The 72,089-nt window shown below is 40.3% G+C and overlaps 2 protein-coding genes across 2 annotated transcripts; one reads left to right on the plus strand and one right to left on the minus strand.

Annotated features, from left to right (window-relative positions):
• Positions 1-18,915: 18,915 nt before the first annotated feature.
• Positions 18,916-27,174, minus strand: RCN1 (reticulocalbin 1). Its single transcript, XM_015863518.2, has 6 exons — positions 26,869-27,174; positions 25,380-25,573; positions 25,025-25,203; positions 24,291-24,351; positions 21,646-21,845; positions 18,916-20,757 (listed from the first exon to the last, which is right to left on the minus strand). Exons 1-6 carry the CDS (start codon positions 27,099-27,101, stop codon positions 20,650-20,652), a joined length of 975 nt encoding a protein of 324 aa, XP_015719004.2. The 5' UTR covers positions 27,102-27,174; the 3' UTR covers positions 18,916-20,649.
• On the plus strand, positions 26,556-57,675 carry LOC116653557 (uncharacterized). Its single transcript, XM_085549938.1, has 6 exons — positions 26,556-26,713; positions 32,683-32,804; positions 44,746-44,787; positions 49,554-49,680; positions 57,219-57,347; positions 57,633-57,675. The coding sequence occupies exons 1-6, from the start codon at positions 26,678-26,680 to the stop codon at positions 57,642-57,644; spliced, it is 468 nt and encodes a 155-aa protein (XP_085406064.1). The 5' UTR covers positions 26,556-26,677; the 3' UTR covers positions 57,645-57,675.
• The last annotated feature ends 14,414 nt before the right edge of the window (positions 57,676-72,089 follow it).

Here is a 72,089-nt window from a genome sequence, read left to right on the forward strand (position 1 = left end):
GATGATCTCAGTTTTCTGTGCTGAGGCCAGAAGTGGACTCAACCGCTTTCAGATCAGATGTCCCTCCATGCAGCAAGTGAGGTAAACGGGCTTTCCTCTTGCAAGGATCATTCTAGGCAGTTAGGAACTGTCCTAACAATACAGGACTCGCTGACTTTTATTTTTGGTCTGATTCAGATATTCTTTAAAAATGTTGTAAGAGAGCAGAAGATGATTGGCAGCACCTTAGGGAAAGAAGGCATGTGCAATTCAATAGCAGATTTTATTTATTTTTCTTTTATAACCTGTCCGTGAGCAGTTTTTCACCCATTGGTCTCTTGAGTGTTTTGCTGCCGGCCCATATCTTCCTCGTGTCCCCTGGCTTACTCTGTTCTGATCAAAGATGACTTGTAATTTAGAAGAAAATTATGTAAATGAATATGTTAAGTCCTTACCAGGGCATTGCAAACTTCCATTTTTAAAGGTCAGCTTAAAGAAAACATAATCTTTTTGATGTGGTACTTTTGGGGTGATTTTAATTGGCAGGGTGGTTGGGGGAGGGAGGGCACGCTGATGATGGTGATGATACTTAGCAGATAGCAGCATGAACTACTATGAGTAAAGGGATAATATGTTCATTGAATACCATTAGTTTCTACTCTAAATCTCAGGATAAACTGATATAGAATGGTATGGAACTTAGCAGTTTAGGATCTATTAATAATAAAGGCGTATTGCTGCAGGTATTGTTTGACATAAGATGTAGTCTGCAATGAGCTGTGGCCAGCAAGGAAAATGTGCTACTTCAGTCCTGTGACAAAATGTGTTCCCTTTGTGGTCTGAACGAGCACCTCTTTTTTTCCTTTAGCTGTGAGTTTCATATTGATGCTGATGGTCAGGCTGGCTGCTGCTGTTGATGTCCAGACAGAAGGGGGGAAACACATTGGTACTGAACTTGTCTCTTTCTATTGCATCTCTGCTGGTAGTACCCAAGCACTAACCTGCACTGACGTACCTTTACTTTTCACAATAACACTGTTACATTTTTACCATGATCATTTTTCTTTGCAAGACATCAGAATTATGTTTGAAAAGACATAGTGGATTTTTCAGGTAACCGGGGGCTCGCTTGAGAGCTGTGAGGAATTGTGATTTTTGGACTGAATTGCCTTTGAAAGATGGTTTCCAACACCACTCTTTGCTGCCTGCCATCTGCTCTGAGGGCTGTTTCTTTTTTCAGCTAGGAAGCGCTGCCAATTTGGCCCCTCTCCCTCGGGGTGCCGGGAGGAAGAGCTTCTCCCCAGCTGTTGCCGAAGGGAATTCCCTGCGACTCTTAAATGTCCCAGGGAGAGGTAAAAGCAGTACGAAGCCTGACAGGGGACGTCGCTAGGCAGGAGCGTGCTCAGTGAACTCAGTCCAATTCAGGTCAGAATAGCTGTCACTGCTGGGCTGAGCTGTGCAGCTGAAAATATTGATCCTGAGTGTGAGGGGCAGACTCAGAGCACTCTATGAACTCATCCCCTCCCCTGGTTCTGGCAGAGCAAGTTGTGGGACACAGAGAAACCGGGGGCTGAGTCTTGGGATAGATTTGGATGCTGTGGTCGCTCAACATAAAGCACTAATTCTTTCAGATTCATGCCAAAAGTGACAGCAAGACTTCTTAAGTGAAGTGTTTTTCTTCTGACTTGCCAGCTTGGTGTGTTACACGTCAAAACTGACAGTGGCCGGATTCCCCAGAACTTTGTATTTGGGCAGCTCCCTGCTGCAGGAGAAGCAAGAGATCCTTTCTTTTTTTTCCCAGGTAGGATCTGTTGTTGATTTGTTTTGCTGTCAGAAAGAGTATAAGATTCTTAAAATGAGTCCATTACTTGCTATCCTCCTGTTAGCTTGATAGGAATAATAACAGGCCCAATGAACTCTTAGACTGTCAGCAACATTTGTTTTTCATTAGTCCAAACCTTTTATCTTGAATTTTATATTCCAGCGCAGTTTTTTCCATTGCTAACATGCATGTTCTGGCTCCCACTTCTGTAACCCTGCTAGGGATCTCCATCTGTGTAACCGTAACATTTGGTCCTGGTCTTATCAGTTCCTGTCTGCTGTTGCCTTAGTGCCTGCTCTCTCTCAAGCGCAGGGTTTTAGGCAGATGCTCCTCCTGCTCTTTGACGCAGGACTGTGTTATCATGCAGAAAGTTGGGGAAGGCAATGCTTTTATATTTTCCAAGTTGCCCTAAGTCAGTGCCTGCACCACTTGTGAAAGGAAGAGGTGCTGGTCCCAGGGACAGGAAACTTTCAGGTGCTGCCACAGTTGTTCCACCTGCAGTCACTTCTATTTTTAAATGGTGCCTATGCTGGGAGCTGGCCCACATCTTTGCTGGTACAAAATTGAGTACAGGTATGTGGTTTATCTGAGCCCTTTGGGTGCTGCAATGTGCTTGTGATTAATACAGGCGCTGCTGGGAGATTATTCCAGTAAAGGCTGTGCCAGATTATGGAGAGAGGTGCAATCAGAGCATCCAGGAACTCCTGAGCTACAAGATCAACTCAGAGCAGCTACTGACTCTCTTAACAAATGAACTGCTTCACTTCTCGCTGCTCTTATCCTTCTTACTTAGAGAAAATAATACTTTGTATGATATAAGATAGTAGTAGGCAATAGAGAAGCTATGCATTAATTTAAATGGCAATAAGTATTTTTGAAATGGAAGAGACTATTTTATTTCAGTGGACATCTACATTTTCAGTCCTATTTGCAAAGAAGAAAAACCTAAAAACACCGATACATTACTTAGGTAATTGCATTCCCTGTCTTTTGCAGGTATTCGACTAGTACTGTTTCAGCAATAAGATTCAGTAATAGCCTGGACTGGGGACTGTGGCTGGGAGCTGTTGCTCATAGTATAGATGTATGGAGTAATGGAAGCAGAGCAGTCCCATCAGGAACATCAGATGAGCAGGGGCTGGTGAGCAGTGCATCCCAAACAGTACAGCCAAACCGTACAAACAGTACAGCCACTCTTTGACCTGTATGGAAAAGAGTAAATCTACCATGCTCTGATCAGCTGTAGAGCTGCACAAATATCCTCTATGTAGTTCCTTTCCCTGTATTTCCAAAGTGATTTTCCTCTACTTCCAAACTGGGCCTAATGAATTTGAACAAACATAAATACTATTCTTTTGCAGAGAACTATCATGCAGTTTCTAATTAAATGCCCGTAATCTTTCTGTTTCAATCAGGCTGCATAAACATCAGATATCAAAAGGGAATCTGTGTTCCTGCAGTCCTCGCTGCCCCCACAGAATTGTTCTCAGCTATATAAATGATGTTTGTTCTCCTGTTACTGCATCTCCAGATAATGAGCAGTTTTATTATAGTTGAAGCATTATCCCAGCATGTATTTGCAAGAGCATATGACAGTGGAGTACTTTTTCATTATTTTTCATAATATCTTTAGACCATCTATGCATCCGATGAATATTTATACTCACTATTGTATAGGAATATATCTCTCTTATTTAAAATTACCCTTTGGTGTGGTTACTTTCTGTGACTTCTTTTCATCCATCCTGCAGCTATTTTTAAATTCATCTCACTGTACTGTAGCAAGATGTTCTCCTCTGTGTTTGTTAGCAATCTGGTATGGACAAAGGAAACAGTACTTGGTTAAACTAATCATATGTTTTACTTTGGACGCGCTCCAGATTAGTACAAAGTATTGTATTTTCTTTAATATTAATCGCTGCTGCTATGATACAACCCCCCCCCCCCCCCCCCCACACACACACACACAGTTCTCTCTTTGATTATAGTGCTTTCTGCAAAGAGGAACTATTGAGACAGCAAGCTTCGCTGCAGGAAAGTGTTTAGAGTGAGTGATAGTGTCTGTATCAATTTTGGGGTAAGAAAATAAGAATTAAACATGTGAGTGCCAGACAAAAGGATGCTGGGGGGAGGGGGGGGGGCTCCTGTTTGTTCTCCGTGTGTTTAAACTGTACTTAAAGTTTTTCATAGCAAATCTCAAAGTTGAGAGTGGTTCTGCTGTCGGTGTTGTTTCCTTCTGTTGCTGTTGCTACGTGCGTGTTGGTGATCATTAGGCAATTGGCAAGAAATGCTTTCTTCTGATTTCAGTCTCATTGGAAAATGAAGATTCTACTTAGCAGAAAGAGGTAATGGAATGATGCATGGAGAGCAGCAAGAGAGAGACCAGCTATATTCTGTCCAAAGAATCTTCTCTCTAAGTAGCACATAGCGCTAATTGAGGAAATAAAGACATTGCCCTCTAAAATCTTGTCAGCCAAAATCCGGCTGTTAGTTGCTACATCCTAATCCTTTTTGCTTTATAGGTTTCTGAAACGACATTACTTTAATTTAATGGGTGTTTAGGGAATTTATGTCCAGAATTTTGAATCTCTCTGTAAGAGATCTTATTAATGTAGGTTAAGCGTGATGAATGATGTTGCTGTGGCCAGGAAGGGCAAACAACTGTGTTGCCTGATTGTCCCTTGTTCCAGCCTAGAAAGTGATGGTCAGCAGCACTGAAATCTTGTATGTGGTATGGGCTGTTCTCATTCTTGTTTAACAAAGTTAGGATGTGTGCCACCTTCCCTGATATTTTCAGGCAATTAAAACTTCAAGGAATCTGTATGTATTTTATGTTCTTATATATATATTTCTGAATAACTTTCCATTTTTTAATTAATACTTAAGTATTTTTATAGTGTTTCTTATCTGTACTTTTCCAGTGGATAATGCCATTGTTCCATGTAATTTGGTACACTTTGAGGTACTTGACTGCATTATTGATATTTGCTGACATATACTGTGTCAAGGGATTACATGATGATGATGATGATTCCTTTTTCACCTAGTCATCCTTTTTCCTCTATTGCTTAATGCTACTGAACACTGGACAAGAGCGTGAACCTATATTTTATTGCCAGGGTCAGAGTTCGCTTGAATTAATGAGTAGAAATGACTTTTTCTACTAAGTATCTGAATGTAATATGATGCAACAAAGCCACTTATTTTCATGATCACTATGGGATTGGAGAAAAATGTGTTCTTGTATAAATAGAAGTTGTGAAACATATGGGACCTGTGGGAGTAAAATGGGGTTGGGAAGTGTAAGAATGGATACAGAAACATGTCAACAGGAGTCTCAACCATGCATCAGTTTTTATTTTTGCTGTTATCTAATATTTAGTGCTTTTGACAGCACCTTGATCCCTCTGGGAAGCAAAATAAGGTTTGGTGGGTGTGGTCTCTGTAGGGCATAAGCATCACAGAGCTCTGCATCAGCCGTGGTATGGTACATTTGTGCTTAGTTGCAGACTAAAGCCTGGGTGGAAGATTTGCAACAGCTGGAACAGAACTCACTGCATTTGCCAAAATCTGCCACCAAGGGCTTCTAACTATCATGACTTTGTTGCTCTTAACCCAGCAATCAAGTCACTTGCTATTTTCAATCAGATGAACAGTTAACTATGGGAGAAAAGTAAGTTGTTATTAGCCAGGGGAACAGTTTGGTGCTATGGCAAGTATAAGTCAAAGAAGGAAGAAATGGTTAAAAAAAAAATAAAAAAATCTGGAAAACAAAAAACCAACACAGTAGGATAACTTAGTGTGGATGTGAGTGTCACTGTATGTGTTATATCCACTGTTTAACAAATCAGTAATTTTCTTGTTTACCAAAGCACATCCTCTGTGTTCTCCAGCAATACCGTAAAATGACAGAAGTGTGGGTAACAGCTGTAATTCAATTTGGTTTAAACAAATGACTTCAGTAGAATTTTGCTATATCAGAAACTGAGGGATGCTGAGTTAATGCTGTGTGTGCCATGAAACTGATTTCTCTTAGAAGGAGATCATATATATATATGATCTCATATATATATATATCATATATATATATGAGATCATATATATATATCATATATATATATGATCATAGATACTGTTGGATAATTTGCTGTTGAAATGGCACAGTGGTGCTAATTCTATATACCCTTATTCTTGCTACAAGTAGAAAGTTTTCTGGAAAGGCAGTGTATGCTTTCGATGTGGTACTGCTGTACTGGTTTGCATCCTGTGCGTTTTATTATCTCCTGTTAATGCAGCCTTTGCTTTATCCAGCTGTCTGCGTTTTCAGCTCTTTCAGGTCAAGGTGAGCCACTTCAGAGTAAAAGCTCACATCTCAAATGAGTTGTGATGATGAATATTCCCCTCCTTCCTCAATAATTCTTAAAGAACTTTGGAAACCAAGCAAAATAGCTCCCAAAGGTGATTGAAACTTGTAATTTCTTTCTGCTCAATGTGAGGTTATATAATCCTTCAGCACATTACATGGTTGTCCTGTGGCATTAGGGTATTAGCACTAATGGAAAGACATAGTTATTACAAACAATTCCAAATTTCATGGTGTGTGTCTTAATAGCAAAAAGGGATTTTCTCATGATTAAAAAGAAAAATGGGTGGCAAAGCAAGGAAGAAACGCTTGTTGCCTACGATGATCCCCTGGAGGCTTAATTACTGAAAAAACAAATAGGAGGTAAATGTTCTGGATGTTTACAGGTTAAACATTCCATAACTATCTTTTAAATAAGAGCGTCTGCAGCCTGGGAGCAGCTAATTGCTCAAGGATCACAGCCAGTTATTCTGCCTCGTTTTCCCCCAGGATCGACACTCGCAACAGGATAATTCTTACCCTGATATAAGTGTCACAGTAGGAACTCAGTGTAATTTGCTGATATGATATCAAAAATAGCATTAAGATAATTACATTTTGCACTTGTGGTGTTTCACAGGCGATAGTACAGCTGTAAATTACTGCATTTGGGTTGTTGTAACCTGGCCACTCCCCACTAAAACAGGTTTCTTTTTTCATTTAAGCTACAACAATGAAGTTACTCCAAAGGTTTGGGGCTTTTCTGGTGTCTTCAGCACAGGAGTGTATCCAATATTCTGAGTTAGAGCACGAATTGCAGTATCTATTGCAGTATGTCACCTATGGGATGCTTTTTAGCATAAGCTGTTGCACAGCAGTTTATCTCCAGCACCATCCCATGGCAGTTGCAGTTGAATGCTTTGTTCCTCCCTTTTTCGGGAGGAAGGTTGAAATTAGTAGATTGTTTTCAGTTGCTTGGATATATATATTTTTTTGTTAAACCTTCGTATTGAAAAACTTAGTTCTGTGACAGCAACTTTAATTTCTGAGTTATGCAGCCTCTGTAAGGAAGCTCAGTATGTGCAACCAATAGGATTACCTGATTGCACTGCTGCTCCCATAGCCTAGGCTAATGAGAGTGCAGAGGAAAGGCAGATACATCAAGAAAGCCAGACAGTGGTTTGATTAATATTGGCATTGAGCTCTGGATTTAAACTGAACTCTGCTAGCTTATACCAGGTGACAAAGTGACACAGAGTATTCCTTGCTTGGGTCACAAAGGAAAAGGCTCTTGCTATCACTTAGGCTCAGGATGGTCAGTGACTTTACATGGCCATGTACAAACTTGGTGTTTCTTTCAAGTCTTTTATCAGTTTCTGAGAAGTACCCACCAAGTTCTGGAAGGAAACAATGTTTTTGTTGGCATTTGCTTTGAGGGAATTGATGCCCATGATTGACTGCTTTCCTTCAAAGACTGCTCAAGAAGCTGAGGTGAGACACTGTGTCAGACCGAATGTTTATTTCTGCAGCTGTTTTCATTTAAAGGAGCAACCATTTAAAATGCGATTGTTCTTTGTGAAAGAGGCAATCTTAGCAACACAGAGTTAAAGCTTGGAAACGGATGCTAATTGGTATGATGAGTTTGAGGGCTCTCCTGCAATGGGCTAAGTCACAGGAAAGAAAAAACATGAAGGCACATCTGACTACAGTTTTTATTTTACCATTGAACAGTGTTAGGGATCCTTTCTGTAGACAGACAAATGCTTGCCATTATTCTGTGCTCAAAGGCAACATTGAAAGTGACCTGGAACAGGCAGGAACTGACTTTTTTCTACTAATATGATATGAAAGTTTTATCGTATTAGGAATTTTCTGTCATAGTGGATTAGTATCAGGTTCTATTAACATTCATTTTTACTAACTTAAAATGAAATGTGCTAACGTGACTACACTATGCTATCACATGAGGAAAAAATGAATGATATGATATTAATGTGATACCATAGAAAGGTTTCAATAGCTCTGTCCCATGGTTAAGTAGGCAGAAGTTAAAAAATAAGGTATGGTATCTTGGGGTAATGAGTTCATGATAATTCCCAAAGAGAAGACTCCGTTTTTCCTTTTATACCTGCCACCAAATTGCATCTGTATTTGCAGAATAGATTTTAGAGTTTTGGAGTAATAAACCTTGCACCTGATTCTTTAATTATGGTTGCTCTAATATTTCTAGGTGAAACTCATTGGGAGCTACAAATACTGAGTGGCTGAACAAAACAACCTGAGGTGTTCCTGGCTTATTATCCCTTGACTTTTAGCAAAGCAAGTGTTGACTTCTAGTAATATTGTCCTAGAAGCCAAATATTTTAGAAAAGTGGGGAAAAAAAGCCTTCATATTGTGTCCATGATCCATTATGTGCAGAATGCTGTGGCCAGAAATAATTAACAGGCACAAAGGGTGGTAGTTAGTCATTTGGCTGGATGAGTGTACCTGCAAGGTTCCTTTCACCTGGAGCCAAAATCTGATAATAATGGCTAATGTCAGAAGAGTTCAGCCTTATCTAAAATATGACCAGAAAAATGCTCATCATATTTGTGACTCCAAACTTCATAGAGGACGAAATAAGTGATTTTGGCTACTGGATGTAAACTCAAGCCAGCTCTAATTCTGAAAGCCTGTGCTATGGCTTTCCTTTTTATTTTCCCTTTGACACAGCAAATTCCCCACAAGCTGTAGTTTAAAGTAAAACCTTTAAAAAACTCCAGAGAGGTGATGAATTAGAATGCACTTACTTTCAAAAGCACAGAATTTCATCTGCATTTCAGAACAATCTCAGTTGTTCTGACTTCTTTCAGGAGGAGGTTGCTCAGTCATTGAGTTTATCAGTGTTCACTGATACAAAAAATGATGTGGTCTCTGGCCCCAGGGAATTTGGAACTTGTAATGCTCAGTATTGTTCAAAATGCTGACTTGGGATACCAACAGAGGCAAATCTAATCCATGGCTCAGAGCAGGAGAAATAGCCAGCTGGAAAATGCTACTGGGCAGAAGGGTTGGAAAGCCAAGCTTAGGTTGGAATCAACTGGCCTTTCTGAGGTATGCAGCAGAAAATTGTACAAGAGAGAAACAGTTTGAAGCTTTTATGTCAGTATGTTGGTAAACATTTGTTAATTGCATGTAGTCATTAAGGCTGTCAAAGGTGAGATGCCCTAATCGCTGTCCCCAAAGGGTTCAGAAGCATCTTATCAGAATGGCCTTGATTAAAATGGCAGCACTGCTATCCATACTGTACTGCCTTCCATCATTAATAACTGTTATCTCTCTCTTCAGACTGATTTTTTTAATTTTTATGTTTGCAATTACAAGTGATTTATTGGAAGATTCATTGCACAACCCGTCCAGAATCATTAAATTCACCTAGGTTGAATAACCTGATGTTCACCTGGAAATAACCAACTCAGTGACGTTATCTTGCTGAATTTTCAGCTGCCTTCAAAGTACAGCGCTTACCCTTCATTTCTTTTCTTTCAAGTGCAGCAGCTGGGGTAGGGGAGGGAGACAATCTTAATTCATAACAGGAAATTAGCCAAGTCTGAAAGGTGCACGCTAATTACAGAAGGCTGTATATCTTGCGTAGCTGATTGTGCAGCGCAGGTTTCTGAATGGTGGCTATGATTTTTCCAAATAGCGTTCAGTAATTTGAAATGTTATTAGGGGATTAACTTTCCATATGAAAAGCTAAACTAATACTTATTAAATGTATTATAACAGCGAGTGGGCCTAAGAAGCTGGCCATTATTTTGCAGGCTGTAGCCACTGCCAAAGATGGAGGAGGGTGTAGGACAACCAGCCCAGTGGGAGGAATGGGCAAGACACCATCTTTCATGCCTTATCCCACTTACATCAGCTGACACAAGGCAAGCTGGTGGGCTCCATTTATGTATGTGACAAATAAGTGAAAGGCTGGAGGAAAAGAGGGTTAAGGGTTCTTGTGTTGCATCCTTTTTCTACAGTATTAAATCAACCAAGCTATGCTCAGTCACATTGAGTTTTTAGTTATTTCGGAATGCGGCTGACATTCAGAATCCAACCTTTAGGAACTAAAGGCTGCATGTGGCTTTACTGTTTTGAGAAAACAGCTGAATGTCACACCTTTATGTCACAGTTTTGTTGATACTGGGTAAAGCCATTTTACTCAGTTGATATTTTTAAGCCTCATTAAATGCCTTGTGATGATGAGCATTTTGTAGTGGTGTTAGCTGTCGTTTATTCTCTCTCCCATCTCACCGGGTTTTAGGCTTCTAGAGATGCATATGGTCTTTGTGACCTGTGATACTTGTGCAGTGCATGGGAGCTCAGTCTGGATTCTTCTCAGCTAAAAGCATGAGGCTGCAACTAGAGCTAAAGGCTTGTAGTTACAGTAAAGCCACCCATTCCCTAAGAACAAGGCAACAGCAAACATAGACCTGATTTTAGATGAAGGCTGCGCAGCTGTGGCCATGGGGAATGGCTGTGGGAGTCTGTGCCACAGTAGTTTGTGCCCCTGGTAACACAGAAGGAAGCTCAAAAAGAAACCATCCTGGTTAGGAAATTATTATTATTATTGTGAAAAAGATGTTCTAATTTAATCATATCACTTACAATGAGTTATATGTATTCTTTGTCTTGGAAAGGTCTTTGGCCAGTCTGAGTATGATTCTTGGCCTTTCTTTATAGACTTATGTCTCTAGCTGTCTTCTTTCTTTGATAGGTTAACTGGCAGATTTCTTATTTCTTCCTAGAAGGGCTGGCATCTTCTCTTTAACCAACATCCTAATGCTTTTATGAGTAAGTAAATGGTGTTTTTTCTCTTCACCTGCTGTATTAATCAAGGCTTACTTTTCTTTGCATTTTACCGCTGATTCTGAAACTGTTAGCCTAGCACAGTCTTTATAGTGATCTTCATGTAGCCTATCAAATATCCTTTGTGCACATTTCTGGAATACATTCACTGTTCTACATATAATATATTTTTTTCATGCAATTAACTTCCTGTACAAAACTTGGGGAAAATTATTCAGAACATCTCTGCACCAAGTTCTCATTGCTTCCCTCTGTCTATCCTCCTGGTAAGATCCTTGAAGGCTTTTTTTTTTCCTATGGGCATCTCTGAAACCATTAATCAAACCACTAGTGTGCTTGTTTTAAATGTTTCCCTCACTTGGTGTTCTAAAATGGTTTTTAACCTTTCCCTACATACATTTTCTGTTTCCCTAGGCTTTCCCTTAACTAATGGTATTATGATGGTCTCTTTCTTGCCTTTGGGGATCTCTCTTGAACTACATGAACTTGTTAAGTGTCGGTGAAGACTTCTCTCAATTTCTGTTCCTGCCTTTTTTGCTCTCTCAGAAATCTGATGTCTAGCCTGTGAGCTGAGCCCTAAGGAAGCCCAAAGTGGTAGTACATACTTCTGCAATAGAAAGGGACATAAAGCACTCCCTTACTCCCTTGCATGGGCCACTCAGGTAGGGCTCAACTGAAGGAGCCATTGTTACCACTCAGCAGATGGAAGAAATAAAATCATATCACAAAAAACTGGCACAAATGACCGGAGGATCAAGGACCCGCTGACCAAGCACTGACCAAGGAAAGGCACTGCCCCACAGAAATGTCTTCAAGGGCACAGGTGAGGCTGGTTATGCACCAATGGCACATTAGGCAGTTAGGACTTCAGCTGTTGATCCAGTTTGCCTGAATGTGAGAAACATTCACCTACTTGTCCTTGGTGTCATTAGTGCATAATTTGCATTGATACGTTAAAGTTGTAAAGGTTGGGGGAAAAGCACTAAAACCTGCCTCATGAGAAGCGTTCAGGTAGATTGCAACAAATATAGCTCACAGGACAGTTGAGAATGAATCCTATCAATATACTTTTTTTTTTTTTTTTAGTTTGTGAAAAATATCATTCTGGAAAAGAAATTCTTAATTCTTTTTATCCTGATATAATACAAAACAAAACCAAAACAAATCCTCTCCTGTTGAGAGGTTTTTAGCTGTATGATTCACTCTTGTTTATGTTTCATTTGGCTTAGCCTTTTTCTTTTAATACTTAATCAAATCTTTCACTTCTCATATTCTGTGGATGGGTTCAAAAGCTTTTTTGTTTATCTTATGTATTGTTCCATATATCTGTCTTGAGCCATGTTGGCTTCTCTTGTCATTTTGACACTGATTTACTGGAATGAACTTATATTTTAAACTCTGCTACTGTTCTTTAAATGCCTCCCATTCTACATTAACATTTCTCAACAACAGTTAGTTCTAATTAGTTTTTTTCCAGCCTGTTTGCAAATCTAGCACTATGTTTTCTGAGAATAAAAACATAAGAATATCAAACAATAGATGATCAAGTGACTTTGCCAGTAGTTCATCCATGTTTTACTTATGCTTGTATCTAATTGCGTATGTACCAAATAGCCATTTCATACTTAAAGAACAAAGTTTTATTCTATCAGAATACTTGATATAGAAATGAATGCGTTTCAGTGACTTGTAGATTTCTATTACAACTTTCCTATTCCTATTGACATAATTACATGTTCTTTACAGCAGCAAAAAAAAAAAAAAAAAATTGGACAAGGATTTCTTTCTGTGGTGCTTTTTGTCTGCAAGGATTGCTTAAAAACAGTGCCTGTGGATGTACATAAGAGTAGATACACTGAAAAATAAGAGAGAATTAATACTAGCTGAAAGTTGACTCTTTTGCAATAATGCAAATAATGCAGTTGACTCTTTTTTATAACGCTATTTCTTCATGGTTTGGTGGTCTTGAGGTATGAGTTTTAGTCCACTAGAATTGTAACTGTGGAACTGTGGTTGTTTTATTACCTATGTTACTGTAACTCTTAGGAATCCAAGTCAGGAGGCACAATCTCTGGTGCTAAGCACTGTACCATTGTTGAACCAAAAGACATTGTCCAAGAATTCAGCACTGTCTGTGCTGTGGTTTAAAGATAAAAGCTTTCATAAACATCCAGGTAGGAGATCATAGTTATTGGTGACTGAAGGCTGGAAAGAACTTGAAAGGTGAAGATGTTGGGTGTTTGTTGGAACGGAGAGAGTGGAGTACTGGCTTCTATCAAAGCAAACTGCTGCACCTTGCATGAGTAGGTATTTATAGCAAGTGTGGCACCAGTAGTTCTCATCTCTCAAATTTTCCAAAGGGGTAGAACATCAGAAGTGAAATAGATTTCATCCATGCCAGGCTAGTTTTCAGATCTGATTAGAAAGCAGCAGGATGGGTGAAATTCTCCTCTCCCTTTGCAGCACTATTTCTGCCTACATATATGTATCCCCATCTTTGTGCCTGCTCGTTCTACCCTAAGCTTCAATGACAATTTCACAGCACTTAGGTGACTCTGATGTTTGGCTTGTTTCCTACATGCCAGAAGCTCAGATGCAAGGTTGACACATGAATGAGCACAGACTTGAGAGAGGAGGATTTTTATAGATATAAGAACTATGGCAATCTCAGCAAGAAAACTGTCTCGCTTGATTTTTTCCTGTGTTGTACTGTGGTATGAAAGAAATACTTGACACTGTTGTCATGTTACCTTTCTTCCCCAAACAACCTGCAGGATCTGCAATTTAGACAAAGCATTCAGTATTAAAAAGCAAGCAGGACACCACGTGGTGCTCCTTAACAGCACCTACATGGATGGTGTGCCTTCCCACCTGCATCACACAGCCTCCACCATGTGCTGCATTGTGGCTTCCTTGTGCTCTTCTGTGGCTGTGTAAGAAATGAGAGAACTCCTTGCACAACTACCTGTGCTGGATGGCACTGGGGAGGCAGTTCCAGGCGTCCTTTGTGTATTTAAATAGGCACAATAAGGAAGGGACGAGTGTTGTTCCAGCAACGCAGGGCTCTTTTGTATCTGAAACTGTTCCAAGTTTTATTAGGAACAAGGTGGGGACAGTGCAGAACCTGGCTTTGCTCACAAAGCATGTAATCTTTTCCCATTAAATGCATTTTTACATTGAATTTTAAATGTGACTTTGTAGGCAGCACAATCGTCTCCTTAAGGCACATCTGCAAGTTTGGCACATGCGTAAATGTAGAACTTTGATTTGTTGCTGCTCTGATCAACGCCTATTAACAGCATAGTGTGTAGGTAAGAAAGTACAGAAGTAGGGTGTAATGCAGTCAAACACAGAAGTCTATTTTCAGTTCTATTCTGAAAAAAATGTAGCATAAATAGCCCAGTGTCAAATGCTATTTGAGTATCGTTTCTTACTATGTTTGATACACTTTCTGGAAAATCTAGTATGTCTGACAAGGAATGAATACTACACAGTTTCTCTTCTTGCTGTTACCATCTTCCCAAACTGAGCAGAGAAGGCTGTAGAAAATGCTAACCCTAGTATGCCTGGTCTGATGTCTTTGTGTCTAGGCAATACAGGAAGAAATACAATGAGAAAGCTATCCAAAAAGCTTCCCTGTAAGCCCTGTCAGAATCTGCAGTGGTAAAGGCAATACAGTGTGTGGCTGAATTTTATTCTTCCTTATGTCTGCAGTAACGATAAGGCAAGCGGGCAAATGGGAGAAAAGGTATTAAAATAGAACAGCATTTGTGGGTAAATGAGTTGATCTGCACATCATAGCGCAGCCATCTCACTGTGCTGTCTGTAACCTTTAGCCACATCTTGGATTGCAGACTTGTGTTACGTTCTGACAATAACCACACCGTTTTGCTGACTTATTTTGACAGTTTATGTCCAGTTACTTCCAGTGATTTGCAAAGCTGACATCTCCCTTTAGTGAACCTGAAACTATTCTCTGCTGTATTGCCCAGATGTTTTTAATGTGCCAGCCGTTCATGAAAAGCAGGGGCAATAGAACAAGGCTCCTTCTCACTGAACCCATTGAGGTGTAGGTCCAATAGCAAACATGGAGTGTGAAAGGTGCTATAGTGTAGATGAGGACTGGACCACTGATGGGTACTTCTGTGGTCAGAGGTGTGTTTTTATGAATTCCTCACACTATAAATACCACCGTTTTTTGCTCCTTAGCACGTATTGTGGTCTGTGAGTCAGAAGAATATGATCTTTCCTTATGGTAAAATGTATCTGATTGAGTTTATTTATACTGACAGCTTTCCTAAGTTAACTTCTCTCTGAATTCCCAATTCATGTAATAGCTTTCTTCCTGCTTCTCACTTTTGATCTACCTTTGTTCTGCCTATGAAGTATAGGAAGCTGATAGTTATTTTATATTTATATTTCAAGCCTGCTTAATGTTTAATGAGGCTGAATGTGTTGTAAAAAGCTTCAAAATGCTCACACCCGTTAATATTTCACGCCGATCTACAGAGACAACTATATTGATCTTTTAAGTATCTGCTAAACAAGACAAGGAAGAAATTAGATTTTGGTCAGTTTAATTTGGCTGGTGACTTAAATAGCTTTTAGAGCATTATCATCTTTTAAAATGTTTTGTTTCCACTTGGATAAAGTAGATTTTAAAGGCAGTATTTCAACACGTTCTTTCTCTGTGTTCTTGGTTTTACCAGCTTTGTTTATTATATCCATTCAGATTTCCCCATAAATGTTCTTGAACCCAGTGGAAGGTTAGGCATATTTTTGTTTATGAATACAGATGAGAAAGATAGAATGTTACTACCTCTAGTTTCTTCAGTTTGTTTTCCTTGTTTAACTATACTTTGCTGTATCCAGTTCAGAGCTGATGTCAAGCTTCCTCAGAATCCAACTGTGGCCTTAGCAGGGAGGAAGTAGTGCACCCTGGAGTGGGCTACTGAGTAATACTGTTTTACCTAAACCTTGGCCATACATTGGTTATTGGTGCAGCATCTTCAAGGATGGCTTTCCTCGGGCAGTCCTGTACTGGAGTTGTTTGACCATGTGGCACGTGCTATGGGATTATCAATTCATGTTCTTGTAACATCAATCTTTGGTCTCACTGAGGATTTTAAGGTAAGTGTTCAAAAGCTATACATATCATTTTCCACTAGTTTCTGTACACTCATTGGTCCAATGGACCATCACTTTGAGGATTGCCTGACTATTCCCATATAAAGAAATTATTTCCCACTTAACTGTGAAAGCGTCTTGATGCGTAACTAAATTTTTGTTGATATGATGAAACACTGTCACTTCTAATGCATGTGTCACCCTTAATTACCCTAGAGATTCAGTATCATGGCAACATGATTATCAACAGGAATAGTAATGGACCTACCTGATGATTGTTGCACTCTTGTGGCAGACATAGTGAGGAGATGCTCCTGTCTGGGAAAGAAATTTTACCTCATCCTATGGAGAGAGAGAATTCAGCTGGGAAGCTGCCTTTGCTGTGTCACATGCATCTAAGTCCCTTATATACCTGCGCACTATAGGAAAGCTGGTACCTTTTCTTTCTGAGGTTGCTTTGAAAATCATCAGGGTTGGAATTTACATAGCACTTGGATCTGAAAGGCCTCACTAGTGCCTGTAAATTAAATATAAGCCCAATTTTATTTCTTTGAAACTTAGAAATTTTGGTTTATGTGTTCCTTACTGGGCATATTAAATGGAACGTAGCACACTAAATTAGAGAGAGGCACTGCTTATTAGTTCAAACTATTCAGCTATGGGCCATGCCAGGCCTTGAAGAATCTTTAGCTTTGAAATGTTTCATGTGGCCTCTTATGCCACCCTGCAAAACAAGTTACGCGTGCCAATGGTCACATATGCTAATGGTAATCAGCTGTCTAGGAGCAATATCATCACTCAGTAAAAGGGTTAGATATATTTGAACAGACCATTTGATACTGCCCTCCTTGAAACAGTCTTATGCCCTAAATACCTTACGTGAGAATGAATCAGCCTAAACTCCTAGCATTATTGCTCAGTAGTAATAAGAGGATCAGGACCTGATGGTTATCAAATTACTTCTAATCTCAAGTCCCACCATCCACCCCATTGTTCCTATGTTTGCTTTTATGTGGCGAAGGCCTTTGTTCCTCCATGTAAGGTCAATGGGTTCTGCTGTTGACTGGGATCCAGACTGACTTCTGTATTGTGACAGTAAATCATTATGCAACTATTCTAAGATACTTGTGTAAATGTAATAGGATAAGGATGAGCTGTATCCTCCATTCCACAGGGAGTTATGTGAAGTACCTTGATTAGGAGACAGATTTAACCCGATTGAATCACCAAATGGAAATATAAGACAATGAACATTAGCCACTTAGTTCATTTCATGAGTTCTAATAATTAAAACTGCATGTGCAATAATAATGGCTTTCCAGATAGATAAGGAGGAAAAATGCACCTTTGATATGTTGTGGCACAGGCATAATGAAAACATTTAGGTAATGGAGGATCTATGTAACAGGAATTACCACACAGAACCTGCAGTTGGAAATATATAAACACACTTCCCGACAGAATTTCACTACGTCACTATTCATTAAGAAAATAGGCAATAACTGACAAGATAGGCACAAAATGAATTTTCATGTTGCTGGGATGAAGCATGGCTCCCAGCAATTAATGGGTTTAGTCATATTAAGCAGATAAATAATGCTATCTGACATTACAGTATTTCACATTACACTAAAATTTTGTAACATTTGCTCATAATATGACTTGAAATATGTTACCTAGGAAAAAAAATCTTATCTCTGGAACAGTCAAGCCCCATTAGAAACCTTAGGCTTGAAAAATCACAATGTTAACAGTTATAACCCCTAGCAAAGGTTTGCTTTCCTTAAATAGTGTTAAATTTAAACCCAGAAGCTCTAGTCTCTTTTTGAGTTACTCTTCCATAGTGCATTGAGCTTGAAAGGAAAATTTAGTGCACAAAATATACTGCGTGTTGCTGAATGCTGGTAAGTGAAACACTATGAAGAGATACACAAAGGAGGTTGCCTCTAGAATGAAATCACATCAATGATAAGTCATTCTCTAAAATATGTTTTTGTACTCTGCTTTATCAAAATGCTCTTAATGTGACTCCATTATACTTAGAATGATTGATAACTTGATTGGCTTGAATTTCATTTTAACTGGCATGTTTGCCTTATTCATAGCTGGGCATGTTCTGAGTACCATTCTTCTTGTAAAAAAACAAACATACAAAAAAAAATAAAGCCCTGTAAATACAATTGGCCTAAATTTCCAAGTCCTGTAACTCATCTGATTTCAGTATTATTATTTACATAGTTTTATACTGGAAAATACCCAATATATTCCAATCATTAATAGAAATTGAGAACAAACAAAGGAATATGATCTCTTTTTCATTTGATGCTAATTTTATTCCAAATTCAATGAGTAATGTGGAAGAAAACGTGATTGCCTGTCAAAGCTCAGATGCAGTTTTTTTTTGTTGGGATAGAACACAGTGGATTTGGAAGTGTCATGTTTAGCTGTAGGCAACGATGCTTAGTGTCTCAGCACCCAACTCCCACTGAATTTCAACAAGACATACCAAACAACCTTCCCTTGGGCTCCAGTGAAAACCCTTGGCTTCCTATCTAGTCTGAGCTGTAGTTTTAGTAGTAGGAAACAAGCTTTTTTTCTGAGGTCTTTTAAGGTATTGTTTCCTGAGACAGCAGAAGATGATCCAAGTGCAGAGAGAGCACAGCAATTCTGTACTAAAATATAAAGATCTCAAGCTCTAGTATGAAAGGGCTGCTAGAAAACAGAAGTTATCAAGGTTGTTAGGACTATTCAGTACAGCAAACCTTTCCAAGTCCAAATAATAACAAACAAAAAAAAAAAAGATAATTTTTTATGTGGCAAGATACAATTTTATTGCTTCTCAGATAACACTGCTTTTAGGCAATACTTTGACGTGGAATTACTGGGAGAGCAAACACCATCTATGTCTTATGACATCTGTCCTACTCTACGTTAGCAGAAGAGGTAGGGACTTTCAGGAGACCTTGCTGGCAATGCTGTAGGTGCACACTAGAAGCTTAATAGTTACGCTAACAAAGGCAAGGAATCTATGCCAGAGTGTAATACAGAACTATCTTCAACTGCAAGTATTTAACCATTGTTCTTACGTGACCTTAGCATTCAGAACAGGTTCTAGCAATAGTAAAAACGTACACTCAACATATTTCTAGCTTTTTTTTAATGAAGCAAAGAAGAAAAGTTTGGTGCCATACATCCAGCTGCTGTTTGTAGATGATGAGCTAGTGCTTCAGGCTGAACTACTGGCACAAAAGGCTTCACATCATTGCTCTAGGCTGGTCTGTATTAGTGTTATTGCACCTTCATAGTATCAAAAAGTTGTGGTTTTATGATGCTTTTTTAAAAAATAGTACATTTAAAACCAACCATACTTATCTGAGTTAGGTATATAAAAATATACATGTTACTGCTCACATTATACAGTAAAAAAGAAAGCACCTGTGTGGAAAGCTTACTCCCTTCTTTGGAAGGAAAGCTGTCTCCATGTAGTTGCTTCAGTAACACGTATTTATACGTACGTACATACAAACTAGGACTTTAGCCACATGAATCTGTCCCCGTGTGTGGTACAGAAAACTGAAGGCCCAGGGGGGTGATATGTCTCGTTCTTTCTCCATCATAGATCTGCTGCCATTCACACTGTGTGAACAAGAGTATGGCTTGGGTAAAGTGCGAAAAGCGTGAGATAAATTATTCTCCATGTGGCATAATTCCTTCCAGGAAACACTGTAACAGCCCACAAACAATGTATGTTACTCTGTTGTCAGAAGGAGCAGCTGTCAGTCTGAACTCCACAACTCTTGCTGTAGAATGCCAGCATGGGTGTTGGGCCACATGTGCTTCTTCTGCACTGCAGTGGGGATTAGGGAGAAGGGCCAATTGCACACGTTGCACTTGTAAATCTATGACCTATAGGTCTCCTTCAGCCCAACTGGGACAGAAAAATGCAACGCAGACAAAAAGGCTGTGGATCTTGTCAAACATCTGTATATAAGGGTAAAACTGTAAGTACAGATGTTTCTAGATGCCTGATCCCTAGAGGTGTTCCAATACCAGACTGGATAGGGCCCTGGACAGCCTGGTCTGGTATGATCTGATCCCACAGCAGGGAGCTGGAGCTAGATGATCTTCAAGGTCCCTTCCAATCTAAGTCATTTTATGATTTCAAACGCTATTAGAAATGATGACTAAACAACTTAGACTATTGAAAAAGTAGGTTTTGTTCTAAGCATAGCTGCATCCTTGGAATTATATTTTAAGTGCCTTTCCCAGATCAAACCTACTAAGAAACATTACCATTTTTCTCCCAGAATAGAACTGTATAGTTAGATATAGTATTTAACCTTGTGAAGAAAATAATAATAATAATACAAACCCTACTTCTATGTAGTTTCTGAGGTAATAAACTGCCATGTTAAAAATATACGCATGTCATTCAGTTTTGAGTGTGTCCCTTGTTCATCATCCCCCAAAAGGGGATGAACGTGATAGATTCAGTAAAATGAAGAAAAGGCCTGTGGCACGCTGCTTGGTATACTTATATCATAGTTCATCATGGTTTCTTGTGAGGTCTTCCCCGTAATTAGTAGCTTGACTTCCAACAAACAAATTCCAGTTGTCTAAAACCTCCTCTTTTGTTAGTTTTTGATCCTGGTGGCAAGAAAAGAAAAATTACTTTGAGGACGTTTTCAAAGCTAAGTAAAAGGTACCAGCACAAACTTACAAGAGCCCCAGGGCACAGAAAGTTCTTCAAAGTAGCAAGTCTTAAGAGTCAGGAGTTGCTGCTGCTTTTTGACCCACTGCAGTCCCTCTGGCTTTAGTCAAGTTAAACTGATAACTGAAATTACCTTGTAATTAACTCACTACTGAACCGTCTGAGTTACCTGGTATGTGGTTTTGCATGTGGTTTGTTCTCGACTTCCTAACAATAAAAATCCTCTACGTATTTGGTTGAAGATGGTTGATTATGTTAGAAATTTAAGCTTTCCTGTCTCAGAGTGTTTGGGTTTTTCAGGCTCCAACCTTGCTGGCATTCCACCTCAGAAGATCACCATCTGGGATCCACGGAACTACTAGTCTCTTCTGTTAAATGAAGTGGATGTGCATCTGATTACAGAAACTGGAGCTGTTTGACACCTCTTAGGTAGTGTATCTTTTTTTTTTTTTTCAGTCTTACAGTCTAAATCAAAGTACAAAACCGATAAGAAATCTTAGAAGAAAAAAAAGAACTTCTACTGTGGTATATCTGGCAGGCGTAAGATGATAGAGTTTCTTATCTAACCTAATTAAAGTGAATGGAATTTCTAGCACTAATAAACAGTAATTCACTTGTGATTCTCACCCTACCAACTGAAATTTGCACGAATGCGTTACAACAATAGCATGTCTAGCCTCTAAAGCCTTAAAGTGTACTAATAACGCAAGTTATTAGGAGTCACTTCATGCTAACTTATGCTGTGTTTAAAAAATAAACCCAACCCAACAACAACCAAAGAAAAAATCCTCAATCCTACTTTTTCATGCTAGAACTCTATATACCTTATCGACATCCGATTCATAGACTAAATGTCTGGCTTCAGCTAGTGCGTGATCGTAGTCCTGTGGGAGAATCCAGTGCTGAATCTCCTCTTTGTCCATCTTTCCATCCTTATTGAGGTCACGGAAATCTGAAAACTGTTCACGCTCTGTAGTCACCCAGTCAGGCTCAGGCCCACCCTCTTCATTTGCAAACATATCAGCTGGAAAGGAAATCAAAGTCTCACTCAAGTCATATTTAATCTGAAAATTGTGCACTAACTAGAGTTGTTTGCAGTGTTGCTCAGAAAAACTAAACATTTCACTCTTTGCACAGCATTTTTTGTGTGGTATATGAAATGTGGGATGTACTGAAGCTGTACACATCATCTTTCAAGTCGATTTCTTCACTACTGGTGACTCTTCTTTAGCATTGTATTAGACTTGCTAGCAGAGCACAGTTAAGAGAAATCAACCTGTCCAAATGTCTTCTGTCCCTGAATTTGAGTGAAAAAAGTTCTTCAAGGATTGCTGTTTTGCTAAATATTTTGCTCAGTCACATGAGAAAGGGACTTAGCAATTTTATCTTGTTTCTGACAGCAAATGTCTTCATGGATAAAATCAGATTCCAGCCAGCAGAATGGTTAAGGCAGGCATGTCCAACTCAAAACCAAGGTAAAATATCTCACTCATTTTTTGTTTTTGTTCTTCTTTTTTAATGCTTTAAGGAAAAGATTAAAAATTAAAATGTCTATTATTTATTTTACAAGGGCTGCTCTGAAAGTAACGCCTCCTGTTTTATTATGTTGACCCATGATGTCAGAGGCAGATGCTGGTGGTATGGCAGTAGAGGTTGAACCCTCCCACCAATATTCCATTACATTTTGTTGCTATGCATCATGGTAGTAAAATGCCAGAGTGGCAGCTGCTATCTATGTAAGTAGGGTTTGGAGAGTACCAGTGACTATTAAGAACAAGTACTGATTTACATCTGTTCTTTTACAGCATAGCCCTTCCAAATCACAAGTAGTTGCAAAAATCCTTCAGGAAGCATAAGTGTGTTCACTTTATCCTTCTGGTCTCTGCGGCCAGTCAGTTGGCTCCTGCTCATTTGGGGTGCTTACTTCTCAAGCCTTTCAGCTTTCTATTAAAGCTTGCTCTGTAGATAGTACTACTATGATTTGTGAATTTGGTTTTCAAGGATGCGCTATGAAAGAGTGCATCCCATAGGGTTGGTCTTAGGGCCAAAGGCTGGTATAAGATGTAAATACTGATCTGAAATGTAAGAATAGTCTCCCCTTACTCCACAGCAGAAGCATATAAGCTAGGATGATATATGCTAGGATAAGGCCTCTCTATTGACACAACTGTTCAAAATATCCCTGAAATACCCAGTACCTGCTCATGCACAGTGAGTTTAGTTCTCTGTGCTTAACATGGCTAGAAATATTCTGCTTTGCTGCTTTTACAAATTCTAAAACAAAAGTTGTAGAAGTCAAATCAGGAGGCAAGAAGGAAGGAAGAGGGAGGAATTGCTTTGCAACCGCCAGCAGACTCCCCCATCAAATACCTAATCCGGAGACCGCATTTGGTGGGCTTTTTTATTGTTCCTAATCAAAGAAGAGATCTGGCCATTTTCAACCCCAGCCTGATCAAAACCAGAATGTAATTATATCTTAAAAAAGGGATGTAGGAATATCTTAAGCAATTTTCCCCAACTCGTAAAGAAAACTTCAGACAACACATTCACTTTTTTTTTCTTTTTTTTTTTTCTTTTTTTTTTCATTTTTAAAGAGCAAACTATATTGTTTATTTGAAGCATCTGACGTCCTGTCAGTTTGACTTTTATCATCCTTGCCATGGGGTGATTGTAACTAGAACATTCTATGCTTTCTATCCTAGAAGACAGAAAAAGCAGCATTTGCAATGGTAACAAATGTTGACGATTACCTTATAATTATATGTAGGTAATGTCACTGAATGAACTGAAATTACTGTGGAAATTATGCTGCTCTGTTATTTCAGTCATAAATGAATAGCACTCACATTCTGAGGCTAAATATAATTTACAAGGAAAAGAAACCCCCTGCCATTAATTAACATGTGTATACTGTGCCCGATTATACGAGAAGTGATCTTTATAGCTTTCGTGGTACTACTTTATTGATTTAAAACCCATCAAAATGAGTGAAGAGGGAGAGGTTAGCGTTTGGAATCAGCAAAATTATTCAAAAGGCTAAAATGTATTGCATATAGCTGATCTCCTGTCCATTTTATTTTCATATGTCCAAGCACAAGACAGCAGCTAACTGCAGAGAGTGACTTAAGTTGGTGTAAATTAACTGTGACTGATCTGCTGTTAATGTTTCCATTCTGTTCTTACTTAAGTAACAGAGTTATTTTTCACATACTTCACAATTTTGTTTGAGAACCCTAAATCTCACCACTATTTCTACACAGTTAATTCTTAATGCATCATCTTGTACAAGAAACAAAGGTGTTGCTGCAAAAAATCATTAGAAAAGCATCTAGGTTGACCTCCTAAATAATCTAGGAGAATACTTAGTAGAAAACAGGCGAATGTTCCTCTTTGGTTTGCTGATGCTGTTGTAGCTTTGAGGGAAGACGGACAAATGGACATTTTGTAAGAAACAAACTTCCAGACTTACCAATGTACTCATCCTGATCCACAAAGCCATCCTCATTTTTGTCTATGTCTTCTAAAGTTTCCTGGAAAATTGCATTGAAATAATCAAGAGAAAACAGAATTCTGGCTATTCCCCTTTCTTAGTCATTTTGCACTCAAGCCCTGACTGGGACACCATGTTTATTTTTTAAGCTATGTGCAATTACAAGTTGGTATGTAACGCTTTGACAGCCTCACATCAGCATACCTTTACCTTTATTTTGGTACACAACCATACCAATATTGTTTCCATTTAAGAGCAGTCTAAGTGCTCCTGTTTTGTCTTCCTTGTACCGAGAGCTCTAAATCAAGTAAATTTGATTTATTCCCAGCAGGGGAGATTCAGGGTGGACATTAGGAGGTATTACTTCTCTGAAAGGATGGTCAGGCACTGGAATGGACTGCCCAGGGAGGTGGTGGAGTCACGGACCCTGGGGGTGTTCAAGGAACGACTGGATGGGGTTGAGGGACATGGTTTAGTGGGAGCTATTAGTAATAGGGGAACGGTTGGACTGGATGATCTTTTAGGTCTTTTTCGACCTTGGTGATTCTAGGAAATTTCAAGAATTACGTATCTCTTTCTGTTTCCCCAGCTGGCCACTACGCGTGTGTCTGTCTGCCTATTTCTCAACTCTGCCAGGAAAGGCTGAAGAAACTTATCAAAGTTCACCTGAACCACAAAAGTAAAACCAGCATCATTGCTTTTGCACTGCTTACTAAGACAACGATGTTTTTCATGTGCTCAAATTCCTCTGGGTGAAGGAAAGCAGTGAATTCTTCACGAGTGGCAGCCAAGTCTCCATCCAGATCTGCAGTTTTGAATCGCCTTTCATCTCTGGGCAGCATTTTCTTAAAGCTGTGCCGATCTGTTGCATCCTGGAATTCTTCTGGATTTTCTGCCAATTCAACAAGATAATCACAAAATTACGTTATAGCAAACTTAACAAGGAACAACAAAGTCTCCTAATTAACTGGTATGTACTCTGAGTCTAGAAATACAAAGGCTTACTGCTAGAACAGCTTCTGTGTTAAACTGGAATTTCTTTTTCTTAGGGTTCTGATGACGTCTCACCTAGATAATAACCATAGGTAGCTTGTTTGTACTCTTCCCAGGTGATTTTATTGTCCTTGTTTGTATCATAGTCTTTCCAAACTTTAGCGACGTTTTCATAGATATAGCGTTTCTGTACCCGTTTAATCCAGTTTTTCAGTTCCTCTGTCGTGAGATAGCCATCTTGGTTTTCATCTATTCTATCCACAATCTTCCTGTAAAAAGAGAATGGTAGGCATGAAGGGTGGGCAGAAAAAACAAACCTCTTCAATTTGCTTTTGGATGTCAAATTGAAGTTGGATGTCAGCCCAAGTTCATTATCTTTATCTGGTCCTGATTTTACACTAAAATGTGAAGCCCAAAATGCAGAAAGCTGTCCTATTGGGTGCGGCTGTCTTGCGTTTTGAAGTTGATCTTACCACTTCTCCATTCATTCTTCAATACTGCTATAAATAATCAAAACAGAACCTGAACTCTCGAAGTTACTCAACAAACCATCTCAGCTGGCTTGTAGATTGTGCCTGCTGACTTTGGGGAACCCATGCTCAGGGGGAGGCTACAATGGACTTAGAACAGGAAAACAACTATAATACAAGTGTATCTGATGTTTAGCAGAGGCCACAAGGACAAAAGCTTTGTGTTTTGTGTGCCCCTGCAGTTCCTTCTGTGGCTTTCCAGCAGATTGATGCTTGACTGGGCTGTGTTTTGTGATTGTTCACTGTTTGCACACAGTTCATACCCCCAGCTGAAAAAACCACACGTGTGCAAGAATAAAGGAAGACCTAATTTATGTAACCCATGTCCTTGAAGCCACGAACATGCATGCTGAGATGATTTCTTTTGCTCGCTTTTTCAAACAATCTGGATTAAATTGGTCATTTGTGCCAACTGCTTTGTGGCTTTGCTTACTGAGATGCAGCTTGCACCAGGAGCAGGAGGTCATTCAGAGCCAACAGCACCATTATGGTGGCATGAGACACACACTGTGGTTCCGTGCTGCTCCCCGTGGAAGGACACAGCTCATCTTAATGAGAATGTGAGGACATTTCCAACTATTCTCTGCTAATTGATTAGAAAGACCTTTCTGTAACTGCTAGGAAACTTTGTTCTCATTAACAACGTGCCTTCTTGCATGTGTAAAGGACGGAGAAGGACTAAATGCAACTGCTGTATGGAAGTAAAAGCAAGACCGAGCAGAGTTGTCAAGAGCAAAGAAGTTGCGGGGAGCCCGTTTAACAGCAGCCTGGGGAATAGAACTGAGATGAAGGCAAGAGAAGAAATGGTCTCAGCTTGACTCACGGGACTGGCAGAGCTAAGCGATGCCCTGCAGGACAGGAGAGAGAAGGGATACAAAGGTAAGACAGCCGGTTCGTGCTTCTTCGCGCAGCAGTCCCGCAACTGAGCAGCGGGGGCCGGGAGTGCCTGCCGCCCCGCGAGCCCTCCCCGCCGCTACCGGGCCCAGGGCGGACAGCCCCATCCCTGTCCCGCTTCCGCCGCCCGTGCCGCTCACCCCAGCCGCTCCTGGCTCTCCTCCGGGCTGAGCTGGTCGAAGCTCCGCGCCTCCTCCTTGCCCAGGAAGGCCTCGTGGTCGTACTGGAAGCCCGGCGCATCCTCGTGCTGCTGCGCGGTGCCGGGCCGCGCCCGCTCCTGCCACGCCGTCGGTTTGCACAGCCCGCCCGGCAGCGCCAGCAGCGGCAGCGCCAGCAGCAGCACCGCCGGGCACCGCCCCGCCCCGCCGCCCATACCCCGCTGCCACCGCGTGTTCTCCGTCCGGCCGCAAGCACCGCACCGCCACCCGCCGCCGCTCACCGCGCCCGGCCCCGCTCCTCCCCCGCCGTTCCGCTGCTCGCGATTGGGCAGCGACCGTCCGACAGAACGGCCCGGCCCGGCGGCGCCACGTCTGCAGGGCGGTGCGGGAGATGCGGGCGGAGCGGCGAGACTCGGGGCGGTCCGGCAGTGAGCCGTCCCATCGGCGGCCCTGCTCGGCTACGGGGTTGTTCTCCGCTCGCGTGTTCCTCCCTGGCCCCTTGCACGGCTGACTGTCTGACAGCTTCAGCGGGGTCACCGAAGTTTGTCTTTGCTTTTGTACTTGGGAATCTGTGGTTGATCAGCTGTTCAGCTGTCTTTCTTCCTGCTTTAAGGCAAAAAGTTCGCCGAGAGAACTCGGGGAAACAAATTAGAGAAGTCAAAGTGCGTTCTCAGCTTGCTGTCTTGGTGGATGAACAAATCAGCACAAAGCAGCAGCTCGCTTAAATGTTAAAGCTCCTTTAAATGTTAAAGCTCCTTTCTGCTCCTCTCCTTTCTGTTCCTCAGTCTCTGCAGTCTGGCCATCCCACGTGTTAGGCTTACAGGTCCTGCTGTCATCCCTGCATTACTTTGGAAAGGACAAAAAATAGGATAATTTGCTTTTTGAGACAAGCAACAGTAAAGTAAGCAAACAAGCATAACTATGCCATGAGTGTAACACGGAATTAATACCCCAGCAATATGCAGTAGAAGAAACAAGGTTGCCAGCACTGTCCTAGGGGATTAAGCTGCTAGACAAGTGGTAAGCCACCTGCATGGGTGGCAGGTATGTCTTGCTGCTTGCTCATCAGTGATGTTGTGGCTTGTTGCTTGATCTTAGCAGAGCAATGAGAAGTTACTGGAGGGAGGAGGGAAATGGGTGTTATTTTCTGCTTTTAAAGTGTCACTATGAACATCTCTACTGAGAGAAACCTACGACTGCTGAATGATCAACGTTAACTGCATTTAGAGTTTAAGGTGCTATTTTTGTGATCCATGCTTCTCTCAGTAATGTGGTGGAGTTTTATACACGTTAGGTTTCTTTGAATACAAGGTCTGCAGCACTGAAAATGTGTTTTTAGCAATTTATTTATGCAGCAGCAGGCATGCTGGGTAGTTTATAAGCTTTTAATGAAACACTGGCGGATATTAGGGTTTTATGGGCTGGAAAACAGTGCAAATCAAAGAGCTTTGCTTGCTGTTTATAACGTTTTTCCCCTGAATCTAACAATATTTATCTCACTTTTTCCATCTTACATTTCACTCTTCACATATTTACTTTCACTGATATCTATTCACTTTCAACAAACTGTTCCGTACTCGGAGCTACAATATGCCTGTCCTATGGGTCTGTTTACCCACATCAAGACAAAGATGACTCTTTTTATCTCCTATCTGCAGTCTGCATTTGCCCTGATAAGAGTATGCTGACATCTTTGATCAGTATTTCTGGGCATCGCTAGTAGCACCTTTCCTCAGGCCATATAATGAGCCTGAGGCCATGCCATGTTTTCTGTCTGCCTGCTGGCTAATACCTGTTCCTATGCTTTCAGTAGCAATCCTCTTCTCAGAGCACATCATCCCCCCATATCGTTTTTGAGTCTTGCCTACTAAAAAAGTCACTATACTTGATGGCATCAGAATGTAGCTTTCAAAGAAAAGACCACTGTATATTCTGACTGACATTTAAAGTCTGCACTAAAACTGGAGTCCAACTCAGGCCTAAAGACTGATAGAAGTAAGAGTGATGGAGTGTCTAACAGCTCGTAGAGTGCAAATTTGTCTTCATTTAAAGAGCCAGTCTCCAAAACTGCTTTAAATCTTCTACCTGACCTAATTTTTTATGGCCTGTGTAGTTCTGCCATCACGCAAAGACATGCTGGCTGATTCTCAGAGCTGATACTTTTAACTTCTTCCCATGGAAAACCAGCTTCACATGTGGTGCCTCACGGAGCTTGGCCCCATTTACCTGGAGATCCCAATGTAAATAGGTTGAAGTTCTGAAACACTTAGTGGTTTTCTCATCATCCGATCAAATACATCTCGGTGTCTCCTGTGGCAACCTGAAGGAATGAGACTGTGGATTTAACTCAGCAGTCCAGGCATTCATGGTGGCACTTTGTTATCAGGGAATGATGGCATGCTGGGGCTGGAATCTGGAGCACAAATAAGCTTAACTTTCTGTGGGTGAGTGCAGGGAAGTGCCATCACTGTCAGGGCTGGGGTAGTAAGCTGCCCAGTTTACCAGTGAGAGCTGTGAGAGGCTTGATCCAGGAGCAGAGATTATTTCAGCTCTGAAAGATCTAATCTGTAGCTCAGCTGGGGAACGTGGTGATCTTTGATGACAATTCTGCTAATGTTAATAGGAGAAAAAGATAAATGTCTGGGAGAAACATTTTTTTCTATGGTAAACAAAAGAAGAACTTGTTTTTCTGAGAAGCTAGAAAATGGAAATACAATATTTTTCTTCTCCTCAACTCTACTGCTCCCTGTAAATTCAGAGTAACTAAATTAGGGTATTCCTCTGTACACAGAACGTGTGTGATTGGTTTGGATAGATATGAGTCAATGATGTATGTCACCTCCGATTAAATTACAGCAATGCCTGTTGTGTTTTACATCCCAGTTAGCCTAATGTGCTTTGCATGAAGTCGGATCACAGCAGCAGAACTGTTCTGTAAAACTTTTTACTTCCCAAAGGGCACAGAACACACTCATCAGTGTTGCTGAAAATCTTCCGCTGACACCAAGAGAAAGCAGCTCAAGCTGTTTGTATACAGCAGGGCTGTGCCTTACTGGCAGTGTAATTGCAGCAGTATTTCAGAATGAGCTGATATCTGATTTATTTTATATGATCTAGGATTAGATGACATCTACCCTTCAAAAGGATCATGGCAACACCATGATGCTGACAACCTCGTTTGTTTTGTGTGATATCCTACTTCCACTGTCCTCTACCACTCTCATCTAATTGTACCGTAAACTCTTCAGGCAGGGATTTTCTAGTATTTCTAGTGATTAATTTCTGGTTATTGGTACCGTTTAGTACTGCTGCTCCTGGTTTCCATTTCTACTATTTTCATGAGTTCTGTTGATTTTCTACTGAGTCTGTGCAGTGTCCATCTCACTTAGGGATAATCTGAGCTGTGCCTCAAGGTACGGTTGCCAATAAGTATGGTTAACAATCATTTTAGATCATTTGGGAGCAGTCTTAAACTTTTTCCTCTTCTCAGGAATCATTGTGGTTAGTGTTTTTTTGTCAAACATTTACATTTTCAAGAGTATAAAAAAAATCCTTTGCTTCTGACAGCAGGAATCTGTGCGCCGTATGTGCAATTTGCCCTGGTAATTACTTATGTATGGTGATAACCATAGCAACATCCCAGGTAGATAATGTCATGCAAATTACTGCAGCTCCAGGGATGGAAGATGTTAATATAAGTATGTGCTCACACCCCTGGTCTTCAACACTGTGTGGTGACTCTCCCCTCCCTTCCCCCATATATGTTGTTTTTAAATTTCCTTTTCTCTCTGTGATCAGGAGGGAAAGAAAATCTCTTGCTATTTTTTCTCATTGGTATTCACACGGAGGGAGGGGAAAGGTGGTCCTTCCGTGTTTCTGTCATGAATAATTTGGTATGCAGGGTGGAAATTCCACAGTGTATGTAGGGCATAAAAGTCTAGGGACTTGGATTCACCGCAGGACCGTATTGTGCTTCAGCCCAAGTTCTTGCATTTGCAAACATGGAGTGTGAGCGTGTGGGGGTGGAATTGTATCCACAGATGTTTAGACAGAGGTGTAAAGCTCCTCAAATCATTTACAGAGGAGGTGGGAGAGCAGCTTTGTTTTTCAGAGCAGACACGCTGTGGCTGAATACTTATCAGGGGCAGTGCATTATCACTGCAATGAGGAAGCTGGTAATAGTTTTCCCTTGTTTGGTTAAAAGTAAAAGGGAAAAAAAAGCCCTTTGCATGTGCTAATCTGCATATACACTAATCCTTTTGTTACCTTAGAGGTAGCTAGAATGTCTTGTTAAAAACATTCTTTAAAAAAGAAAGCAAGGATTGCTTTTGGTTTTCTGGAAAGGAGTGAAGTTGGTGCTGAATTTTTGGTTAAACAGTGGGAACCTCATGTAAGTTCTGGTCCTACAATCCATGCTGAAATTACTGATTTCACAATTCTCCACTGCAGCAGCCATTAGGAGGGGAAGCACCTTGATTAAAGAGAGTGGAGATTTGCAGAGTTGGAAGGACTGTGCAGGCAGTTGGAGTTTGTGGTCAGGGCCTTCTTTGAAAGAAAAGCATTCTCAAAGCAAGTTGAGCTATCCATTGGGCCACCACTGAATTGTCTTCGTGGTAAAATCTCTGCCAATTAGCAATTCAATACTTTGCCTATTGGTAGCACTGATAGCACTGTTCAGCTGTGCCAGCCTGCCAAGAATGGTGATGTACATAGTGATGACAGTGGAAGCCAAAAGGTCCTTGTCGAGGTAATTCAGTTAACTGTTAAACTTTGCAACTGTGCTTTGGGCTACAGTGATCCTTGAGTTGCACTGAGTTGAGTTGTGTTTTGGGGTTTTTGTCAGTTTTCTAGCGTGCCTACCTAAGAAAAACAAGCTGTACCAGAAAGAAATATCTGAGACTTCATATCATCTGCCAGAAATTATTGGGCCCAATTGTATTACTGAAGTTTTTGCCTGTCTGCCTACTTTGCTTAACATGGATATTTCTTTGTTGTTTCTATATTCAGAGTGTGATTGTCTGAGATGGGCTCTCCTTTGGCTCCATAACACACTGAGGGGAATAGTGTTTGCCTTGGAATTGTAGGGGTAGCCAAACTGAGCTTTGGGAAGAAGATTTGCCTAAGGTAACGTTACATGTGGGATTAATATTGGGTTTGATGATTCTGGTTCTTTGCTCTAGCAGTGCTTTTGCTTTCCTCACTGTGTTAGGTGGGCTCTCCATTTCTATTTCTTTCCAGCTAATATAACTGAGGGAAGCTGCTGGCCTGCGAAAAAGCACTGTTAGCCAACTGTATAGTCTGCAACTGGGTGTATTTAATCAGAAGGCAAAGGAAATACTAACATCAAAATCACACGTCAAAAAAGCCCATGTGTTTAATAAATAATATTTGATGCACGTGACTTTATTTACTGTCTCTTCTCCTCACTTTTTCCGCCTCACCAGTTGCTCACCTTTGCTAGTTTATGACATGATGTTTGAGGAAACATTGCATTATCACATGCAGCAGACTTCAAGGGAGAGAAATTGGCTTGTCATTAATAGTAATTGTAAAACCAGCCCTACAGTAAAGCCTGCTTTTGGCTACAGCCTCTCTCTCCTGGGAGCAGAAGCGAAACAAAATCCACAGCTCTCATCTGGTGAAAATATGTAAACCAGGGTTAAAATCTTCATGCCCAAAAGTCAAGTGTGAGATGAGGCTCATCGCAGAACTGAGAGATGCATCCAGGCTGTAGCAGGAGAGCAGTCTGGACTATGGGTATCCTGACGAATGGAAAAACTCAGCTTTCTTTTCTAGCTGTGTCTTAGGGTATCATCAAGTGGCAAGCTTCAGGTGAAGACTCACCATTTTGTGCCTGCTGTGCCAGGGGAGAAATGTCATCAAGGAGCCTTGATAACTGTTCACCTCCTGCAATTTCAGTGAGTTCCTCCATTACACCTGTAGGGGTTTGTGAAAGGCTGGGGCAGCTCCAGTCAGCTGTTATGGTGCGGTACACATTCCAGAGGCTGCCTCCCTCTTCGCAGTTGGTGTTTCCTACCTCTTAGCCTTCAGATGTAGCCATGTTTTCCTTGCTTAGAAAATGTTCTTATTTTGATGAATACTAGGACCTGTAAGATGCCTTGAAGTTCTACAGCAAATAACTCTATCAAATGTGGCAGGGAGCTATAGCATAGGTGCTGCAGGCTTCCAGCTCTGTGCTTTGCCATGTAAGTGGGAAGAAATGTGAATACCCAGCCCTGAGTAGGCAGCCTGGCTTTCTGGGAGAAGCAAAATGGGGCTGACTTGGAAATCAGAGGGGAGGCTTCCTCCAGGCATAGTCTTTTCACTGCAATACAGCACAGTTAAGCCACTTCAAAATAGAGAAAGGCCAAATGCAACATCTATCCATGGTCCACTGAAATCAACTGAAGTCATTTTAGTAACTTTAGTGACCTGGTTTGAAGTTTTAATAGTGCACAATGTGCACAGAGGACCAGAAGAGCAGTGTTCTATAAGCAGTACTAAAAGATGCTCACAAAGAACAACGCTTCAACTGATGGCTGTTGGGAACTTAAAATTAAAACAGAATGCGTGACAACTGCAGTTTTGAGCATGAGTAAGTAGAGCTCATATTTAAGCAATTAAGCTCTTCTATATTAATTAAAGGAAATATACAGTTCAAGTTATTGTTTTGTTGTATAGCCATCCAAGGCCACAGCATGCGAGTTTTTAACTGATCACAAGTATAGTGCCAAAACTTCTATTGGAAAACACATTATCTAGTGCCAGTGAACAGGAGGTTACTTAGGTAAACTGAGTTATGGACTGAAACTATCTGTTGTACACAGTTGTAAATGTCAGTGAACCAGACAAGTTAATTCTTTGTCTGTGAAGTAATGCTGGAATGCATATTATATGTGGTTTATGTTTAAATATAAACATGGGATTACCTTTTAGGCTGTGAAATGGAATCATATACGCAACAAACGTTACATCTCGGGCCTTCTATGAGTGAAAACTGTTGTGTCAAATATGGTTAGTTTAGTAGAGTTGATGGGCTTTATTCAGGGCTTCTAGAATTTATCTGCCAAGCATAAATAATGATTTAACAACTAATAGGGCAAGGCCAGAAATATAATAGCTTTTATGTTGAAATTAACATCAAGTGATCTGTAGACATCTGCTAAGCAAGCCAAATGTGGTCTGTGTGCTGCATGCTTTGCCTCACTGCCTCAAAATAACAAGCAATGCTTATATTTGGAGGGGCACTTTTCCTTGTTAAAATGAAAAAAAACAAACCAAAAACTAAAACCAAAAAAGCACTGATAAAAAAGCATTTGCACTGTTAAGTTCAAGTGTGTGATGAACATTAAATATTCCTACAGATTTAAATAACGCTCGATGCTGAGGTTTCAGCCTTACAAATGCTTTTGGTTTCTGATGTGCGTGTAGTGTGGTTCAGAGGGAAATTAAAGTCACTTACTATTAGAACAAAAAAAGGCAAAGTATCAGCCAGGATATTCCAGCCTTTTGCAAATGCAGCTTTCTTGAGTCCAGTCAGTGTGAGAGCCTGAGTATCACTGAATTTGTTTCTCCACAGTGACCAGAAGGGTGAAGGAACTGTTAGAACCACAGCACAGAGAAAGCCTGAAAAAGCTCCAAGTAGCAAAAATCCCCTCCAAGGAGACATTTGCTGTTGCCTTGTAGAGATCCGTATTGTGTGTGTCAGTGTTTGACTTCTATGGGTGCCAGAACTGAAACTGTACTTCCTTTGCTTGAGAGCACCGCTGTTGGCATGGTGTGCTCACTTTACTGGCTGTTGCAGTTCATCTGCTTTCAGGGCCATCCATTGAATCTTTGGCATCATCTCTGGGGGGTCTCAGCCTTTCCTCTGTTTTAGAAGTATTAGAAGGAGGGTGAATTGCTGAGAGGGGAACATAATCTTTGTGAGGCAAAGTCTAAAGATGTTGGTAAGCTGAAAGGACTACACTGGCAATTCACCATGTACTATGCAAAACTGAATGAGAAACTCATATTCATTGTGCTTATGTATGCTGAAGCTCTTTATGTCCATATTTAGATCTGTTAACACAGTAAGATTAAGCCAACTTGACTTTCTTGAATGAACAAAGCAAAGCCTCTACTACAAATCCCAGAAATGTGTACTGCCACCAGCATGGTGAATAACACAGACCTGAGATCCTGTGCAGTTTGGCAGCGGTACAGAAGACGCTGTTCTGAACAAGCTGGGTTCCCTTTGGTATGGGAGGCTTGGCACCAACTTCACTGTAAGCTGGCTCAGGTTACTATGGGGGCAGTGAAGGCTGGGCTCTGTGCTGGACTTAGTGTCTCTACTCCAGCCTTCCTCCTGAATACTGGAGTGTGGCCTCAGGCTGCTCTGGTTTGCACTGCCAGCAGTCCTGGGGATACCTCTGCCAGCTGGGTTAGCCAGAACACACAGTGCTCTAGCCAAAGTCAACTTCTCCCTGTGAGGGCAACCGCAGCAAGGAAAGGTCCAGATGCTGGCTATGCCAGTTCTCAAACCACAGCTCACTCTTCCCAGCAGGGATTTCCCCAGCAGATAAGTGGCAGCAATCTCTTCCTTGTGTTGACATCTCTGAAGGACAGAGGTGGAGGAAGTTCTATTACAAGTGAGTTCTATTGTCTGGCTTTGCAGCCTTGACTGTTGCAGTGACTAAGCACGGGTTGTTAATCTAGGGGGTATATATTAGCTACTTTGCAGCCATTCATCTGATAGGAGTGAGGGACTTGCTCTGTGCCACCAGTCTTGCTTCCTGCGAGAAATGTGACTCAGATCACAACATGTCAGACCTCCTGGGCTGTGCTGAGGGTTCCAGCAGCCCAATCAACTGCACTGCATGACTAGGTTACAGCTTTTAGTACAAAACACCTGGCAAACCAGTCATTTCCTCACACCTTCTGGTGTGGTACATCATTGTATTTTAGCTTTGCCTGAGTATTAAAGTATGTCTGAGCTGTGGGTTTGGAGTAGAGAAGTGCTGTGCTGGCAGAATTGCCAACACAGCAGGTATAAACATGTCCATGATTTGGGGGTGACCAGCTAACAGGGGTGCATGCAGATGTGAGGCTCCGCCTTCAGGACTTAACCATCATTCAGGCAGCAGCTTCTTCCATCTGTAGGGTGCCTTTGCTGGAGCCAGATGTTGTACAAGGAGTACAAATCTTGGATAAAGAGCAGTACTTTATTTTGCTTGCTTTACTTTTGAAGGTGAGTCCAACTGTTTGCTTCTTCATTTGATTGTCCTGTGTGCTGTTTCTCCCATCTGAGTGGGAAACCCCGCTCTCTCATAGCCTAGAAAACTTTGGTCATCAGGCAGTCATGCATGGTTCTAACACATAAGAGCATCACAGAAGTGATGGAAATGTAGTATTACTCCATAGAAAAACAGTCAGGAGAGTCCTTAACTTGCCAACATGCCCCCTTACTGTTCCTGTTCCCCTTATCCCTTTGCTGTCCTGCTCTGGCTGACTGGCAGAGAGCGTGGGCCTTGTGCTGTGCATTTGTTAGAAGGCAGCTTTATCTACCCCAGCAGTGTCTGAGATGTGGCCACAGCTCCAAGCTTGTTTTAACATCTTTTGGTTCTGCATGCTGCTCTTCAAGGGTGGAATTATTATGTTCACTAGAAAAAATTACCTGTCTTTTATGCATCTGCCTCTCACTGTGATCTGGGACTCTCTTTTGATTGGAGACTGTCTTTATCTCCACAGGTCTACGCAGCAAAATGAAGGTGTGATTGTAGCATGTTGGCCAGTCTTAATCTAACTGGCAGAGGTAATAGTAGCAGTGAGGATCCCCCAGAACTGGCTATCAACCAACATATTAAGTTTTCAGAGACCTTGTGTGTATACCTCAAGGTATTTTGGCACTGCAGCAACTGATGCTTGCAGGAGTACCTGAGATGGCTGTTAACTACTGTGTGGTGAGCCTGTTGTTAGTTAGCATTAAGCAAGTTAACTGCTGCAGTATTTATTCTGCATCTTGAGTGGGTTTTGCAGCTTGGCCTGAGTTCCAAGCTGCAGTGGATGGGATATACATGTTCTAGCTAAAGGTAAACAGTGACATTATTATAAATATCCATCAGATACATCCACAGCACAAGTGGAATCAGTGCCAAGAAAGTACAGATAGAAAGTGAAGGGAAAAAAGAGAAGATTGGCTCCTGTGTAGAGCAACTTTATGGCTGACAAATCAGTGGAAGGATAGGGGTAAAGTGCTGCTCCCACTCTATTGCTGGAAGTACAAGCCCATGACCCCTACTGTTAGTACCCTCCCCACAAGCCTGACTAAAGAAGAAAGCACTGGCTGAGGCTCTGTCATACTGCAGAACATGCCACTGACTCACAAGTGGTAGAAATAGAGCATGAAAGCTGGGCCTCAAGCCCCAAACAGATATATGGATGTTACCTGCCACAGGCTGTTCCCTGAAGCTCTTGTGTTTTACCCTGTGGCACAGCTTATGTAAGCTGTCATACTAATAAAGGACCACAGAGTTGAACTGAACATCTGAGAGAACACAGGTGGCTCTGCAGCCCGTCAGTACTTCTCCTCACAAACTGTGTCAGCTTAGTAGTGTCCAGAACGTGTGTCTGTCATCCTTGCAGGAACTTTTGGGATGCTAAATCCATTACCACCTTCCTGTGCCCATTCTCTGTCCTGGAGAAAGACTCTTCTTCCCATTCAGTCCAACAGAACAGGATCTTTGGACTTGAAAACAATCCGCCTTTTGGCAAACAGAGCTTTCCTTCTTTCATTCACCTTACAGGACCATTTCTACGTGCTATTAACTGTGATAAGGTAACGTGAACAAACTGCATGTGAAGGTGACGCTTGTGTTATAAATATCTAGCTTTGATGTGCAGCATGTGCTCTAAATGAGAGCTCTAACTTTGTTCCACAAGCCATTGGAGCTGCGCTGATCCAAGTTTGGGAGCTGTATCTTTCTGCGTCTGTGATTTAGACACACATGTAAAAGCATTCTGGATTTTTTGTAAACTTCTCGGAGGCCAACAGGAATGAGAAGGAATTCATTTGAAAATCACATCACCTGTACCAGTCTTTTGAATTTGAGACTTTCACTTTTTTCACACCTGAGCCTGAAATACAAGGGTTTCCCATTTCTGAGGGCCCATGCAAGGCTGAATCGCCCGTGCAGCTTGCAGCCATCCCCTAGCAAAGGTTGGTACTGCAGTAGCCCCACCTGCTGTTGGAGAGGAAAGAAGCGGCTTTGTCTTTAACGCACGTATCAGGCTGCGTTAACTTTTGATTACCCTATCTATCTTTTAGCATGCTCCGCTATTGCTGCATTCTCCTCTCAAACCACATTCTTTGTGGCCCTCGTGTTTGTCATGTTTTATGTTGATTCTAAGCCCTTTAGAGTAGGAAGTGCCTCTTATCTCTGCTTGTAAAGCGCTAAGTAAATTTACACACAATTTAAGTGCTTGATAATAACAACCACAATCTTTTGTTTTTACTAGCATTTGATTTCAAGAGCTCTCTGTCAATTTGATAAAAAGGCAAAGGTATAATTAGGGTTTCTGAGTTGGTTTTACACTAATCTGAGGAGAGTGACTTTATACGGGGTGGTTTTCTTCCATTTAGAAATGAGAAGGCCATAAACTCACTGCCTAAAATACAAAAGCAAATTCGTATGAGACATTTTTATTGCCCAATACTTGTGAAAAAGGATAGGCTGTTAAATGATGTATTAAGAGACTTTTTCTTAAATTGAACCACTGCTTTTACGAGTAAGAGATGAGCACAATAATCGGGAGCAAGGCTTATTTACACAGGAGAATTCATTTGAAATCAGTGCGCTTTTAGAGAAGAAAAAGACTTTTACGTCTTAAGTTTTACGTCTTTCTTTTCTTTATATCACTTCTACCTTTCAGGGGCAAATTCTGCACCTCATGCCTGTTTTCAGAAACAATCCTATTTCAGTCAACGTGACTATGGATGTTACAGAATCAGAATCTAGTCCGTCAGCCCCTAGAAAACCCATCTTCCCATCAGCCCTCACCCCCATCAGCCCATCTTCCCCTAGAATCTGGAATTCAAGTTCTGGCATTAGTTCAGATGGGCATTGCTTCTGAGATGAGGTCAGAAAGCCATGAAAGCTAGTTTCATTTGGCACTGTGAAACTCTGTGACTTTGCATGTGTTTTACAGCTGGATTTATAAAACTTAAAACAAAAAACTTATTAAGCCTTTGTATATTATGTTGATAGACTGATAGGATGGATAGTAGACAGTGCTGAGCTTGTTTCCTTCATACTGACAGCTGTGTCAGTGAAGCTGATTTTAAATGTTAATAAGACCAAAAATGCTTAATAACAGATTCTTCACAGATAGCAAAGATGCTTCTTTTGTTCAGAAGTGTGATATGCTTTCCTTCTAAAGATAGTTTAGGCCTTAATTTTTAAGAGGATGTTTGGATTTCTTAGATGAGTAAATGTGTTTGCTTCTGTCTCTGCCTCATCTGCTTTGTGCCTGTGTGACCCAGCAGGGAAAGCACAGAGCTTTTGATGGTCTCAGAAGGGGTGAATATGTCTTGCTTTGAAGATGAAGGAGGCACAGTAGTGGTTCCTGTACCATGTGCTGACACTCCGCTGAGGTTACACCTTACCCTGCGAGAACTTAAAATGTCATGACTGTCACAAACTGCAGTGATTCCAGAAACTCAGTGCGTGATGTACAAAGTAAAGGAGCATCCAATGCAATTGCTGCAATTCTAGATGCCTTTTGAAATATCTTCATAGATATATTAGATATATATTTCTCTGCAAGATACCAAGGAGCTGGAGTCTGCCTTCTTTGTTTTAGATTAAAGCATGTGAGAGTCATCGAGGTAGCATGTAACAAGTGAGGATGTGTCCTTGCTTTACCACACAGATAAGACAGTCTTTCCCTTTCTAAGAATATTGGTACTCATTTATCCTGGAAGTCAGCAGCACCCAGGCTGAAACATCTGGTGACAACATGTGTGTGGCAACTAAGTGTTCTGGTGTCTTTAATGGTTGGATCTGACTGCAAAGTAGATTCAGATGTTTGGAAAATTAAAACAGGAATCAAGGTATGTCCTTCCTGAGGAATTCTGCAGGTAAATGGATCATCCTTTATAATACTTGTTTTTGCAAATAATGAAGTAAAGATTGATGGAAAGATGCGAGCATCCTAATGGTCCCCGAAAAGTTTTGTTCTTGGCTTTAGGCATGGGTTGTAAACAAATAAAGGACTTGAGTGTGATTGACCAATCACTTTTTTAAATGCTTGTTAGTAATGAGGCAAGTCTTCATAAACTATTTAAAGATAGAATCTTTGTAGCAGTATAAAAGCTGTATAGGCTCTTGTCTGTCTGCCCACTCAGGAATGGGGCAGAGAATAGAGGTACTTCGTGCTTTACTCAGGGCTTTTCTGAGCATGTGGGAGAGATCTGAGTTAGCCAATACTCTAAACATGCTCAATGTACTTGGCTAATGTTTGTAAAAAAAAAAAAAATTAAATTAAAAAATAAATAAAGCGATTAGTTATTAAATTCACTACTAGAGTTGAAAAAAAGACACAGTGCTCCATGCATATGAACCATCCTTGGGGCACTTCAGACGGATTGATGGCAGCATTTGCTGTGTTGCAAGCTCAGTGGATATGGAGTTATGTCTGTTTGGCTCAATTACTGCTCTCTGAGCGGTGTAATTTAAATATTGTGTGTTTCCAGGAGGTTAACATTGCTGGTGCACTTCATGCTCTTCACTGTAAAAAGCAAGTGCTTTAAAGCAAGTGACAATCTTCCATTTGCTACTATGCAATCAGCGAGAGTGTTCTGTTAAGGCAGAAATTTCCAAGCTTAAAAGCAATTAGAGTGGGATACTTAGATTTGTTAGGCTCCTTCCTTAGTCCACGTGAAACAAATGCAGAAATGGCTCTGTAATACTGGTGGTAAGGGGTAGGTAACCTCTACTGGAGGTTATCACTGTTGGGAAGCAACGAACAGGTTATTGTGCAGCTGCTCAATGAAGTACGAATTCAGCTAAGCTAGCCTTGAAGTTATTTGCTCCTATAGCTGTACTCTAAGGTAAAATGATAGTGTTAAACCATCAGAATTTAAAGCAAAGCTCATTTTGTGATATTTGATTTTAGATGTTATTGCAAGCTTCATAGCAAACTTTTTTGGGAATCTAGCTACAACGTAGCAGACTTCACAGAACAGCTACATATATTTAGCTTATCTTTTTGACTTCCAATCACTTCAGTTAAGTGGCTGATCATTTTTATGATCCAGGACATTTCAGCAGATGCACCTGCCAGTTTTATTTCTATTCTGATATGGTTGGAAGACATTTGGAAGTTTGATCTAACTATATTCCTGGAAGTTGAGATGCTCCTCACAGTTTGCTGGAAGAATCTTGCGGTGATTTGCTGGAGGGTCTCAAAGATCCTTTTGAGATTTATAACCTCTGATTCCTGGAATCAAAACATAGAGCCAAGTTATGAGCACCTATAAGAGGATTTCTGGTGAACTCACTGAAAATCTTTCGATAAATGTATGCTGTCACATACTTTGTTGTCTTCTGGGCAGATCAAAAATACCACACATCAACATTTCTCATGGAATAGCTCTATATTTGACTCGGTAGCATGTGAGTAGAAGCTAGACATGACATAAAATGCAAAAGTAAATCAGATGCGAACAAGAAAAGATCTTTCTTTACCCATTTAGAGACTGGCTGTTTGTCAGTATCCAGTAAGTGTGTATCTATTTTAAGGAGTAGAGGAACATTTGAAATGTAGCGCTTGTATGAGATGTGAGTCCTAATGTAGCTTGTGGTTATAAGTCCGCTTTGGCATGTTGCTGTGTGCTGCTTTTAGATCACGTAAATATATCTCAGATTTAATTTTCTTTCAGTGGTGGTATTAATTCAGGGGTTGTTACAGTTTGTTTGCTTAAAAAAATTCTGTGCGATTTTTCTTTGCATTTTGCAGAGCTCATTGTTTTGGAATCCTAAATGAACTGTTAAAAGAACTATTTATTATAATCCTCTCATATTGATCTATTTTGACGAAGAATGTGCATCAGTTTGGTGGTGCATTAAAGCAAAAAAGAAACCAAAACCCACCAAAAAACCCAACAATACAAATAAACCAAATCAACAACAATAAAAAACAAACCCACCACCAAAATGGTCTTTGACTTTAAGGAACCACTGTCAAGATCAAAGTGTATTTCATGTGCTAAAGTCCTGATTCAGCAAAGCCTGCAAAGAAGAATCTCAAGCACGGTGAGCTTTGATGGCAGCTACTGAGTACAGTTGCATTTCCCACTTTGATTCTTGTGTCTCAAAAATGCCCACAAAACGAAACACTCCCAAACAAACAAGTCGTCAAGAATTGTATTGTAATCTTTCTCCTTTTTAACATCCTCTCTCAGTACTTCTCACACAATTTGCATTATTCATAATGATTAACTTTATTCTGAAGGACTTCCAGTTTTAAAGTTCTTTATTTGCATATCTCTTTCTCTTGGTAAATGTGTGTAGCTGACAATGAGGAATAGCTTGTATGCTTTTCCATGTCCTAGTAATCTTTTATTCACATATGCTTTATGCAGTAGGCATGCTTTCCAGTTTTCCTCCTTCTTCATCGCCTAGCGTCTTAGAATATGTATGCTGACACCAAATAAATTAAAGCAGTACTTTTTTTTCTTAATGGAAAATGCCCAGTAAGACACTCAGATTCCCTGCATCCCTCTTTGTTTTTCAAGCAGACCAGTATTATAAGAGAGCTTTCAGACAGACAAATGTTTTATGGCAATAGCGCTTTATGTTTTCGTAACACCCTTCTTCTAAAGATCTCAGCTGCTTTACAGCAGTAATAAATTAAGCCTTACAACATCCTATGTGGTAGGTAACTATTATACCCATTTTATGGGTGCCAGACTTCATGGAATAAGCTGCATTCAACATGTCAGCAAGCTACGAACAGTCATTTGGGGTTTCATCCTAGAATGGTCACATGAATGCTGCCTACAATGGAGTCTATAAAAGAGGTACCTCCCAGGCAAAAACTTAGGACATTTAGGAGCTGTGTTTGAATTTGAGCCTAATGTAGACACCTTTAAAAATGGTTTGTGAAGAAAGCTGTAATTAGGTGCTAAGAAAGTCTTGGAAAGAATTTGAGATAGCAAATCTAATCAATGATGGACTGGAAGTTCAGCACTTTGGAAAGAAAGTTAGTATGGAAGTGGCTCTGGGGCAATGAGTGGGATGGTTTTAGAGTTGAGGAGGCATGACCACATCTTCTTGGCTGCATTCTGAAATGTATAGGAGAGCCTGGCCCTCCTGTAGCACTTGAACTGAGATACAGAGAGTCCTGACTTGTTAATTGTGCTAATTCCCAGCCTGGAACCTAAACAACTACATGCAGCTGTGCTAACTCAGTTTTTAATTAGCTAAAGAGCTGAGCTGGGTAGTTAAAAAACAAACCAGGGGTCAGCAATGCATTTGCATTTGAAATGGGAAGCAGCTGGAGGCAACCTACAAGCCCATGGAGGTGAGTTGGCTTCCTAGGATCTTTTTTGCCCAAGTGTTTAAGGATTTTTCAGGTTGCAGTGGTAAGAGCCGTTTTGTAGTGAAGAAACACAAAGGCACAGAAAAAACTGTGAAACCAAAGGCTCACAGTCTCATGACTGAAGTCACTGCATAGATGATAGTTCAGTTTGGTGGCCTCCAGCAAGGCCTTGAGGGCTGATAATTTCAAGGGGAATGACAACATCATTTTGAGAAAAAGGAGCTACTGCTTTGCAAAATTCATCATATATATGTGTGCATACATCTTAAAGCAGGGAAGTTCTTGTGGAGAGGCAAAGAGTAGAAAAACCTTAATTTGTTTTAATGAGGTTCTAAAATCATTGTGTGAATGGACATGTAGGTTGTGACCGTCTGGACTAGCAGGAATCAAGACATGTTTATCAAGGAGAATCCCCTCCAAAGTATGTTATCATCAGTGGTAAGTCAGTGCTTCATAGCATGCTTTAATAATAAATATTGTTATAAAATCATATCATACAGGCATAAACCTCATTATTCTGTTGGGATGAAACAAGGAGCACAGGCACCAAGGAATATCTCCTGCTCTGAAATATTCATAAGTTTTTTTGTTTTCTTTTTCTACTGACACAAACAGTCAAAAAGCAGCCTGGAGGAAATGTCCTTCGCTTTTGGAAAATGAGTTGGTAATTTATTCACACAAGGCCATGTAGTCATTTTGAATTACCACATTGTGAAATCTACTAATAAAATGAAGTCAGTTTACATTTTAAACAACCTTTAATATTTGTAAAAGTAAATATCCCTTAATTTCTCAGCAATTTAGATGTAATGGAAATTGTCAGAAATTTTAATTTCTCTCTGTTTAGCTCACTCACAATGGCTGTCAAACAGTCAAGTGATATGACGTAAAGTACCGCTAATCGTTTCAGCACAAGACAGTACTTCAAAGGTAAGGCAAAGGATGTGCAGACACTAATGAAATTTTATTATCAGAACATAGAATTAGAATTGTGACAAGAGACAATGGTGGCAGTGACATGCAGCTAGAATGTTAAGCTTCTGAAATCTCTGAGCTGAGTCTCACAGACAAAAATAGCTAGAGCTGCAGACTTCTTAATAGTCTTAAATGGAAATTGAATGGGCTCAATTAATCAAGTGAACAAACTATAGGGAATTACAGAAAAGGCTCGTTCTGTGTTTTCAGGCTATTAACCTGCATGGCCATTATGTCCTGGTATAATGTTGTGGTTTGCAATCCATGTGTTGCTTCTCTGAGTATATGTTTCTGTATTTGCAGAGAAATGTGTAAAGCTCATGAGCCACCACGAATTGCAGATCTGTAAGTACACGCTTGGGCAAATCTCACTGAAGGCACCTCTTGTTTTACATGGTTAAGACAATTCTGTTTGGGTAACAGCACTGCAAGTTTCTAATGGGGTGAATGCAAGTAGTGTGCTTCAGAGCAGATAATGGGTCCCTACCATATCCAAGGTTACAGGGCAAATGTAACTGACCTATAGGCATCCATTAGCATTTTGGAATTTGCTTTACAGAAACCTATGAGAATCTGTCAGCTGTTAAGAAGTGACTTTGGTATTAGAGAGTTGAACTGAATTTAGTCTTTCAGTATTTGTAAAGCAACCGTTCCTGCTCTCAGTGCGCTTTCTCAAGTCCCTGAACTGTGACAAGTGTCCTGTTGCTTTGTGAGTCTCAATGGCTGCAAAGGGAAATGGAAAATGCCATCTAGAATTTCTTACATTTAAATTCTTTTTGAATTTTAATTAAACCTGGGAAAAAGTGATCAAAGACTGGAAAACTCTCGCTTCTGTGCAAGGGACCTGTAGTCAGCTATTAAGAACTGTCACATTAGTCCCATCTGCAATGGCATCCAAACTAGAAGAGTACTTGAAAAAGGCTGGAGACAAAAGACACCTATCAGTATATATATATATATATATATATATATATATATATATATATATATATATATATATATATATATATATATATATATTCTACATATATATATGCATATATATATGTAGAATATATATATTCTACAAGTGCACTGTAGGCTCTTTTAGAGAATGTCTGTTCCCCATGGGTGCTGAACAATTGTAAGGGCTTTATGAAAACTAACACCCAGCATGGATGTGATAGCAGGGATCTCCTCTGCAGCTTTGTATGGTTGCAGTCTGGGAGGAAGTCAGCAGTGTCAGGCCCTGCCATTGATCTTCAGGCCATTCCTTGATCTTCAGGTTTGGGGGAATGAAACGTGAGTGCAGAACTGAGACTGGATAATTGTTAGCAAGCACCTTCGGTGCACTGGAGGAGTGCACGTTTCCTGGTGTAATTTCTTGCTTCATTTTAATGGAGGTGCATTATTTTCTTTGAGAGATGATTCCACACTCTGACAGATCTCTCAGCAAGAAAGGAGGCTTTCTTCTGAGAAATGAAAAGGTCACGGAAATCGTGTAATTAATAACCTTACAACATAATTCCATGAACCTGGCAATGGAAGTTGTTTTTTAAGTAAACAGGTAAGGCTGCAGTATGTATCACTGAGATGTTGATTTAGCCTGACAGGATACTGCAGCTTTTGAGTCCTTGTCAAGACAGTCTATGCCCGGTGCTTTCAGCTCAGAGCTGCTGCATTTTCATTCCAGGGAATGTGGCTGTTATGCGCTGTTCCTTTCCCAATGCTTTAGTGGCTGCATTTATCTTTCCCATTTTCCTCTAAGTTCTTCCATATTTTTTTTTTTCTCTCATTCTTGCCTTTTCCTTCTCTGTAGATTTATTCTTGCAGAGGCTATCCCTAGAGAGTCCTAAAATAGATAATTCATGTTCCCCTGTGCTGTTTCCTGTGCCATATTGCCACTCCCCTGCCAGCACTGAGTGTAAATATGTAAGGATTCCAGCTATGCTAGTACAGATATTTGCCAAGGGCAAACTGTAACCCAGAGTGCTTGATCATTAGCTGAAAGCAAACTGCACATCGTACATGCACATATGTTGTCTGTTTACAGTTTTGATTCCATTGCTAAGTTATGCAAGTCTACCAGTCAGGAAACAAAACCAACACCACATATGTTTGGTGACTAACTGAAAATATGGTTGTCCTTAAATTTATTATTTATATTTTTTTAAGTTAAAATCTTGTATTCCATTTAGTATTACAGTTTGGAACAGAGATAACATGTGATTTGAACATGTTTTTGATGTTGTGTTAATAGTAAATCTGAAACAAATTCTTAATGGGCAATATTCAGTTTTTGCTGTGGGGATGGGAGATGCTGGCACATGGCTTATGTAACGCAGTCAGTAACACGTGCAGCGAGTATCTGCGGAAAGCTGCTCTGCAGGAATTAACAGCTAAAGAAACTCACAGGATCCACTGAGTTTCAGTCTCTCACAATTGGTTGATGTCTCTCCTCCTGTTTCTCAGCGGTGAGTGGGGACAGCAGCTCTCCACTCGCTAATCAAGTTGTTGGAGGACTTGAGAACACAATGACCTTATGGGATCACAAAACTGCTTAAAATGCATATATCTCTAGTGCAGCCTTCTATAGTACTAGATACTCAGGTACCTTAAAGTTCCCATTAGTGAAGCTTTATGCTGAGGTCACATGCAAAGGCAAAGGAATATGTGACTGCCTGGTAGAAAGCTTTTTGTCACCCTATGGAATTCTTGGGTGATGAAGCTTCCATTGGTCTGCAAAACCCCTTGCACCTAGCATTCACAAACACTTTGGAAGGGCTGTTAGTTACACAGAATGGAATGCAAGGAAAATTCAGTTTAAAAACACATTCTTATTGGGAGCAAAAAAATTGTTGTCTTGGCAACAGAAAGCGTATGTTTTCTTCTCTCCCCTTTAATTTTTATTTTTTGGCCTTGCTTTGGATTTACAGTGCCCTGCAAGAGTCCTTTCAGGCTTTAGCTTTTTCTCCAAATTATAATGGCCAGGTTTGTCCTTCAAATAGATTTTCATGCAGTACACTGCAGGGGAGGTCTTGATGCTGATTATTCTCTTTCTGGACTCAGATTGGTATAAAAGTGGTTTGGTAGAGTCAAATCTGTTCCTGTATGAGGAGGTCTGTCTTAGACCCTGAGCTGTCGCTCACATTACAGTTAAAATGAGCTTCTAAACTTCATGAAAACAATGGTTCCTGGAAGCGAAAAGCTTTCTGTGTGCAGGGAAAAAATACATGGAACTTATTTTTCTTCAAAATGAAAGTCTTGGCAGATCGACTGAAAATGTGCAAACTTCCAACTGGCTCATTTTAGTGTATTGGTACTGATATCGTGTGTTGGAGTAGTTTAAATCAACAATTCTTAACCCGTAGCTCCTTAATAGAGTTGAAAATGCAAGAACAATATTTTGGTAAGGGGGAAAAAACCTTTAAATTGTCATAAGCCTCTTTTCTTCACCTCTTATACAACCTCTTGGTTTTTAATTACTCCTGTAAAGTGGAACAATCGCAGGATCCTCCTGTGACATTTTCAAGTTTTCTGTCTGCTCCACTTACGAGAAACAAATGGGTCTGCTCAGCTCCATCTAGATTGAGTTTTTCATGAAGTCATTACTTCTGTCACAGAGACTATTTTCAAATTGAAAAATCTGAAACAATAAATGATGGTGAAGCAGTTAATAACTGTTAAGAAATCACATTTGGAAAATTGCATTTAAGCAATAACCTTTCTCCCTGTAATTAAATGACAGAAAGGTCCTGGTTTTAATTAAGTCAGCAATTTATAGTTATGAAGCTATACTTCACTATGCAGATTAGAAGATGATAGGTCACAGAACACCCTGAGTGCATTTTTAGCGGAGCTGATCTGGTAATTACTCCACTGTTCAGTGGTGACCACAGTGAACCGTATCTCTAGATTAAACAATTTTCTTTTCCCTGCTCCGTGATGTATAACCAGGATGAGTAAATGTACCACTAGGACTGCATCGAACATCTTTAAATTAAAATGGATTTTAAATGAGGGGGCATGAGCGAAGAAAGTAATGTTTGAAGAACAGCGGTAGAAATGAATGGGCCACTAGGCAAGTCTTGCAAGCAGAGAATATATCATTGTTTTACAGGGCTTTCTATCTTGCGCCTGAATGTTTGGTGCAGATTTATGAGGAAGTAAAATGCTAATGTTAGTGTATTTATAAACATATGATGGGGGTTTCATCTATAATTTATTCTCAGGCCCTGCATTATGCAGCCTATGAAAGAAAATGAAATGCTGTGTTGGACAGCAAAAGGGTTCATTAATACAGCTTTCACATTTTATTTAACTAACCCCTAGCTCATATTACACATTGATTATTACATTGTGAGATGTTTTTGAACGCTTATTGTGTTCTGTTCCTCAGGCCTTTTGCTAGCTACTTCAGTAAGATTTCAGTGGCGTTCAACTGTTTTATTTCAACTAACACTAAGTATATTCACTTGGCCTTTAGGCATGTAAACAGTGTATGTATATTTGTGGATCTTTTTGGAAAGAGTTAGAGCAACAGAGATAGAGAAACAGAGGTATTACCGTTTATTAGTAAAATGTGTTACTTTAGTTGAGTATGGGTTATTTAATGAGTATATAAATTGCACTGCAGAATCAGCTCTAATCAAATGTAACCACAGCGTAAGCCTTGCTAAACTGGAGTTTGTAAATAAGGCACATTCAAATAGCACTTCAGTTCACACTTACTACTGCCTTTTACTCATAAACAAACCAATTCATTGACCAGAATAACTTCTTTAATGAGCAATCTGTATAAGTTGCCAGCACTCTATGGAAATCTGTTGAGATTTGCCAATACTCTGGCCTGGAATTTATTTGCAGAGTTCATTTTCACTGCAACAGTGTGTGTGTGTTGAGGGGGAGGGATAGCATGCATAGAGAAGATGAAAAGCCAGTTACTGGCTGATATTTATTAGAGTGGACATCGGTAACTGTTGACATTAAGTGAAGACAGCAGATGATGTTTTTCAAGTTTACTGATACAAATATTTGCTTACAATTTCTTTTACCCTTTTTGCTGGGTGATTGTTTTAGTTTTATGCTCAGGTTTTTGCAAACCTTATTCTGATTCTCTCTGACTTTAATAGGAAGGGACTTCAGCTGGCAATAGGCAATGTCGGGATTCTTTCAAGGTTGAATCTGTCTGAACAGGACAAGGAGAAGAAGGCAAGAGTAGCGTCTCTCGAACACAACTATCAGTGCCTTTTCTTCCAGGTTTGTTTTGTTTGTATTTAGTATTATATGTATTTTTCTCCTAGAACTGCAGCTTCAGATTTGCTGAGACCCTAAAGGAATAATATACAGCAGTGAACATCATGTTTCTAAAATATGCAGTGGTTTAACTGAATGAGAAATTGTTTGGATGATGGCAAACCTGGGAAGGTTTCATAGGATTAAACGTCTTAAGAAGTTTCTTCTTTTTAAATAGGAGAAATCTCCATTTTATATATTCTGAAATGCTGAGAGAAAATATGAAAAGAATGGAACGCTCTTTGGTTCATATGCTTATTTTTATTATTTCAATTTCTGTTGATATGTTTGACATTCAAGTAAACTAATGGCAGAGCTATGTAGCCTCCTCACTACCACACACATCTGCACCCCCTTCTCTACCGTATTTGCCCTGTATTGATATAAACAAGCTTAGCAACTCCTGCACAGATGTAAAACTTCATTGTGAGGTATCTAGATGTCTACAGTGGGGTTGAGATGTGTTTCCTATTTGGTGTGCTTGAATGGGGAAGCATGACAAAGGAACAGCTTTTTGACTGCACTATGAGCAATGGGATTTCAACCCGAAGTATTGATCAGCTTATATAATGGATATGCTTTTCCAAGTCCTAGGGAAGCTGGCTAAACAGACATTAAAGGTCAGAAGGGTAAGCAACAGTTAGGTAGCAGACACATGCCTTGAGTTCAATGACCTTGACATGTTTTCACACCACTTAGTTGTGAACTATTTTGATAAATCTCCAATGTATTGGGGTAAGAACATCTTTTCTAACTACACTTGGCTTGTCTTCTTTCTCTTTTCACTTTTATCTCTCTTTTTCTTTTTTTTCCTACAATATTTTTATGGTACTTAGGTGTTGCAAAGACGTTTTTTTTTCTTTCTTAAATAAATCTCTACTGATGTTTACAATCCTCAGTGGGTAACACAGCAACTTGTAGTGAGGAATATTCAGAAAGCTGCTATGCTGGAAGAATCCAGTCCTGCTGCTTCAATTGTAGGTATTTTTAAGATGCTCTCTAGTAGTGTGTGACATTTGGACTTAAAAGGGTGCAGATGCAAAGCTGTAGAGCTCTAATCCCTGAAGACATACCTCAGGTAATGTGGAGGCCCAAATAACTTCTGTATAACACTGGGGACAAAGTCAAGGTAATCAGAAAGCCTTGTGTATCCAAATTCTAAGATATACAGTCTATTAGAGCTTTGTGAAACTTGAAGCGTGGGGGTGAACATGTACTCTTTCCAGCAGTTCCATTTGTCATGCCAGCTTCTTGTTATTGACAGATCAGCTTATCAGCTGTTTGGAAGTTGTTAGATGCAAACAGCTATATGGAAGATCTTATCTGGCCTCCACAGAAATGGAAAATTGTCTTCAAATTCTATGCTAAAACAATCAGCTAAATCAGGATTTGTTTCATCAGCTCTGAGGAGCATGAATTTACCATTTTCCTTTTCTCTGAAACAGCTGGAATTACTTATACTCGGAGGAACACATTTCCTTTCATTCCTTGCTGAGTCTAAGGAAGTTCATGGCTGTATTCCCTGTAGAGAAGGCAATCAAAATGGCTGTCATGAAGCATGGGGACATAAAATAAATTGATGACAGAAGGATTACACGTAGGACTTATCCTTCAGTGATCATATGTACCTTCCATATAAGGGCATCTGGAGGAAATCTCCCTTTGAGACAGCCCATTCCTACTACGTTACATCTAGAGAAGAGACAGACAATTAAGGTGTGCAGGAAAGAATTTGAATTATGGAGAGGTACGTGCTTCCTGATGTGTTTGACAGCAGGAATCAGACAGGGAAAGCTGATGAATTCTTATGCTTCTCAGGGGTAAAAGTGAATTTGAATCAATGTGACAAAAAATTGACAAGTGATACTTGCATGCTTTGGAAAAGCAGTAAAATCCTTTTCCTTCCTCTTTTCTATAGAATTCCTGAAGAACACGTTTTCAAATTCATTTCAGTTATGGTGGCTTTGCAAAGAAGCTTACTGGAAAATGTTGGAGTAAAGTACTTCTACCACGCTATGAATCAGACCACCATCTTCTGTCTCACCACTTACTATACCTACAGACAAACATACCTATGCCTGCTTTCAAGCAATCCCTGCAGCTGTTCCATTTCTGATTTGAAGGTCTGCATCTAATGTTGAAACAACTGCACTGATCAATTTTAATTATTCCATTGGCTCACTGTGGTTACTGAGAGGAAGCACAATCCGCAGATGAGTGTCACAGATAATAGCACTTACTCATTGCCTCCTTTTGCCAATGGCTTTCTTTAATGATATGTAAGTTTCTTGCTTAGGATTTCAGTTACTGCTGAGAGCTGTTATGAGAAGGTGCTGTGTAAGTAGAACAAGAAGTTGCCATGCACCCAAAAGCTCTCAGTAGAGATGCAAAATTACAGGTGACAGGTGAACTCCAATAAGTAGTTATGTTGTGTCTAATCAGAAGAGGATGAAAGCTAGTGGCTGGTGGTTTATGTGTTGTGGCCAGATTAAAACATGAAGCTCCACTTTGGAGGGTAGCCTGGGTTGTCAAGTTAGTGTAGTAAAGTACTGGATTTCTTCCCCTTTGTTTTGATAGGGAAGGTATGGGAAGTGGGTTGGATTTAAGCTTACTTATTTATTTGTTTAAAGACATGTTTGTGTTCAGCCCTTGGGCTCATGGGTGGATTGTGAGACTTACATTTTTTGACCTTAGCTTCTAAACCAGAGAGCACACAGGCAGATTGAAACACTCCAAGTAATGCGGGCTACCATGAGATACCTTCAATTTCTTACGATTTTTACTTCTTTTTCAGTGCATCTTACTGATTCTTCTTCTAGCATGCTTAAGTCTCTTCTGAAAAGTCTTAACACAATGCACTTCACTTTACAGATATGCTGCTTAAAATTGCCCAAATGAGTAACTTATGCATCACATACTGTCTGTTTTAACTGTATTAGTTTGAGCTAACAGCAATTAATTAGCAATGTTACATTCTTTTGTAAAAGGGCAGTATCTAAAAATTTTAGTTATTAGACAGTAATGAGAAATGATTCCTCCTTGTTCATTCACAAAGGTCTCTTGCAACCTTGTACCAAGGGCAGTCAGAGTGTCATGTTGTGTAAGTGGTCTCGGTTACATTCTGCTCCCTGTATGAACTGCAGACTTCACAGCAGGATACTTTATCTTTGATCGCATGTCTGACAAGAGTAGGACATCTCCAACACTGCTTTTACACTTTTCAACACCCAAATGGGAACTGTGGATTATGCTTGCTATGTCTCACCTCATGTTGTGTGGAACTAGGATACAGTCTCCTTTGCTCAGTCCCAACCTCGCTTGCGGTTTGTCCAGCTCATAGTGGAAGTCACAAGGCCTTTTTTAAGTGGCCCTCCACTTAAAATATAACCTGAAATCCAAAATGCCTTGATATTGGTATTTTTGTATGGTACACTCAGGAGCTGTTCCCCCAAAGTCTACCGGGTGAAAAATACTCTTCTCTGCAGTGTTGCTGGCAGTAACTAGCAATCATTGCAAATGGAGAAAGATCTGTTCTACTTATGGAAGGTTCCTTTAATGTGTGTAGGTGGCTTTGGTGAAGCAGTGCCCATTACACGGCCTGTGAGCTCTGCTGGTCACTCGTCAGGTCTGGGAGTCAAAGCCAGCCTGAAACCTGTCAGTGTTTATGAAATTCTGTCTGAAGACTGCTTCTTGCAGGAAGCCCAGGAAGGAGAAATTTTGTGTGTTCAGATGGAAAACAGCAACATTTAAGTATTTAAATCTTTTATTCTTTTTTCCCCTGGAAGATTTGTCCATTAACTTTAATGACGCTTTTCCTAGGCTTGCAAGTCAAAAGAGGGCTATTAAACAAAAGGGAGTCTGCTTGCCAGGCATTTTCTCTGCTCTCTCAATTTTGTTTCTTTATGGCCAAAGAAACACTTTCAACTGTATGTCTTTAAAGCAATGCTAACACTTAGTGACCAGTTAAGTGAATCCCACTTGCTAAATTCTTGTGGCTGCACTATGCTGGGAGCCTTATGCTCAGGGCCCTGTTCTGTCGCTGCTTGTTTTTCTTTCTTACATGTAAAATGAAGTGATTTGATTTGGTGATTTGGGTTGAAATCCTCTTCTGCCACTGAAAGGTGGCACGGTGTAATAAAACTATAACTGTTATTTCTTCTTCTGTAAAAGGTAAGTCAGTTGGATTTCTTGGACCTCAGGCTAAGAGGGGAAGGGCTAGATTTAAGCCAGGCCACAGATGACCGTCTTTACTGGTGACTCTCACTGCTGAAGCAGGAATCTAAGTATCTGTATAGGATTTGCTTCCTTAGATCTCATGGGTTTGTGCTAAAACCACTGGAATTAGAAAACTAAGTGCCAGTGAGCGAGTTTGGATGCAGTGTCTCACCTCCATGGCATCTGAAATGCCCCCATCCCTTCACGGTGATCAGTGTCCCTAAAAACGATACAGGTTCATGTTTGGAATCCTTGAGCAGCCTCAGGATTGAAACTGTGACTGCTGATGTGTTTCTCCCAGCCCAGAGAGACAAATGGCACCCACATCCATGCTCCTGCCTTCTCTGCTGGTTATGTGTCATTCCTGTAGCCCTCATATTTACCAGCCCCTGCCTTCCTTCACAAGCACTGAGGTACTACATTTATCTTATCCTCTTCTATAGGAGTGAAGCTCACACATTCAGGACAGACTCCAGTTTTAAATGAGAGCCTAACCTGCACCCCTGTCAGCCCCATATAGTCTTGCTAAAAATGCCCAAATTTCTTTGTGTATTTCATCTCTTCTTTCTGTTGCAAACTACAGATTGGAAGTCATAACTCAGATAACTCTGACTTTATTTTTCTTACAAATTGCTTACGTGTATTTCTTTTGCTTGGAAATTAATTGGCCATAGAATAAACTGTTTTCCCTTGAGCAGGGACTACTCTCTTTCCTGTGACGTTACAGTAAGCTGTCCTTGGGCCAAATATTTAAAGGTATTTAGGTGCTTAAAGATGCAGGTAATGTGAATTTTCCAAAGTATCTAACTGCTTAATACACAGCAATTTCAGTGGGAGTCGCCATCTAAGAGCTTCTAAAAATCCCACTGTGCATCCATCTGCTTCTTTAGCCACCTAAATTGCTTTAAAAATACAGGTCCTTCCTTCCATCACTTGAGACAAATGTTATTTTTCTTAATGTAAATGGAGCATCTTAATGCTCTTTCTTAGATATTGCTTGCTACCTTTAACTTATTTTCATTGTTTTGATTACGATGTCAAATCTAGTTGATGATCATGTTTATGCAGTTCCAAGCAGAGCGTGGGCACACAGCATCTATCCTTTATGACATGAACTTGGCACAGCATCTAATATTAATAAATCAGGGCTAAGAGGTTTGTAGGCAAGCTAACTGTCAGGAAGTTACTGTAAGTTTGGCCATATACAAAGTGATCTGTGTTTTGTTCTAACTTTTTAAACCCCTCTTTGAAAACCAGTACTCTGTTTCTCATTAGTCAGTCTTTGATCCAGTGAAAATATCAGTCCCTTGAGTTAATATTTCATCTGACTGTAGGGCCATGTAATTTGCCACGACACTAAGTCAATAGGTCTCTGCTGGCTTACCCCAGCAGGACTTGTATGGAAGGAAAAAAATTCTCTGCGAAACATGAATAATGTGGATCTAATCAAGAATTTATTTCTTTGGTTAACCAAAGGAAAAACGTGGAGTGTGAACATCAGTCCATCTAGGCACAAAAGGAGCTCGAGGGAATGAAAACATTTCACTTTGTATCACTTCACATCCTCGATTTAATACATAAACAGGAGTGTCAGAATGTGTGCATCTTGCGGAGCCACAGAAATAGCAGTAGATTGATTTATCATTATTTACCGGCTTAGCCATCCTATTCATGTACTCTCTGTTATAATGTACTTGGAAAGCTCAGACAGTCCTTCTGCATTAACCTCCACCTTCTGTCTTCATCTTTCCCTCTGGCTGCCCTATACTACGTTCTCAAGTTTTAATTTCATTGCACAGGGTGACATAGAATGAAAAGAAACATTTGTCTGCGGAGAGTTTGCTGAGTCTAGAATATTCAGTTTGCCTTATGCTAATTTAAAAACAAGCAACCGAATCTGTGCTTTTGCTTTTTAAGGCTTTCCAGGGGTATTTCATTCCGTGAGCTCTGAAGGAGCGAAGCCTTTGCGAATATGCATTAATCCTCACTGGGAATTGATCCAGAGCCTGTTTTAAGCCTATGCTTAAGTGGTTTGTTGAACTGGGGCCATAGCTGCCCGGGCCCATCTCTGCCTGAGCTTTAATTGAGCAGTGCGAGCATTTGAATTCATTTACTTATACTTGTGGGAGTTGTTAGACATATATTTTTTAATAGCTATTGATGAGGTCTAAAAGAATTTATGCACGGCTCATGTTTGTACGAGGTGTGAGAAAAGGCCAAGTCAGACCTTTGATGCAACTTTGGCAAAAAAAAAGAAAGTCATCTTTATTTCAATGCCTTTCTGATAACGAGGCATGAGGGCAAGTAAATATTTATTCTATTTTCTCCAAACTGGAAAAAAAAAAAGAAAAAAGATAGATTTGTGCATTTTATTGTGCAATTTTAGATCCTTGCTTATCTTTTATTTTGCTTGGTTGATTGCTTTTGGTTTGGTTCAGTTTTTGGGAAGGGCAAGATGTAGCTTGGTTTCCATTCACCTCTTGGGTATGTGATAAAGAGGTCTGGTGTAGAGAAACACCCTGCTCTGGTTGGTGCTTTAGCATATCGCTGACCCACTGCGGCTCATTCATGAGTTTTCAGCTCTGACAGGTTGAATGCCCAGAGTGGTCACTGATTAGACTGCCACTCCTAATATTCTCATCCCTGCAGTTATCAAGCAGGAAAATAGTGACAAGTACATCTAAGCAGCGTGGGAAATGCAGAAGCTGAGAAACGATACGCTTGTAGCATCTTAGGGCATTTACTGAGGCTACAGTGCCATTCAGGGTAATAGCACAATAGTTTGGATCCAAAAAGGAATCCAAATCTTGGCAAATAGAAGGCAAATCGCGCATCACATTTGCAACTTGTACATTACTGCGTGATGCCTTGAGGGGGAGGTGGAGAATTTCAGAGTCCTGGGTGATTCCTTTGAGCTTTGTTGTTTTGTGCTCACTCGTGCTTCTGAAGAGATCTGACCCTGAAATTTCAGGGCCACCTACTGAACTCCAGAATCTCCATTCATCGAGACAAAACTCTTAATAAAGTCATTGGGGGTTTTCTTCAGACGTAGGGGTATTAGGATTTGATGATCCCTATATTTTGTTCAAGAGGATAGTAGAAGCATATTTATCAGTGAAAACAGGGATTTCAAACCTGGTGGAAGAAATTGTGCTTTCCTGTTTTTGAAGTAGATATCTTACTGTTTTAGAGCAGTTTCTGACTGGTATGCTGTAAAATGCGATATTTGGTCCCCCCCTTTCATTTGATATATATGTATATATTTGCACCTGTTTCTCTTCCTGCAGATTTGGGTTCCACTCCTGCCATCATCCTTTCTCTGGATAAGAATTTCTCTGTGTCAGTACCAGAGGATGAGATGCATGCGGTTGTTCAGTGCATTCACCTGTGTTGCGCTGAGGCCAAAATCAAATCAGGTGATGCTCAAAGCGGAATCTGGGTCTCCACTGTCTCGGGTGAATACAGTGTCTTTCTTCTCTATAGCTTATTTATTTTTCTTCAGGAATAGAACTCTTGAAATGTTTCTGACCTTCTCCCTGTGGGGAAAAATATATATATATATAATTTCATATATATTTCATATATATATATGTATGTGTGTGTATTATATATATTTATATATATATGAAATAAAAAGAGAAAAGGAAAGGACAAGGTTCCATGAATCAGCATTTTTAAAATGTTTGGGGTTTTTTTGTCAGAATACTCCTTAAAAATGCTTTTACTTCAGCTTTTGTCGAAAAAGAAGTTCTCCTTAGAATATGGGAAGTGCTGTGTGCCTTTAAAGAAGGAAATCTATGACTGAAGTTCCATGTCTGAACTGGGTCATCCAATAAATGTATTAGGAAAAACCCTACATCTGCAACTCAGACCGGTACAAGACCCTCTGGCTAAGGTGAGCCTCTATATATCCCTCTCCTGTCTTTTTTACCCCACTCAATGCTGTTTTTAAGCTCTGTAGCATAGTTCTAAAGTGCAGCTATAGAAAGAACGAGTCCATTCTCTGTCCTCTGGGTGCACTTTTATCTGCAGACTTGAGTAGGGCTGTGTGCAGCTGCCCTGGTGACTGGGGAAGGGATGCCATGTAGCAATACACACTTCTGTGCCTCCTCGTCATGTCACAGGGAGTTTGAAAGCCACCTTGGGCTGCACTAATGGTAGACAGAGAACAGTTCTGAATTTTCCATCTACCAAACACACAGGAATGAGTAGTTCTCCATATTCCTTTTGAAGTAGCAATACTCTCAAACCCAGGTGGAGCTGGTCAAATCCATGGGCAAGTATTTTCCCATGGAAGCTGAAGACTTTGGTATGATGTAGGTTGTTGGTGTCTGGGCAGCTGAGTTTAATGCCATATGCAAGAGAGCAGCTGGATGTGCAGCTCTCAAGGTGTGCACATGAGCTTTAGCAGCTCTTATCCAGGCTTGGAGGAGAAATAAATGCCAGGGACTAATCTATACAAATTCATTTATTAATTCAGGCTTCCCAGTGAATTTTCTGCATCGTAATTAGAAATATGCTGCTATTATGGGGGAGAATATTGAAGTTGAAGATAGATGTGAAATTCCCCATGTTAGGAATTCAGGCTAACGCCAGTATTCTTGTAAAGTCAGTCTGAAAAATTCTCATTGCTGTTCCCCAGTACACCCAGGTTTTGTGATGTGCTCCATAGCCTGTCCTGTCACTTCTGCTTCCCACAGGTTCTTTACAGGAGGGAAGGAAAGGGAGAAGCCAGTGACCAGGGCAGGAATCCCCAACCTGAACAGTAAAAAGAAAAGGGATAGAGCCAGGATCAAGGTAACTGATGTATGGCTACTTATATAAATGGTATTGTTCTTTAAATTATCCAGCTGTATGGAGAGAGATGGAAAAAATCTTTGTGGCTGTTTGTTGTTGTTGTTTGCCATGTATAGAGTGCTACGGTATCCTTTGACAGGAGATGTGTAGTAAGATGTTGTTGGGCTTTTTTTCTTTTTTTCTTTTGTGTGTGTGTGCATAGAAGAATTAAATTAGAATCGAGGATAACAATAGCATAGAATGGGGTGCTGGTTTGTCTTGTACTTCCAGCTGTTGTACTGAGAAGGGAGGGAGTCCCATCTGCACATGCCTCTTGCCCAAGGTGTTAGGGAATTTGGATCCAGGTGGCTGGATTCTCTGCTAAAGCTCTGCTGTGCACTGGATGCATTTCAGGACGCTGTTGCAAGCATGACTACATCTTTAATTCTGTTTTTAAAGACCTATCATTTCATGTACAGCTGCGTAGAGTTCGTGTCAGAAACACATCTGGATTTCAGTTGTTGATCTGGAGTATTCACAGTCCAATATGGTAAAAGCAGATGTTGGATTGACAATCATCATAAATGTGAATGATCACATCAGAAATCCCAGATGTACCTTAGCTGAGAGCAGTAAATCCTACCTGGACACTTAATTTTGTTCTGGGTTTAAGAATGTTTGCTGACACATTTAAGGTTATCCTTTATATATTTATATGGGATTTAAGTATAAAAAATGGAAGGTTATTATAAGCCTTAAAAGGATTTAGGTGCAAATCGAGATATGAATTGAGCTGACTGCCTTAATCAGAAACCTTTAAATTCCCTCAACGTGGAATGGGAGTTTCCACAAGTTTGAAAGTGAGTTTAATTGGTGTGAAAGCTTCGTGTTTGGGATTCTTGATATATTTGCTTACGAGTGTATCCACAAAGCAGAAGATGTTGAAATGTTATTTTGGTTTCTTAAAGCCCCAACACAACTGTCTTCTAAAGCAAAATACTTTGGGGCCCAGCAGCTGCAAGCAGAACTTCTGCAGAATTAAAAAATGGGCAGTGTCCACTTTCCTCTCCTTGCATCCCCATTGATTCAGCTTTACATCTTGAGGACCACATTCTGCTCTTGCTACCACTCGGTGGTGCAGTGGTGCTGTGAAGGGGGGTTACAACTCCGCAGCAGGCTGAAGGCTCCAAGTATGGGTGACATGGGGCCAGTTTAAGTGCTGTCCAATTCTGGAAGGAGGTGATACACCTTCGGTTGGAGTTCCCTGCCTTAAAGCTTTCCTTTCCTTCCTGTCTTACATGTGCACCCTGCAAGGTGTCAGCAAGGTGCAGCACAGATTCCAGTTTATGATGTCTTCATAGAACCATTTCCCAGTAAGCAAAATAGCTACTTAGGTTAAAACTGTAACATTCATAATTTAATCAGAAATAATCTGTTGTTACAGGGGTTTTCACATTTGCCTTCATGGTGATTTTAATGCTGAATCTGTGCTTGGGGGGGAAGTGAGGAGAGGTAGGACTCTGGGATCTATCACCGCCAATGAGGAGTCTATTTGTCAATTAGGGATGAGATGTCTGTCAATCACAAGGGATGAGTGGATAATGGTGGAAGAGAGATTAAGCAATTAAGGAGACAGCTATGCATGGTCTGGAGTTAAAACCCTAATTCTGGGTAGAAGGAGATAAAGGATCGCAGAGATTCAAGAGGGAGTGAATGACAGGGTTAGAAAATGGTGTTAGCCTCAGTGTTTTAAACAAGGTGAGTCAACATAAGGGAAGAGAAATCTGTGCAGAAGGGGAAGAAGTTCTGAGAAAGGGTAAGGAGTAGGAACAATCAGAGTGCATTAGGAAAAAGACACAGGGGAATGTGGATAGCAGGAAACACGTGTATGGTTTTATGTTACAAAATACCCCTCCTAAATTGAGCCATCCTGGAGTTTAGAGCTATGCAGATCTTAGTTTAAGTTCCTTTTGTAAATGAAAGGTTTTATTTCTGAATAGGTGAACATTTAAGGTTATAAAGAAGGAAAAGCAAATACTTAGCAGGATGAACAAAGTGTAAATCTTGAGTAAAGCTGTAAGCTGTTCAAGCAAGGCAATTTTGCTGGATTATGTAGCTCATATCAGATAGTAATAAATCAACCCTTCAAAGACAAAAGACTATAGAAAGAGGAGTAAACCAAAGACTCTCCAAATAACAAAGGCCAGATACACAAAAGTAACTAAGGAGCTGAAGAGGCAAATAGATGCCTGGCAGGAGTTTAAATGGGATCATTCAGCACAGACACTCATCACCTGCTAGTGATTATTGGCTTCTTCAGCCTCCTTCAGGCCCAGACACTTGCTTGACTGAGGTTAAAACTCCCATCAGCATCAGAGGAACTAACTCATATCCCTAAAATCTGCATGTTTGGCATAGCATCCTGAAGGTAAATGAAGTTTACATAGTGGATAGTTTGACCTACTGTGAGCAATGACAGTACACTTCTTAAATTCAATTCTATCCTTACCCAGCTGGATCATCCCACTGAGATGTCAAGCTCTGCACATGCTTTCCTCTCTTGCTGATCTGGGCCTGACAAGATAGAATGATAAATTTTGAGCAAAACAGTGACTTCTTGGGTATGATGAAAGAGTTTTAGCAGCAGATACTGGCCGCTAATGCTAGTTAATGCTCACTTGCTCTTATGCTTTGGAAATTAATTTTCTATATTGAGAATTCCTGAGCTTGGGATGAAAAAGGCTTGAGGCTGATCTTGATGTGAAGGCAGTACAGCCACAGGGACTGTGAAGCATTTCCAGATCACCTGATCTCAAGAACTGTGGGCAGGCCTTGTAGCTGATCTTTGCTCTGCTGGTAATTACACACACACCCAGTGCCAAATAAGGCTGTTTTCTTTACTGAAGTTAAATAAAAGGGTGACATGAGCCTTAAACTCTTGGGGGCACGTGCAGTAATATATAGAGATTTCTGTCCTTCTCAAGTCAGAAGAAATAAATGTAATAAACATAATAAGAAATAATTAAGTTTCCTATTTAAAGCAAAGCAAACGATGAAAAAACCCATGCAAACTTTAAAATAATAATAAATTTTTTAAAAAGAGAGAGAAGATAATTCATAAGGAAATGAATATTGAGGGCACAAGATCTTATCATGACCAAGAATTACTTGAACGTGCCAGACACGGTGAGTAAAAGGCGAGCAAGAAACGTTACAGCTGGAACAAACAGAGAAGTGAAAAATCTAGGGAAATCTGCAAGACTTTATTTGCCACTCATTTCACAACAGATGATGATGACATATCTGTGAACATATGTTAGGGGGGAAAAAAAAAGACTGGTATCACAGGCTGTGCAGAAATAGGGTCACTGCTTATTTCTAGCTCCAGTTCTGGTTCTGGTTGGCCTGTATATCATCTTGAGTTTCAAAGCATTGTTTAGTTCAGACTATTGTTCCACTGTTTAGTTGAGACTATTGTTCCACTCAATACTTGAAGTGCATTTATTCAGAAAGAAGCCGTGGCTCCTTTGAATACAATATAATTATGCTTGCAATCCAAGCCTATGCAGTTTTAGGTTCACGTCATTAAAGATTAATATTCTTTTTGCTCGGACTTGCACATACAGTTCAGCTGAAAAAACCCCTCAGAGTTCACATCTTACAAGTAGAAGAGTACTTTGCAAGTGATTCTTTCCAGTTCCTCTTCCTCTCTTCACTAGAGATGTGCTTTTTAAATGCCATACCTTTGAATGTGCAGTCCTTAAAACAGGGCAGCATGGAACACAGTGAAAAAAGGTCTTTCTGGTTTCATTCAAAATATATTTATCCATTCAAAAGGTTCTTTTCCGAAAGCCTGTCTGCTGTTCGGGGGCACACCTGATGATGCTTTGGCCTTTTGCATGGCTTTCATATACAACTTCTTGACTTGGTATTGAATATACAATTAATTTTGTACTAATCGAGCTAAAACCAGACTGTGAAGTATGAGCTTGCCCACACGCTGTTCCTGCTTTCCTCTCAATCTCTCAATGCACAGTTATTCAACTGAGGAAATGTATTTCTAATCCCATCGTTTTCTCTTCTTTAATCATAGCCCCTTAAAAATATAAGTATAGCAATAATAAAAGGTGGCTATTTGGGAATGGCAAATCAGTCCAGGAGGGCTGCTTGGATTTTAAGGGCAGCTGCTGTTCAATGTATCTGGTGTGTCACTTTCTGTTTTGCGCTGCCGTTTTATTGCTGCTGTGGGAACAGAGCAAAAATAGCGGCTACTGCAGTTCTATTGAATAACCATCAGTGTGATTCTAGCCGATGTGTCAGTCCCTCACCGGGCAAAAAAAAAAGCCCATATTTGATATCCTCTGCCCTACCCTGACCTGTAAATGAAAATAATAACACGCTAAATAGCTACGGAAAGGCGTTATTAGCTGAACCACCCAGCTGAGAGGCAGAGGTGTGTTTGTGCTGCCGTGTGTGGGTGTGGGAACGTACACACACCTCCAAAAAAAAAAAAGGTCGGAGGAAATAATTCGCAAGGCGCACGCTGTTCCTTTAAATGTTAAATTGCCGTTTGAATTCAGGGCAGCCGCCGAAACCTGCGCCGGGTTACAGCCGCTCCGCCGCTGCCCTCGCTTCGTGCAGTGGCCGCTTTTCCCCGACAGATGGCAGTGCCTTTCTCTGGTAGTTAGGCGAAAGTTTAAAAGCCTTTCGTTATAAATAGCTGCCCCACATTCTTAATTGGCAATCCTTTTTTTTTTTTTTTTTTTTTTCCCCTATTTATTGTCAGGCACAAATCAAATGCTGTTTAGCTCTTAGGCAAGCTCAATGCACAAAACATAAAGGCATAATGCAAAAGATCCAGATACTCCCTTGTCCTGTTCCATGTCTGCTTGGTGTACAGAAATACTGCACTATTGCTGCTTTGTCACCAGTATCCTTAGAAGCTTAGTTATAAAGAAACGTTTTTGTTTTCTTTTAATTATTAGTGTAAAAACTGACTTTTTTCTATGTTTAAACTTGCTCTATAGTCAGGCATCCGAGCTGGCACAGAACCCTCATTTTCTCATACACAAAACTGATATTCCTGCATCTGTGAAGCTGGGCTGCAGTTTCTGGGCCGCTTGAGGTACTTGCCTTTACCTTGATGAAGGCTTTGAGAGTTTCTTTCCTTGCAGGTCTCCCTCGTGTAGAACTGGAGGCGCTGGGACCAGCCAGACCCATGTTGTGGCCCTGCATCAGCCCCGGGGCTGGGGAAGCACTCCATAGAGTGGGAGCATGGACACACACTGTGCAGAAGCCGACTGCCTTCTTCTAGCCTAGGATGATTCCCCAGAGGAATTCCTACAGCTCCTTACCAGAGCCTCCAAATGCCCGCTTGGCTCTGGTGAGCATCACAGAGGGTTTGCCTCCCTTTTCGCTTTCCTCAGCAAGCTAATCATTTCTGTGGCCTCTTCTGGGACCCATTTCATTTCTGTGATTCCTTGGGCCGCGCTGAGCAGAAAGGCCAAATCACTGCTTTACAAAATGAAATTGTAATGGCCTGGCTGTTTCCTGGCTTGATCTGTGCCTATGCTTTCTTTCCGTGATCGAGTTGTTTATGGTGGAGCAGAAGGAACGTGTTTTGTTTTGCTTCCTTTGCCCATTCTTGCACAGGAACAGATTTTCAGCCAGCTGCCCACGGTTTTGCTCTGTTCCTCCTCCCCCACAATGGTCACAAATGCAGTGTAGGTCCTGCCTCAGACAAGCATTTCATTTCCGTACCAGGGCTCTTCAGCAATGTCAATAGCAGTACCCACAAATGCAGTTTTGTATGGGCTTGAAGGCGGTGTCAGTGCAGGCCTTTTAGCACAGATGCATGGGAGTAATTCTTTCTAATATGCATTCACATGCGTCTCTCTCCAGTGACCTTCATTTGCCATCTCTCTGCCTATTTAGTTAGTTTATTAGGTCCCTCTGAAGTGGTTCATAATATTCCCATAATATTGGACAAATTGCAATAATTGTATCAAATTCCAATGTTATCAGATGGATTTGGGAGCCCAGTCTCCTGTTTGCTAACATATTAAACAGCGCTGTACCTAACACAGCTCTTTGAGTCACCTCATTGTCAAAGCAATTGAAAGCCTTTTCTTCTTCCTCTTCTTTGGTGATTTTTACTTCCCCAGTTGATTTTGTTCCCTTTGTTGCTTTTTGTGGTGAGGCCTATCGGCTGTTTTAGAAAGAGCATTAGATTAATCAGATGTGCTTGTACTTGAGGTGGTTCTTTAGACTCTGAGCCTTATTTTCTTTTAAGAAACTCCACACTATTTTCTCCCTTTTCTGCAAGGATGATCCAGTTGGGTTTGTGTTTTCTTTTTGTTTTAAGAGTTTTGTTTACCTGGTGTTGAAATAAGGTTCAGTAGGTTGCGATTTTCAAGGCTAGTTCAGTGTGTTTTCCAAAGCTAGAACTTAGGCAGCAGCTTCCAGCTTTCCAATAGCAAATGGTAAATGAGCAAGGATACGGGGTTGGTTTTTTGTTTGCTTGTTAATTACTTCCTCTGCCACTGACTTAGAAAATAGATGTGGGCACACAAGCTGGTTCTGGGGGTCTGCCTCTCCCAAACACAAATGTTGCTGTAATTTCTACCTTGAAAACAGTATTTGCTATTGATTTCTTTTTTCTTACACAGGAAAACAAATGCGCTGAGCTGATACCTGAAAATCCTCTTTAGAATAAAATATTTGGAGTCTTTGACGGCGTTACCCTTAAATGCTCATTTATTCCTCCTTCCTGCCTCTTGGGTACGTGCCTGTGTGAGTATGTGAATTCCCTTTTTCCTTCTGACTACTTACTTACGAAGGTTTCTTATGGACTCAGTTTCTATCCTGCATCTTTAAGGCAGGAGCATGTGCATTTTTGGGTTGGTTTCTGTTGATACAGGTGACTGTTTTGAAAGCTAGCTGCTAACCAACTTACCGTGTACATATAAGGATTTATTTTTCCTTGCCTTCTGCTTCTCCTTTGTGTCTTTTTAAAGAAAAAATTGTCCAACTTCTGTTTTTAATCACTGATTACATGTATGGTTTTGCTCCTAAGCTAGTGGTCCACTGATGTCAGGACTGACACTGGAGTGAGTTCTCTCCACCATTTCTGGGGTGGCTGTCATGCATAGGTAGGCATACACAATTTCAAATCATTTAGGGATGCATTTTTTATTCCCTTTCAATCTACCTGTGTCATTAGGATTTGAAAATTGGATACCAGAACTGGACACAGCAGTGTTGGACCCATCAGTGAGACATACCTGAAATATCACATTCTCCTGCATAATCATGCAAGTATTATATTAACCTTAGCCCATGGATTGCATAGGGAATTCATGGTAAATTGATTTTCTGAAGTCCTTTTCAGTGTCACTGCATTTCAGTATATGGTCTTCTATGTTGTTAGTGTGACCTACATTCTCTTTTGACATATCTGACTGTGTCTGTCTGTATTAAAACCTTCTTTAAAATATTACTACATTTTACAAGCTGATTCAAATAATGCATTATATCTGACCAGTCCTTGTTTCTTGAATACTCATTTGGCCATTCTGTTCTTTGTGTGCCTTTACAGTCATAAGCTTCAAATATTTAAGTATTTTCTGTCCTAGACAGATAAGTGAGTTTCTATTCGTTCCTAATCTGATTGTATGCAAAAGGGACTTGAAACAAATTGATAATAGAACCATTCCAATCAGATACATCCATATTCTGATGTAATGACCAATTACAGTGCTTTGGGCAGTTTTTAATGTGTTTTACTCTATCACATGTTTCGTGTAATGTTGCTTTTTAACAATGTAATAGAAACATTTGTGAAAGATGGATTTAAAATACAGATAGAAGTGCTTGTGGAAACTAAATGCTTTGTGGAAAAATAGTAGTGTTGGTCTTATTTAAAAACAAATACTTCCTATATGTTAACTAGATGTTATGCTTAACATATGATTAACTTACGATTAACAGAATCTTCTTGTTTGCTGTCTCACTCTAAATACCATGCCACAAGCTAGCATCAGCACAGGTTTACAGTCTGTCTTTGCTTCCTCCAATGTTCATACCCCATGAAAACAGGTTCCATAGAAGTCCTTTTAAAATTCCCACCATAGAGGAGCCTTCATCCTCCATCACATGGCAATATGGCTGGTTATGTCTGGACAGTGCGAATGTCACCATTGGTACGTAAGTATCTCGGGTAGCTTAAGCTAGTCTTTGTTGCAGCAAGAAACTGGTTTGCCAACCTTGGTTTGCTAATCTGATTTGCTAGGCTTGCACCACTGATATATATTAGTGTCCTCCCATCAGCCTTTGGAATTTGCGTCACTTCTATTATAAGAACAGCCCTGCTCAGTGTTAGTGGTGAGAGCAAGAGAGAAGGAAACAGCTCAAAAGGCTGGATACTTTCTATGGATTAAGAGACAGTTGTCATTTGGCTCTCGTAGGTGAACTTGAAGTAGCTCTGACAGCAGGAGGGTCCTGCAGTCCCACAAGAGGTTCTGCAGCTGTGGCGGAAGGGTCACCCTTAGGAAATGCCACCACTTGTGATTTGTCTCTGCACTGGGCATTCACTGGGACTGGGTGTGTGTTCCTTATTGCTTGAGAAGAAGCTTGAAACCTTTATGCAGTAAGAAATAAGCAACAGTAGACTCCATTTTTCCATTTCTATTCCAATGTCTGGGTAAATGAGTTACTTTCACATACATATTTCATGGTGTTTGCGACAGCTACTTGTCAATTGACAGAAGAGCTTTTAGAAGAGTAAAGCCAGCAGAACAAGAGATGCCTGCTTAACCTGTTCAGTGTTTTCTTAATGATAGCAGAGAAGCCTTGGCATATTAACGTTTCCTCGAAGACTATCCAAATATACACTGATTTAAAAGATCAAAGAAGCAGCAATGCTTTCAGTTACACTGAGCATGATACCTGGGTGTACACTCTTGCACAACTATTGACAGTTTGGATCTCAGTCACCTGCACGTGGTTTGTGCACCAGACAAATCCTGCTTGCTTAACTCATTAAGGGTCCTTAAGGGTACAGATTCTCAAGGGTAGTTTGAAGAGGGCAGTTCCAGATCCCACTGAAATAGGCTCAATGTTGAATCAGCTACTTTTTGAATGCAGAAGTTTTGTTTTGCTAGGAAAGAAGAGAAGATGAAAACCACAATGAGGACAAGGCTTTTAGTGGCCATGTATGCTGTGCTGAGGCTGGACCATTTGCAGATGGTTGTAGTCTTGATAGGATTTTGCCTCCCATTGGCTAATTGTGACTGCAAACCTGGTTTCTCCTTGTAAAGAGATGCTTCAGTTCTCCTATAAATTAAAGGAATAGCAAGAATTTGCTAACACAAAGTTAGCACCACTGAGAAGCCCAGCTGCTCATGTAAGTGCTATGGCACATTCCAGAGGTACAGCTGCATCTAAAAGGATAGTATTCAGATGCTGAGCTTTTCAGGCTAAGTGTACCTTAGTTTTTGCCTTTGGAAAATATAAAGTGTAATGCTGACTATGCATAAGAAAACCAATTTTGTTGCTAACAGACACATGATAATATATGAGAAGGTATTTGTTCAGCTGAGTCACTTGTAGCCAGAGATAAGTGACCGTTCTAGCAAGTAATAAGCTGTCATGTAGTGTTTCTTAAATGCATGGATTTTCTGAAACCTTGTTCAAGGGGTCAATAGCAGAGCAGATGAAATTGTCTGCTTCATCACAGAGACCTCAGGAGTCAGCTCTGCATTTCCCTTTATTTCTCATTCCCCTGAAGTGGTAAACTTCTTTGAGAATTTCTTCCTGGAGCAAAGAGGCTTTTATCAGCAGATGTTGGGGAAAAGATCTGACTGTTTAGTTTGAGAAACACTTGTCTTCTTCCTTTTTTCTTTTGTCTTTTTAATTTATGTTTTTTTGTTGGTGGTGTTTCAGGTTATTCCTTAAGAAACCAGTCTATTTATTACTAGTACCTTTTGTTACCCAATGCTGTTTTAATTGTTATATTGATTTTTATTCTAAGGCTGGCTAAGGTAAAGTTCAATTATGTGACAGACCACTCACATCAGACCACTAGAATCTATACTGCACAGCCTGCTCCTGTGCCCTCATCTCGGATCTTGTATTTGATGTTGTGTTTCGAAGAGACAGAACTAGGGAGGGTACAGGGGAAGATGATATGGAGAGAGTAAATAATCTAAGAGCCTTCAGAGGATCCACTAAGGGGGAAAAGACAGAGACGTGCACAGTAATGAGTGTCATGGAGAAAGTGATTAACGAGTGACTAATGCATTGTTTCTGACGAAACAGGACCTAAGGGGGTTCTGATGGTACAGCCACACAGGGAATTTAAAGCAAACTTTTGTCATGCAGGGCATAATTATTTTGTGGACCTCATTCCACAGGATGTTATGAGTTCAAAAAAATGAGATGTAGTACTGACATGAGGTCCATGGGGGATTATTAGCATGATGGTACTCTGGCAAGCCCTAGTTTGGAAAGTCATCTAAGCATCTGATTGCTAGAAGCTGAGGGAGTATGCAGAAAGCTTTCTGATTTGTCCTGTTTCTTATTCTTTATGAACTCCTGCTAATAGCCCAAAGACAGAACACTGGGCAAGGATGAATTTTGGCCTGACCTACATGCTCGTGTACATAGCTAGCTCTCCAAAAGAGCGACACAGATTCAGGCAGAGATTCATACAGTGTGCTCAGTAAATGAGTGATGTGGCCTGGTGATCATTTTTAACAGCCAGGTAACCGAACCCACTGCAACTTTGTGCAGTTCAGCCGACTTCAGGAGAGCCAGTTTCCATCAGCCTTAAGGCATAAAGGGTGTTGGTGCCTTCTAGGTGAAGTGCTTTATACAGCATGCTCGTAATTCTGGCTGCAGGAGGAGCTTACAGGGCACTAGGGACAGTTTGTGTGTTCTTATCCTTTGGTAAATACAAAATATCTCCTCCTTAGCTGTGAATGAGGAAGGATTGCATATGGAGAAGTGATCAGCATAAAAAGAAAGCTATACACATGGGATTGCCATGAAGAGTGGAAATGCCTGAGGATTGGACTAATGCTTCCATAACTTGCTAACACTGAGAAAAACTAAGAAAGAGAGGGTGTTTTTGGTACGGGACAGAGCATGACAGCAAGGCAAAGGCAAAGTTACAGAGTAAATTTGAATGTGTTATGAAGGAATAAAAGGGAGTAAAGGAGTTACAGGGAAGGCCTCTTAAAAAATGTGCAGACAAATATCAGATTGGTAGATTTCTCAAAAGTGATTTATAAACAGCTCTGGTTATTTTATCTCTGTACATTTTATCTATATATAAGGAGTTACATCACGTTATATTTCACAACTTGCATCTAAGTATAGTCTGAAATTGCTGAGTTACAGGAAATTATATGAAACTGGTCTGGGTACCATGAAAAAAAACTATAAAGTTCTTTCTCACCTGTACTCCTACCAGAATTGTCAGATAGAATGCAATTGCAACAATTTCCCTTTGAAATCTTCTAAATGCTTATAAAAATCAAGTCAGCAACCTCTGCAATAAATTCTGCCTTGCACAGAAACAAATACTGACATCTACTGAAATTACAGAAGAGAGCGTGACTTTAGTGTTAGATTTCTGTAATCGCAGTCGTAAGAGCCCTATTGTACATCAGCATGATAATGTCTGATATTCCCACACAGACTGCACAGTTTCTCTCAAGTCTTCTGTTCATTCATTTAAAAGTGGTGTAAGTATGCACTAGATGTTTCTACTGTATCTGCATCTCTCGTCCTTTATTAGCACTTCATATTATCAGATTTACTTTTGGAAGGACTTTCCAACAATCTATAAGATATTTGAAGAGTGTACAAAGCACTTGTGATGATACTGGTTGCTTATTTATTTAACTGTTGAAATCTTGAAAGCCTCTTTTAGCTCTCTATATCTATTTCTATATGTACGAATTACGAAACCTTGAATAATGAATGTGTTATTTAAATTGTGCTGTGACACTACATAATGCTGAGAAGTCATTTTCTACAGTTCACTATTCTCATAGTCAATGGTGCTTGACTTGATTACCAGTGCCTCATAGCCAAAGTAGATATGGGCAATGTTTTAAATTTGTTAAAAATTGGTTGGATAAAATTATCTTGAATGAAATAGAATAGGTTGGAGAGCCTATTCCTTCTGATAGTTTCTTAGATGAGTCTTAATTTCCTTGCATAAAATATCTACGATAGTTACATTTTTGCATAAAAAACTAAGAGTAAAGGAACAGCTGAATGTTCTACCTGATTCTGCAGGGTAGTAGTGGAGGAGCTAAACCCTGCTTTACATCCTTCATTACATTCCTAAATCACAACTGGGACAAAGGTTATGTTGTGCCAGCATTCATTCTTTCATGAGTAAGGAAAATGTGGGCAAGGAGAGGAGTACTTAGTGTCCACTAACTCCTCATGAGTCAGTTTACAGGGCAGCTTGGGAGATTAGCATTATTACCATAAGCTATCGGCCTGCTGTGAGAGAAAGTAGGGGTCATAGTGCCCAGTGCTGGTCTGCACTGCAGGCTGCTCTGCTTGCACAGCTTCAGTGCTCAGGGAGGTAGTGAGCCCCCAGCATTCTTTGTCGCCTGTGTGCTGTGCAGGTATAGCTGGTGAGCATGGCATATATGACCTTAGCTAGTAGACTGCTTCCAAATGGGATGATTACTGCAATGGCTGAGTTGTCTTCATTTCTGCAGCGAAGGTAACTCAACTGGGTTAACCCTCCTGCAGTAGAACTTGTGGGAACTTGATGGTTTAGAAGTTGGTTCCACGAGAAAATAGGACATAGTTGAAAAGCCATTGTGAAATGCAACTTTGTCCCTGATCAAGACAGGATAAACCTGAATTGTCACTGAAATCCATTCATCTTAGGAGGATAAAATGTAGGGAATTTAGGGAAATTTAGGGAATTTTCTGGAAATACAAATTTATGCTGGAACCATTTTGCCATGTAGGTTTACCAGTCTTTAGACTTCGTATCTGTTTCTCAGGGCAGAAAAATATGCTGCAAGCAGGGGTTAGGTGTACCTATGTCACAACTCTTTCACATCTCTTACTTTTTCAGGACTATGGAAGAGACATGGCTTTTAGGGCAAACAGTTTGGATATATTCCTCCTGCCACATGTGTATACATATACAGAGGGTTTATTTCACGCTTCTCTGTTGCTAGAACCAGAGATAATCCACACATTCTTGTCCCTACACCTTCTTGATCAATTCAGATTTCTAATGAGATATTAACAACGTGAAAAGAAGGAATCTTTATTCTGAGATATTGGAATTCTTATGAGAAGGATTCAAGCAGTTTATGATCAAATAGTATTTTTTAATTTGT

The sequence above is a fragment of the Coturnix japonica genome, chromosome 5 (genome assembly GCF_054131305.1).
Source record: "Coturnix japonica strain WE chromosome 5, WE-NBRP24, whole genome shotgun sequence".
Lineage (NCBI taxonomy): Eukaryota > Metazoa > Chordata > Aves > Galliformes > Phasianidae > Coturnix > Coturnix japonica.

Coding starts and splice junctions, on each gene's coding strand:
- RCN1 (XM_015863518.2), bottom strand. CDS start 27,101: ATGGGCGGCGGGGCGGGGCGGTGCCCGGCGGTGCTGCTGCTGGCGCTG. Junction 21,846..24,290: donor GGATCAGGATGAGTACATTG/GTAAGTCTGGAA, acceptor TTTCCTTTCCAG/CTGATATGTTTGCAAATGAA. Junction 20,758..21,645: donor ATGAATCGGATGTCGATAAG/GTATATAGAGTT, acceptor TCTTGCCACCAG/GATCAAAAACTAACAAAAGA.
- LOC116653557 (XM_085549938.1), top strand. CDS start 26,678: ATGCCCTGCAGGACAGGAGAGAGAAGGGATACAAAG. Junction 44,788..49,553: donor CCACCACGAATTGCAGATCT/GTAAGTACACGC, acceptor TGACTTTAATAG/GAAGGGACTTCAGCTGGCAA. Junction 49,681..57,218: donor ATCAGTGCCTTTTCTTCCAG/GTTTGTTTTGTT, acceptor CTCTTCCTGCAG/ATTTGGGTTCCACTCCTGCC.